Here is a 69,458-nt window from a genome sequence, read left to right as displayed (position 1 = left end):
CAGTCTCTGTTGCATGCTGAAATTTCTTTACATAGTTCATTCTTTATCTCAAGGCGCACCTGTGATATATGGGCTCTGAGCTGGGTGCTGAGGTTGCAACAGTGAACAAAAAGGTCGCAGATATTCCTATGCCTCTTTCTTCCTTAGAACTCACATTCTAGGGCAGAGCTGGACAGTAAACAGCCAAACAAAGCATTAATAGGATTCTTCAGGTCAGGGCTAAGTCCTCTGTGGAAGACAAAACAAAATGATGTGATAGAGACTGTTGGAGGTCCAACTTAGATGGTGGGGTCAGGGAGTAGGAACATAGATGCCCAAATGACAGGAAGAATGAGGCAGGCATAGGCCAGGGAAGAGTCTGCAAGGCAGTGGAAATGGCAGGTGCAAAGATTCCCTGAGGTGGGGGCTGGCTTGTTGTATTAGAGCCACAGTGAGGAGCAGAGAGCGGTTGAAGGAGGGGTGGCCAAGATGGAAAGGTGTGTGGGAGGGTTGCTGCTGGTGAAGAGCAGATGTCCTAGCCCTTTCCACTCGGTGATATGTAGGTCTTTTGTTTCTCTTTATTTTTTTATGTTGTTAATTAGGAAGCCAGTCTAGGCACTTTCTGAACTTCATGCTCTGATACCTGAGGTATCCCCAGGATAAGGAGGCAGCTTATTCCTAAGACATGCTGCTTGTCTTCCAGGGGCTTATGGCCTCATCATGTTTTCTGTTAATAAGTAGGACACAGTCTTGAGGAAGATACTGCTCTTTCTACCCGTATTAGTTATCTAGTTCTGCCTAATAAATTAGGCGGTGGCCCCATGCCTAGTGGCCTAATACAATAAACATTTATCAGCTCACAGTTTATGTGGGTCAGGAACTCAGGATTGGCTTAGCTGGGTGGTTCTGCTCAGGGTCTCCCATGAGGTTGAGGTCAAGCTGGGACAGCAGTCATCTCAAGCCTTGCCTTGAGCTGGACGATCCACTTCCAAGCTGGGTTACTCACATAGCTTTTCGCAGGTGGCCTCAGTTCCTCGCCACATGGACCTCTCCACAGGGCTACTTGAGTGTCCTCATAACACAGCCACTGGCTTCCCTCAGAGTTGGTGAACCAAGAGATAAGAAAGCAGAAGAAGCCACAGTGCCTTTTATGACTTAGTCCCTGAAGTCACATTCTGTTGTCTCCCCAGTTTGCTTCTGCTGACCCTATTCACTGTGGGAGGGGACCAAGTGAGAGTGTGAATACCATGTGGTGAGACTCATGGGGGCCATCTTGGAGGCCAGCCCTCACACTGTCTAAATTGTAGACACCAGCATGGTCCTCTGTCTTCTTTAGCCAAGCAGGCCTGTGCTGCTCCCTTGGGCCTGCTCTCCCATGAGAGGGTCCCAGGCCCCTGGTTTAGGCTGAATCCCCAGGGGGATGACTCAGTCACCCTTTCTGTGTTGGAGAGGCAAGGGAAAAGCCAATACCAGCCACAGTGGTGGCAAGTGGAGAGCAGGTCAGAACCAAAGACAGAAGGGAGAAGAGTGACTGTGGCTTCATTCTTACCCATCTCTAGGCCCCCAAATCTCGAGGGAGGGAGGAAACATGAAGCCATGGTTTTGGGGGGTGTAGAGGGTGGTAGCATTAGAATAACTGACTCTTTCCCAGGCCCCTCACCCCCTGATGTTGGAGGATTGAGACTGAAGCATTGTGGTGGTTCAGACCTGGACTGAGAACCTTCTTGCAGCCATCTGTGGTGTCTCCAGGTCACCACAGGGAGAGTGCAGACAGGGTGGCAGCAGCTGGCACAGCTGCCAGGATTAGCGGGCCTGCTGCTGAATGTGTCAGAGATCAGGGATGTGTGCAGGCAGCTGGCTCTGGAGCCCTTAGTGCTGTCTGGTGTCAGCTGGCACTGACTCGGGGGCCTAGTGAGGTGCCAAGGCAGCTTGTTTCTGTAGCAGAAGTATGACTCATGCCAGGATCTGTCCTATCTTATAGCCTAGTGAGCCTGCAGTTGCCATCTACACAGCTGGGCCAGCCAGCCACTGTAGTCTGCCATGTCCAGTGTGCCACTGGGCAGTAAAGCGTTGACTCAGCAGCCCCGGGTTGTCCAAACCCTCACATTCCAAAGAAAAGTCTGGCCTGTGAGCTGCTCCTGGGAGATAACGTCTAAGCCTTCGGAATATCCTACCTAACAAGAGTATCTTTGTGTACCTGGAGCCTCAGTCCACATCAGGTCATCTACGCCAACACTGTGACTTACGGTGGGGGTTTTAGGCCAGCCTGCATCAGTTTGATCTCTGGGGAGCTAGAGACTGAGCAACTGAGGTCAGTTATGTGGGTGCTGCATGCTTTCATTACCATCTCCCAATAAAATCCCTGGACATCGAGGCTTGGGTGAGCATCCCTGGGTGGCAATGCTCCATGTGTCATCATATACTGTTGCTGGGAGAATTAAGCGCTGTCCATGTGACTCCACTGAGAGAGGACACCTGGAAGCTCATGCCTGGTCTCTCCTCGGTCCTGCCCTATAGTCCTCTTTCCTTGGCTGATTTTCATTTGTATCTTTCCACTGTAACAAACTGTAACTAAGACTATAACAGATAGAGTTCCATGAGTCCTTTTAGTCAATCTTTGAAACTGAGGGCTCTGAGGCAGCCTTGACTGTCCTGCAAGGCTCAGCATGGCCGCCTCCTACCAGCTGCCAACCTGTGAGTGGGAGGTGCCCTGGCAATCTTCACTTGCAGGCAGTGCTGGGCTCCATCACACTGCAACTGCTATGTATGGGCACCCCCACCCTCTCCTTCTCAGCAAACTCCTTCCATCCACTTTGTTTTACATGTGGCTTTTGCTCAGTTCTGGTTAAGTTCTTCAGCTCTATAACTTTTAATCAGGGGCCAGATATTTTCACCTTTGCAGGCTGTGCAGTTTTTAGTTACTACTCAACTCTGCCATTAGAGTGTGAAAGGAGTCATAGACAATATGTAAATGCATGGCTGTGGGTGTGTTCCAATACAACTATTTATGGATGCTGAAGTCTGAATTTCAAATAATCTTCGTATGTTACCAAAGTGTTCTTTTGATTTTTTTCAACCACTAAAAAACGTATTCCAGTGGTTAAGATTTGACTCTCTCACCACCATGGTTTGAGTTTGTTTCCCGGCCAGGGAATCACACTACCCATCTGGTCTGTTGGTTGTCACACTGTGGTGGCTGCCTGTTGTTGTGATGCTGAAAACTATGCCACCGCTATTTTAAGTACCAGCAGGGTCACCTACGGTGGACAGGTTTCAGTGGGGCTTCCAGACTAAGAATAGGAAGAAAGGACCTGGACTCCCCAAAATTGGCCATGAAAATCCCCTAAAGTAGCAGAGGAGCATTGTCTGATACAGTGCCGGAAGAGGAGAGGATGGTGCAAACAAAAAGATTGGGCAGGATTCTGCTCTGCTGTACACAGGGTCGCCAGGAGTCAGAACCAACTTGACTGGCACCAACAGCAACTACAAAAAGGTAAAAACCATTCTCATCTCAGGGGCTATACAAACATGCAAGGGGCTGCACTTGGCCCACAGGCTGCAGTATGCTGACCCGTGTCTTGAATTACTCATGACTCTTGACTTTGATTTCCAGCGAGCCCCAGAAGCCAGTGCCCTTCCCCGAGTGGCTGTGTGCACATGGTCTGCCGGACATTCTTCATCTCTGCAGCAGGCTGGAGTAGGCTCTTCTGACCCAGTTGGCTCTGGGTGGTTCCTCCCCTATGGGATGCTGACTTGGCTCAACATCGCAGGTGGCCTTTCCCCTGCCAAGAGGTCAGCCCAGAGCTTGATGCTCCCACCAGTTCTCTCCACCCCAAGCAAAGTGAAGGGCTCTGTGGTACCCAAAGATATCCATGTCCTCATCCCTAGAACCTGTGAATGTTATCTTACACGACGGAAGGAACTTTGCAGATGTGATTAAGGATCTTAAAATGGGGAGGAGATTATCTTATCCTGGATTATTTCGGTGAGCCCTCAATGTAACCACAAGTACCCTTCAAGAAGGAGACAGGGGAGTCAGAAAAAGAAATGTGGCAACGGAAGCCGAGACTGGAGTAAAGCGGCCCCAGCCGAGGAGCGCTGGCACCACCATAAGGCGGAAGAGGCAAGGAAGGTTCTGCCCTAGAGCCTGGAGGGCATACGGCCGGCTGACATCTTGACTTTGGACTTCCAGCCTCCAGAACTGTCGGGTGATAAACTTCTGCAGTTCTAAGGCCCCCTTTCGAGGGCCCCCGTTACAGCTGTCCTAGAAAGAGAACATCCGTCTTTCCTTCCACTTTCTGGGCATTCCAGCCTCTCGCCCTGCTACTCTGACTTCTGCTCTTGCCTGTGGCCCACCTCTCTGTCCTCCACCTCCTCCTCCTGCCGAGGTCCCAGGGCCACCGGTCCCCAGCTGCTCGACGCCAAGGCGACGAATCTGGGGCGGCTGCGGGCACTGGACCTCGAAGGCACCCCGCGCGGTCCCACCACGGCTGGGGACGCCGGGGCTCTGGCGAGGCGCTCGCCGCGGTCAAGGCGCACACGCCCGTCCCGCTCCGTCTCCCGGGGCTCGGGGAGCCTTCCCACGCCACCCCCGCCCTCCTCCCTCCCGGCGCGCGGGTACCCCCGCCCTGCTCGGCGAGAACTTTGGCGGAGGAAGTCCCGCCCCCACAGACCCCGGAAGCGCCCTCTCCTGGGCTCTCATTGGCCTGCGCCGGGTGGGCGTAGTGCCTTTCGGGTAATGTAGTTCCCGCCGCGCGCTGGGTGAGCCTGCCTGGCCAGGGGAGAGGGCGCGGGGCGGGCGAGCTCTGAGTCCCCAGTGCCAGCTCTGCCCCACGAGACTCCTTGTTCTGACGATGGGACGGGCTGTGGAGGGGAGAACAGACTGTACCTGAAGGCCAGTGAGGAGCCCCTGGTGATGAGTGACTGCACCAGGTAGTGGCAATAGAGACAGCAGAGGTGCCTGGACTCTGGATGTGTTGCTTCAGTAGGACCAGCCCGGTTTCCTGATGTGAGGCAGTGAGAGACAGCTATCAAGGTGAACCTGGGTGTTTGAACTCAGCGGCTTGATGGATGGAAGTTCCATCAACTGAGATGTGGAAGTTGGTGGCTGGAGCAGGTTCCTGGGAGAAGATCTGGAGTGTGAGTTTGGAGATTTGAAGTGTGATATATCCTGGTACTCCTGAATGGAGGCACTGTGTAGGCACTTGGACCTGCAGCTCTGGAATTCTGCAGGATTAGGGCTGGAAATATCTAAAGGGTGAGCTCGAGAGGGGACTAGGATCAATGTGGAATGGATAAAGGATGGCGATGAATGCCCTGACAGGCTGGAGGAGGGGAGGCTGGAGGGGAGTAGGACCAGATGTCCTGACTAGGCAGTTAGATGGTGCTGGTGGGTGTCACTAGGCTGTCCTGAAGGCCGGGCCTATGTCAGGAGGCAATATAGAGGAGGAGTGGCAGGGAGTCAAGGCTCCTGAGGGGCAGGTGGACCTGGGCACAGCTGTGGTGTGGTGGTGGTGGACGTAGGGGGTCACTGGGGCTGATTCGCCTGTCTGTGGGCTTGCCAGGCTTTTATATCTTCCCTCCTTGGGGGCTGTGGCTTTTCGTTCAGGGTTGCAGAGTTGTTCAGCAGCAGATGGGATCACCTGGGAGACAGGCAGGGACTCAGCCCAGTGTGCTGGGCTCTGAATGTGCCTCAGGAGGAGAGAGGAAGGTCATGGCAGGTGAGAGGACAGCCTGTGCAAAGGCAGAGACAAAGGAAGGTGGGGTCTCAGAGGTCAGGGTGTGGTTCTGGGCGGCTAAATGTTGAAGCTAGGAACAGGGCCTGGTGGGGAGGTCTTCACTGCAGGGCTTTGGGATGCCTGTGGCAATGGGCCATTGAGGTGAGGGCAGGACTAGGGTGGAATAGGGTCGTGGCTGCTATGCCAGGCACTCTCAGGACACCACACGCAGAGTGGCATGGGGGAGGCCAGGGAATTGCCAAGGGGGGAACTGGTGAGGTTGTGCTGGGGATGTGGAATTACAAGCATGCTGAGCACCAAGAGTTACATGCCTGCTAGGTGGAAGGGCAAACCAAAGGGCCCTGGGAGCAGGTACTTGGCCCTCAGGGAGAATGGTTGGCGTAGGTTTAGCTGCATCTGAGAAGTATGATCTGGGGGACACAGAGCGAATTGGCTGGCAGGAGGCCTGTGTGCCTGGATCAGAACATAAACGTAGTTGGCAGCCATCTGGTCACCTGCTTGTGGTTGCAGTGGGCCGGATGCAGAGTCCCGTAGTAACATGAGGAGAGAGGGACCAATGGCCTTGGGACCTGGGTATCCCCTCTAAGGTAGAGTTCTGGGGAAGAAGGTAGTATCACGATGTGTGTGTAGGGTGGTTTCTGCCTCTGGGGAAATAGGATGTCGGTGGGAGATATGATAGGACCTTTCCAGGTCAAGGGCCTGAATGTGTGCATCTGTCCATATTTTGGTTGATTTTTCTGCCCACTCATCGACCCCAAAGATCAGCTGAACCCATCATTACAGGGTCTGGTGACATTTGAGAATGTGGCTGTGTATTTCTCCCAGGGGGAGTGTGGAGGCTCCTTAGTGTAACCCAGAGGCACCAGTACTGTGATGTTGTGTCGGAGAACTTTCAGCTCATTGGCTCGCTGGGTAAGTCCCTTACGCCCTCCCCCAGCATACTGACCACCTGCTGCCTTTTCCCCTGAGAAGTTCTGTCCATCCCAAAGCTGGACCACAGGAGCTGCCTTCTTCTCAGGTTAGCTGTGGTTGGAGCTATGGGTGCTGAGACTGGGCTGGTGCACTTCCTGTCTCTCTCTGAGCCGCCCTGTGAGTAGCCCTCATACCTGTTGCCTCAAGACTTCATAGGGTAGAGTTTGGGGGCCATGTCCTTCACAGGTGCCCACCTGATCCCCCCAATCTCAGCCTGTGCCCAGCTTGGCAACCCTGCTAGAGTCATGGCTCCTTTGTGCTACAGACTTGCCCCATCTTCTCTAAATGTTTGTGCAGGGCCTGCCATGTCCTGGCCAAACTTGATGTCTTACATACCATTTCCATTTAATGTTAGGTTGCTGGCTCTGTGGTCACACAACACCAGGTCATGATGGGAAGCTTAGGCCACATGGTCAGCTGGTATCCCATGCTTTATTCTTTCCCAAAGGCTCAGCATGCTGGAAGCTGTTTCTCTAAAGTAGAATAGTTATCTGCAGAAGAAGATGGAGACTTGCTTCCAAATCTGAGAGATCTGTGCTGCAATTCTCCTGTTGCTGCTTCCTGGAGGCTCCATGTGGTGTCCTGATTTGCCACAGACACTTCAAGTATCATCGAGTCTGCTGGATCGTGAGGCCCAGGTGGTGAAGCAGACTGTACTGCAGGTGGAACCTGCTTCAGAGCCTTCTCTCCTTCTGGTTCCCACTTAAAACCAGAAGGATGGTTCAAAGCAGTAGATTCAGATGTGGTGTACGTTGCCTCCAAAATCCAAAAAGGCCTACCAAGCATTGTGCCTCTTTTTTGGTGGTCAGTGGTGTGAGGGGAGATTAGATGGGACATCTCAACCTACTCAGGCTATTGAACCCCCAAGAGTGTCACTGAGGCGGCAGGCCCCTGAATTTTTGTAGGTTTTGTTTCCCACCCTCTCATTTACATGTCTTACTAAAGTATCTAAAATACTTGCTACTTCTTGCTCACCAGATCCACTCAGCGTAGTTTATCAATGAAGTGGACCAATGTGATGTTTACGCAGTGTCAAGATGGTCAAGATCTCTGTGGGCTATCTTAGGCAGAGAGCAGCAGCATGTAGTCCTGAGGCAACAGTCTGGAGGTATACTGTTGGTTCGGTCCAAGCAGGTAAAAGCAAATGGTTTCTGGTGTTCCTTGTAATTTGTGTGGAAGAAAAGGCACCAGCCAACTTCAGTAGCTGCATGCCGAGTGCCAGGGGTTCTGTGAATTTCTTGTAATAAAGATACTAAGTCTGGAACAGCAGGTACAATTGGAGTCACCACCAGATTAAATTTACGATCATTCACAGTCATTGTCCAGGATGTATCTGACTTCTGCACAGGCCCAACTAGTGGGTTCAATGGGAATGTGGTGGGTCCCGCCACCCTTGCTTCTTTCAAGTCTTTGATAGTGGCATTAATCTCTGCAGTTCCTCCAGGGATGCAATCTTGCTTTCGGTTTACTGTTTTGGCAGGGAGTGGAAGCTTCAGGGGCTTCTATTTAGCCCTCCTTAGCATAATGGCTCTTACCCCATGGCTCAGCAACGTGATATAGGGATTCTGCCAGTGACTAAGTGTGCCTGTTCCAATTATATACTCAGCAACTGGGGAAGTGACCAGAGAGTGGGCCTGTTGACCAACTGGGCTCACTGGGAGTTGGACCTGAGCTAATACTCATTTATCACCTGACCACCATAGGCCTCCACTTTAACTCCTGGGCCACTGTGTTTTTGAGTTTCAGGAGTTAGTATCAGTTCAGAGCTTGTGTCTAGTAATCCTGAAGGGTCTGAGCACAACCTTTTCCCCAATTCACAGTCACTCTAATAAATGGTTGCAGTTCCCTTTGGGGAGGGCTTGGAGGAAGATTGATGGTATATACTTTTGACAATAGGGCAGGGTCCTTTCTCAAGGGGACCTGGCCTCCTCTCCAGGGTTCTGGGCTGTGAATTGACTCAGGTCTGGAAACTGAGGCTGTGACTCTCCACCGTGGCAAACTAAGTCAGGCTTTTGGCACCAGATGTGGAGCCTTTATTAATACATAGATCATGCACTGCTCAGTTAGGCTGACCATGTCTTTTTTCCCAAGGAACACTGTAATCAACTGACCTGCCAAAGACCTCCACGGGCCAAGGCACTCTGATTGCCTGTACATCCTGCTGCCTGTTAAGGCGATGTGCCACCTTGTAATTGGTAGTTAAGTGCTGCCACTTGGCCTCTGCTACTCATGGGCCCATCCCATGGAAATCAGAGAGCCCATCTCAATGGCAGCATCTCCTGCAGTCATAGCTGCTCACGAAAGAGCAACCACAGGGATTTTCCAGGCTGCAGGTCCCCCTCGCACTAATGTATTTTTCAGTTACTTTGGTGAAGGGAATATCTTCTTCTTTTTTTTTTTTTGTGGAAGATTAGCCCTGAGCTAACATCTGCTGCCAATCCTCCTCTTTTTGCTGAGGAAGACTGGCCCTGAGCTCACATCCATGCTCATCTTCCTCCACTTTGTATGTGGGATGCCTACCACAGAATGGCTTGCCAGGTGGTACCATGTCTGCACCTGGGATCCGAACCGGTGAACCCCAGGTCTCCGAAGCGGAATGTGCGCACTTAACTGCTGTGCCACCGGGCCGGCCCCGGGAATGTCTTCTGATCTTGTGGAACGTAGTTGGGGGATGGTGGTGTCACTTTTCTGGCTGCCGTGACAAATTACCACAAATCTAGCACTCTATACAACACAAATATAGTATCTTACAGTTCTGTGGGCAGACGGCCAACATGGGTCTCCCTAGGCTAAAATCAAGGTGTTGGCGGGGCTGTTTCTGGAGGCTCTTGGGGAGAATCCATTTCCTTGCTCACTTAGGTTTAGAATTCAGTTTCCTGTGGTTGCAGGACCGAGGTCTCCATTTTCTTGCTGGCTGTCCACTGAGGGCCATTCCCAGCTTCTGCAGGCCACTTGCATTCCTTGGCTCTTGGTTTCCTTCCTCCATCTTCAGAGCTAGTAATGGCAGGTTGGGTCCCTTTCATGCTTTGAGTCTCTCCTACCTCTTCTTTCATTGTTTCATCTCTCTCACTCTTCTGCCTTTGAGGGCCCATGTGATTATGGGCCCACCTGGAAAACCCAGGATAATCTTCCTATTTTGAGGTCAGCTGGTTAAAAACCTTGATTGCACCTTCAAAATCATTTTTCCCCATAAGGTACCATGTCCACAGGTTCCGGGGACTAGCGCACAGACATCAGTATTCAGCCTCCCATAGGAGTGCGGGTCCCATGTGATAAACCCAGTGCAACATGCCTGTCTCCCTAAGCCTTTGATTCATTCCTCCACGTCATGCCAGGGCAGCTCAGGCATCTCAATCTCATTAACTTCAGGCCACAATTGAATCTAAGTTGTTAAAGTTGTTAAACCACCTCCAGCTGCTCAAGCTAAAATAGCGAATCTGGAAATTGTGGTAAGTGCGCCAATACCAGTGAATTCAGCCCAATTCGTTGAATTTGCTCTCCTTGACCTTCGAATCTACTCCTACCCATTTTCCCCAGATTTCTGCTGATATATGCACATATTAGGAAAGTCCTGAAGTTGATTGGTGGGTGAGCCATTTCCTCCTGTGTCATAGTATGTGACTCTCCCCACGGAGTGTGCTGAGATTTGATCTGGCTACGGGTTGGCAGCAGTGGGAGGGGATTGTGCTGGGTCTTGAAGAGAACAGGCATCTACTTCAGTGAGGTCGTCAGGGGCCTTCAAGCAGAGGAAGGGTGGTCTCCGCAGGCACTGGAGAGCAAGCTCCTCCTGGTGGGGGAGGCTCAGAGTGACTTGGGAACTCAAGGTTGTCATATTTGTCTGGATCCAATCAGATGCTCCCTCTCTGAGTGTCGCTGTCCCATTCTTTATCAATCAATGCCCTAAGTTTCACATGACAAACTTGGCAAGACCTATTTAAACTGCACAACTGAATTTTCTGTTTGATTTTCAGTGATGTCAGCCCTGTAGCTACAAGAAGTCCGCCTCCTTTAGGGTGTCACAGAGGCTCTCTGTTTCTCAGACTGTGGCTTGAACTGAGAGCTTCAGAACTCACATGTACTTCCTTCTGTATGTGCTCCTGTGGACTTAGGACACTGTTCACACCACAGTCCCTGCAGTTGTCATTACTACCAGAAAAGTCAAGGGCAGGAGCCACTTGGGCTCCCAAGGCACGTGCATCAGTTGGCACTTGATCACAATCAACCAGGGGTGATAGTTTGCTTAATTGATACCACTGTGTGCCCTGGCTCACTATCTTCCTATTTCCTTCTGGCAAGGAGCTCTCCATTGTGCTCAGGCCCAAAGACACAGCAAAACCAATCTCCAGATTCCATCTTTGCAGGCCATATCCTGGGACCATTCCCAGTACCAATTCTGTATCAATTTCAGACCAGTCAGCAGAGAGGAACCACCCAGTGCTTTGAACAGAACAAGTTTAATGTGAAGAATTCTTAAGTACACCGGGGGTAGGAGTGGTGAGTAGAGGGGCTGGGCGCTGGAGAAGCTGTGAGTGCTGTGGGAGAAGTTGCACGGACTGCACCGGGCCCCAACGGGAGCCCAGCAAGTGGGAGCAAAACCTGTTCATCCTGCAGTTTCTTTCCAGTGCCCTCTACTGACAAAGCTTAACATCATGCAAGCTGGCGAAGGGAAATGAGTTAAAGAATCCAGGTCCATTTTCACAGAGCAGGCAAATGGGTGAATCTGGGGCTGAGAGACAGTGAAGTGAAGACCAGAACGGTGCCTCTGCAGAGCTGTCCAACACTGACCTACTCTGCCTGTGACACAGTCACACACACCTCTGCTGTGTCACACTTGAATACCAGCTCCTCCGTGGCAACTGCTTTTTCCTGGGACCAGATACTTCTTCACAGTGCTTGCTGTCACCAGCAGCCACCGCCCTGCTGAAATCCTTTGCAGAGGAGGGACTTGGAGATCCTGACTCTGCTCCCTCTTCTGCCCCCATATTTGTGTCCTCATCTCTGTTAAGGTCTCTCACTTTCTATCGTCTGGCTGGACCCTGGCCTGCAGGGTCAGCCCTTCTATCCAGACCCTTCACCCTGGAACCTTCCATATTCCCATGGACTCCTTCCTAAGTGTGTTGACATGCACTGGTGGTAACCTCCAATCCAGCACTCAGTTAGCTGACATTTCTCTGCTTTCAGGTTGTTAGTGTAGAGTGGAGGTTGAGGAAGAGCCTCCTGAGCAGGCGAAGAGCCACAGGGGCCCCCATCACAACAGGCCCTTGTGTGGGGGGAGTGTGGCATGGACTTCCAGGCCAGCTTGGGCCTCATCCAGCAACAGCCACTCCCCATATGGGGAGGCTATGGAGGAGTGCCTGGGAGACCCTCCCCACAGCTCCAGTCTCAGGCAGCACCCAGGGCTCCACACTGGACAGAAGGCCTTCAGATGCAGCATCTGTGGGAAATCTTTGCTCAAGGGCTAGCTCTCCCCTCCTCAGCCACCTAAGGTTCCCACTGAACTGAGATCCTGGAGATGCCCAACAGGCAGAAATGCCTTCAAGGAGAAATTGACTCTTATTACTCAGAGAAAAAGTCACACTAGAGAAACGTCCCATATGTGTAAGAAGTGTGGGAATGCCTTCAGCCACCCATCTAAACCAAACACACACCAGAAAGGTCACACTGCAACAGAACGTGAGAAGCGCAGTGAATGTGGGAAAATATTCAGCCACAAATCCATGCTTGTTCAGCACCAGAGAGCTCACACAGGGGAAAGGCCTTCTGAGTGCAGCAAATGTGGGAAAGCCTTCAGCCCTGCATCTACCCTTATTCAGCACCAGAAAGTTCACACTGGGGAAAGGCCATGTAAGTGCACTGAATGTGGGGAATTCTTTAGCCAAAACTCCAGCCTCATTCGGCACCAGAGAGCTCACAGTGGAGCAAGGCCTATGAGTGCATCGAATTTGGGACAGCCTATGGCAGACACTCTTGTCTCAGTTGGCACCAGAAGGTTCACATGAAAGAAGGGCCATAAGAGTGCTGCCAGTGACACTTCATTGAAATGTCCACACTTGTTTGGTACCAGAAAGTTCTCAACACAGAAAGGCCTCACATGTGCAGCACATCTGAGAGCTTTTAGCTGTATCTCTAAACTTGTTTAACAACAGAAATTGTAGGATAGCCTTCAGATATCGCTCCAACCTCGTTCAGCACAAGAAAGTTCACAGCCCAAGAAAGCACTTGTGAGTGCAGTGAATGTGGAAAACCTTCCCACCAAAGCACCAAACTTGTTCTACATTCAAGGTTTTGTGCTGTAGAAAATCCTCTTTAGTGGACCCAAAATACCTCGTTCCCAAAGTGGTAGTAATGGCAAATGATCCTGATTACTTGCATAGAATGACCACTTTATTCTGCATTAATGTGCTGTCCAAATCCTGTGGTCAAGAAATAACCACTAAGCAGATGGTGCCCATCATACTGAAAATGGCAGGAGATCACGTAGGGAATGTCCATTTCGTCGTGGCTAAATATCTACAGAAAATTGGACCAATTCTAGATACTGAGTCTTTGCAGGAGGAAGTTAAGCTGGAACTACAGAAGTTAGGCCAAGATGAAGACATGGAGGTCAAATACTTTGCACAGTATTGGTAAGTGTGCTTGCGTTGACGTGATGAGGAATAGGAGGGAAAAGACTTTATTAAATTCTTATCACAGATTTCTAGTCAATGTGTTCTTAGACTGGTGGAGAAAAAATGGAGAACCTTCACAACTTCATCCAAACAAATGGCAACAACTCATAAGAAATCAAATTTCAGTGATTCAATTCTTTCTGAAGATGAAATGATATTGTTTTTTACTCATCTTCCTTCTTGGGATAATATTTAGAACCATCCTTGTTGTTTGTGACCAATTCCTGACACTCGATATAGTCATTTCTTGATTGTCTCCTAATCATTTATCTGGCACCATCTGGGCTCCTCCTGCATCTTTTCTTTTCTTTCTTTCTTTCTTTTTTTTTTTTTTTGAGAAAGATTGGCCCTGAGCTAACATCTGTGCCCATCTTCCTCTATTTTATATGTGGGAAGCCTGCCACAGCATGGCTTGATAAGCAGTGCATAGGTCTGTGTCTGGGATCCAAACCAGCAAACCCCAGGCTGCTGAAGCAGAGCATGCAAACTTAACTGCTGTGCGACAGGGCCGGCCCATCCTCACTCTTTAATCAGGCCCCATCCAGTTAATTTTCGACCAAGTGTGGATGGGTTTGGACCCAGACAGGGAGCGGAGTGATTCTCTTGATGTTTACATATATCTGTGTGTCTCTCCATCATTTCAAAGTTAAATGTACATGATTTAGAATAACCTATTTTATAAACACTCTATTTGGGAGACACACTGAGATTTAATTAGTGAAAACCACATTTTTCCTGGATAGTGATGGTCTGTGTCAGTGTCTCACATGAAAGGGAATGTGAAAGCTCAGGGTTTATGTATTGGTTGTTTTGCTTTTTATTTACTTGATTTTGACTGTAATCACATCATTCAGAAACCTGAAGTGCAGACGCATCTTTCTGCTAACATGTGATGTTGAAAGCTAACTGAATTTCAACGTCTCTCCACTGTGACTGCATTCAAAAATACTTCTCTCCATCCCCTGAGAAAATTAAAATTTAGTACCTCCCCAAACTGCTTAATTCTAAGATTGCAGTTTTGTATTTCTAATGAGTAAAGGAACCACTGGTATAATCCTGGGAGCATTTCCCGCTCTTGACCTGGCTCTGCTTCCAGCTGTGTGAACATATGGTCCTTGCTACATTGTACAGTAGAAGCTTTCCAAATTGAAGTTCATTACTAATTTTTTGTATGAGTGATGCTGGAATCGAATCATTTGAAATATTTTTCTACTTTTATAGTAAAACCTCATTAATTCTTCCTGGAATTTGATAATGAGTTAAGCTGAAGGGTTTGCTGAAATAAATTAATAGTATGTAAGGAAGCCTGTTGTGTCTGAACTACTTATTTTTTTTCTTAAAGATTGGCACCTGAGGTAACATCTGCTGCCAATCTTTTTTTTTCCCCCTCCCCAAAGCCTCCCAGTACATAGTTGTATATTCCAGCTGTAGGTCCTTCTGGCTGTGCTATGAGGGACGCCGCCTCAGCATGGCCTGATGAGTCATGCTAGGTCTGCACCCAGGACCCAAACTGGTAAAACCCTGGGCCGCCTAAGTGGAGCATGAGAAGTTAAGCACTCGGCCCGGGGGCTGGCCCCCAACTTAAACAATTTTTAAAGCTCTCTTTAAAAAGCACCGTTTTACCAACTGATATACCAATTACTAATGATTCTTTTCAATTATATTAAAATGCCTTCCATGAGGATCTTTATGAGGCCACATCTTTTTTGAGATGTGTTCAATTTACTCTCTATCCCTGAAATATATACATACGTATTTCATGGGGAATTTAAATGTTTTTTTAAAATTTATTTACATTTTTCACCTAATCAAACTTGCTTTGTCCCTAATGAATGTTAATTAGTGAGGTTTTATTATACCTTATTTTTCTCTCAGTGCATTTTGCTATGTAGTTGGCTTGTTTCCATTTTGGTTTTCCAATTGTTTCTTTCATTCACAACCTTTTCTAAACCCAGTGAGCCCTGTTCTGTTTTGTGAAGGCCCAAAGACTCCTAAAAACCTGTACATTAAACCATTATGTAAAACCAAGTTTTATCAAATACTTTCACGTTTGTTTTTCCTTAGGAAAACAGAACATTTTAAATCAGAAATTATCTGCCTTCATTTAAAACTGCCAAATTATTTTATATTAAGTTTCTATTTTATTACTTTTTAGGCTAAGGATTAAATATTTTCCTAAGCAAAAATCTTTTCTACGTTCTGACTTTAATATCTTAAACTATTATGATGTAAATATTTCAATTTTAGTTTCATGGTTCTTTTTTTTTTAAAGATTGGCACCTGGGCTAACAACTGTTGCCAATTTTTTTTTTCTGCTTTATCTCCCCAAACCACACCCCCCCCACCACAGTTGTATATCCTAGTTGCATGTCCTTCTAGTTGTGGGATGTGGGACATCGCCTCAACGTGGCCTGACGAGTGGTGCCATGTCCGCGCCCAGGATCCGAACCCTGGGCCGCCGCAGCAGAGCGTGCGAACTTAACCACTTGGCCACGGAGCCGGCCCCGATTTCATGGTTCTTTTTATTTTTTATTACCTCAGGTGATATTCCTCTTTATTGCACAAATATGCACAACCATTGCTTTACTCTTGGGCTGGAAATGCCATTGGTTTTGTGTACCCACGGGGGAGCTCTATGCATGGACCTCTGTCCGAAGACTGTGGTAACAGGGAGACGGCAAGCCCCAGCTTTTTCAGGTCCGGGTCATGGAGCTCAGCAGCGCCCTATTCTTTGGGTGACCCCTTAGGGACTTCATTGTTTCTTTCTGACTTAAACAACAGGGAATCCTTTTGTTCCTCCTCCTCAGAAGTGTTCTTTGGCTCATCATTTGGTCATTTTCTCCCTGGATTAGTTTTTCTATCTTGATTTCACCAGAATGTGAGCTCCGGGAGCTCTATGAGGGCAGGGATTTGTGTCTGTTTTGTCTTCTGCTGTATCACCAGCGCTGAGGTCAGTGTCTGGTGTACTCAGTAGGTGCTCAATAAAAGTGTGTTCAATGAATTTCTAAAAAGAAAATCCTCTTTAGTGCAACCAATGTGGGAAAGCCTTCAGTTGCAGCTCCAACCTTATTCCACACCAGAAAGTTCACACTTGAGAAAGCCTTTAGGGATACGATGAAAGTGGGAAGGTCTTTAGCCATGGCTGTCACCTCGTTCAACCTCACACCAAAGAGAAGGTTGAGGACCTAGACTTTGTGAGGGAGCCATCTGCCAGAAGTTCAACCTTGTGTATTAGTTTTCTATTGCTGTCTAACAAATTACCACAATTTCCAAAACACCCAATTAGCTGGCAGTTATGAGATCAGAATTCTGGTGCAACATAGCTAAGTTCTCAGCTCCTCCTAAGATGAAGGTGCCGGCTAGAATGAGCTCTCATCTGGAGGTTCTGGGGGAAAAACCCACCTTCAAGCTCATTCTTTTTGGCAGAATTCACTTCCTTGCTGTGGTAGGACTGAGGTCTCATTTCTTGCTGGTTGTCAGATGAGGAACACTCTCAGCTCCTACGTGCCACCTACTTTCCTTGACATGTGGGCCCTTCCATCTGCAAGCCAGCAAGAGTGCATCACATCCCTTCCATGCGTTGATTCTCTGACTTCCTCTCCTGCTGACAACCGGAGAAGATTCCCTGCTTTTGAAGGGCCATGTGATCACATTACACTCACCTGGATGACCTCCCCTTAAAATCAACTGTGCCATGTCACATAACCTAATCATGGGGGTAAAATCCATCATGTTCAGTCTCATGGATTAGGATGGGAAATCTTGGGGGCCATCTTAGAATTCTGCCCACATGCTTTTAGGCCCCAGCTGTCCTAGTGGGGAGATTCCTGAGTGCTGGGTCTGTGGAAACTCTTTAAAGAGCTATGTTGTACTTTCCAACTGGCCTTGGGCCAGAGCCTGTGGTAGAAGCCATATAATCTCTACCAGCCGCCACAGTGAGCAGTCACCTAACATGCTCAGGGAAGGAGGACCTCAATGCTCTCTCTCATTTCCTAGAGGGAATCAGGAGTGGTCCAAGCCTGTTAGGGGGCCACATTGCCTCCTCACTGATGGGTTTAGCCCTGGATGTGATCCACCCTTGGCCAAGAGGACCTGAGCTGGGCTCTGCTCAGGGCTTTCATAGAAGGTCTCCTTTCTTTATAGATGTGTTGACCCCACACAAGATGCCCATGAGATTCATCCACTGCCTAATTCTTCCAACCCAGGAACTGCCTGCCTCATACTGCCCTGGATTGCATGATGACAAATGGTTTAAGTCGCCTTTAACTCTGTGCGGGATGGACTGGCAACAGAGTTGGGCACTGCTGCCCTGAAGGGACGCAAAGCCCTTTTATGGGTTGGGTTGTCTCCTTGTCCAATGGCTACCAACCTGAGAAGTACCAAAGGAGGTTCTTCATGCTGCAAGTGTGACCCCAGACAACGATTTGAATCCACATGAAAAAACAGCACTGGTGAGTATGTAAGTATAAAAGGAAGTATAAATGCATATTTCTTTTCTTATTTTAAAAGCAATGGTATAAAACCATATAGTTCAACAGCTGTTGCTGGTGGGAATGTAAAATGGTACAGCTACTCTGGAAAACAGTTGGCAGTTTTAACACATTAAACATGCACTGACTGTACAACTGTGCAATTGCACTCCTGGGCATTTACCTCCCTACCCCAAAATGAAAGCTTATCTTCACAGAAAACTCTGAATACAAATGCTCATAGGTTTTATTTGTAACAGCAAGAGGAAAAAAAAACGAGTAAACAACCCAAAAGTCCTTCAGTAGGTGAGTGGATAAACAGACTGTGGTACATCCCTATAATAGAATGCTACTCAGCAATAAAAAGGAATAAGCTATTGATACACACAGCAACTTGGACAGATCTCAGCCTCATTAAGCTGAGTGAAAAAAGCCCAAAGTAGAGCCCGCCATTACTATATGATTCCATTTATGTGACATTCTTGGAGTGACACAATCAGAATGATGGAGGGCAAATCAATGATCAGAGTTGGGAGAGGGTGTGACTATTAAGGGGCAGCAGGAAGAGTTCCTTTGTGGAGACAGAGCAGCTCTGATTGCGGTGGTGGTAACGTGAACCTACACATGGGATAAAATTTCACAGAACTACATAAAGAGTGCATGTGAAACTGGCATAATCTGAATAAGGTCTATAGAGTTGAGGTCAAAGTATTGTACTAACACTATTTTCCTGTTTTTGACAATGTACTACAGTTATATACAACGTTACCATTGAGGAAAGCTGGATGAAGGGCACATGGGAAACTGTAGTATTTTGCGACTTCTTTCAAACTATAAAACATATCCTGGGGCCGGCCCTGTGGCACAGCAGTTAAGTTCGCACTTTCTGCTTCTTAGCAGCCCGGGGTTCCCCGGTTTGGATCCCGGGTGTGGACATGGCACTGCCTGGCAAGCCATGCTGTGGTAGGCGTCCTACACATAAAGTAGAGGAAGATGGGCACAGATGTTAGCTCAGGGCCAGGCTTCCTCAGCAAAAAAGAGGACGACTGGCAGTAGTTAGCTCAGGGCTAATCTTCCTCCAAAAAAAAGAAAAAAAAATCTTAAGGGGCCAGTCCGGTGGTGTAGTGCCTAAGTGGCTAAGTAAGACGCTCTGCTTCTGCGGCCTGTGGTTCACAGGTTTGGATCCCGGGCACGCAACTACGCACTGCTCATCAAGCCATGCTGAGGTGGGATCCCATAAAGAAAACAGAGGGGGGCCAGCCAGGTGGTGCAGTGGTTAAGTTCGCCCATTCTGCTCCAGCAGCCCAGGGTTCGCTGGCTTGGATCCCGGGGACAGACATGGCACTCCTTGGCAAGTCATGCTGTGGTAGGCATCCCACATAGAAAGTAGAGAAAGATGGGCACGGATGTTAGCTCAGGGCCAGTCTTCCTCAGCAAAAAGAGGAAGAGTGGCAGCAGATGTTAGCTCAGGGGTAACCTTCCTCAAAAAAAAGAAAATAGAGGAAGATTGGCATAGATGTTAGCTCAGCAACAGTCTTCCTCAAGCAAAGAGGAAGACAGGCAACAGATGTTTGCTCGGGCAATCTTCCTCACCAAAAAAAAAAAAAAAAAGAAAAAGAAAATTTAAATTCCTTGATCATAAATGTTCGATTGAATGGGGAAATGCAAATAAAGGTACAAGGAAATAAAGAGTCCACATCTATTAGGACAGCTAGTGTAAGGTAAGCTTAGACTTACATACTCCCCTGCCTACAACAGGCCAGGCACATAGTTCCTGAGGGGACACAAGGGCCCTGACTGGGATTATTGTTGCCAAAAGACCCTCACAGACACTGATGGTATTGTGGTGGGGGAATAGTAGGTCACGGCCACCGCTCTGCAGGGTCATTGGCTTCATCTGTCACCTGTAAAGTGCACTGACCCCTCGACCGAGCAGGTAGACTTACGTGGAATGTTTGTACTTCGACAAGGGAGCACACCGTACACTACAGGCAAATCTCTTGCCCAGGGAGGCATTCTTACATGCGACCCATTCACAATGGGAGGGGTGCAAGAATAACTCCTTCTGGACTATGTGGAGAGAGGGGTCTACACTGTTCCAAATTAATGCATAAAATGTGAAGTTAGCAATTCTTCTGCATCTCATACTTTCAAATCCATACACTTCAGACTTGCTTCGAGTATAATCACCATGTCCTGCTAGATGCAAATATGACACAGAGGCAGAGGGGTCAGGCTGACCTGCGTTTACCTGGGTTCCCATGTGACTCTGGGTACAGTGCCTCACCTCTGTGTCCACTTTCTTATCTGTAAAATGGAGAAATTATAATCTCAGCCCCTGGTAGGTGGGACTATCACCATCTGACTGCTGGCACTGCACGCTCAGCAGCACTGCTCAGGCCTTCTCTGGCCGTGGGGACTCCTGCTCTGGTCACTGCATAGCCCTTCACAGCTGGTGGGCGGGAAGTGTGTCCCAAGCACCCAGAGCCTCCCGTGCTGCACTGTGACTTGCGGTTTCAGGCATCACCTGCTACAGCAACCCAAACTTCACCCATCTCTTGCCATCCTTCAGGCAGTCAGCCCCAGGGAGATGTCCTACAGTTTAGGGTCACCCTGTCCCCTCCCCAGTAAGACTCCATTATCTCATTACGTGACCTTGAAGTCCCTAAAGAGGCACTAAACCTAAAAGCTGAAAAGTGAAGCTACCAAGGTCCACAAAGGAAGTAGCACAAACGAAAACATCACGAGCTGTGAGAGCCAGCCCAGGAAAGACGAGTGGTAGAGAGGGGCAATTTCAGTCCGAGACCACCTGGCATCCAATTGTAGCTTTGACTCCTACCAGCTGTGACCCAGAGTAAGTACTGGGCCTTGTGGACCTCAGGCCTGGAGCATCCATGCCTGCCCACACCCATGGGAGGGAATGAGCCTCTCACAGAGGAATGGGCTTTCCAGAACTATTTAAGGATGTGTCAGCCGAGGACATGGTAAGGGGTGGCCAACATCTCAGAACCAGGAAAAAAGAGGGGAGATGGGGAAGTGAGATTTGGAGGACAGATAGGTGCAGGACAGGCAGGTTAAGGAGGCATGGGAAGTAGGCGAGAGGGTGGACTGTCCAGCAGGGAGGTGAGGAAGATAGAAAAGTCACAAGGGTAGTGGCCATGGCACGTGGACACCAGAGGTACAGCTCAGGCACCAGACACAAGAACAGCCTAGCCCCACGGACAGTCCCACCACCAGCCTGCAATCTCCATGGCTGAGCCTCTTCAGGACCTCTCATGTCATCCCTGGTTTCAGGTCTACCCAATCCATCAATCAGTGCTCTAGACTGCCCTCCAATCTAGTGACCTCATGGGTTGTAAAGGTGACAGTCATCTGGGGAATACAGTCACGTGCCATATGATGATGTTCTGGTCAACAACAGATCAGATATATGACAGTGGTCTCCTAAGACTGGTACCATATAGCCTAGGTGGGTAGCAGACTATACCACCTGGGTTTGTGTAAGTACACTCCGTGATGTTCACATACAATGAAATCACCTAACAACAAATTTCTCAGAATGTGTCTCCATCATTAATCGAGGCATGACTGTAAATAGCACGGTAAGAGTCCAGCCTAAGGCAGGACAATCCACCTGACACTTCATAGCTACCGACAATAGGCACGTACCATGCGCTGGAGGAGTCTCACTTGTGCCTGCCTTGTTGGAGAGAACATGCAGGTGTCACTAAGGAACAGGGTTACAAAGACTATCTGAGGATATCTATCAACTCAGGACATGTCAAGAGGAGGTGAACACTGATTGCATAGCTGGAGACAGAGTAGTGGGACAGAGAGTGGGGGCATAGCCAGGGGACCAGAGTCAGGTTGCTGTCAAGAGGATGAAAAACCAGTAGGCGGTCAGGGAGGCACCAAGACCTGAGAGGCTAGGGGCCAGGCACCAGGTATGAGAATAGCCTACCTCTAGGCAGTCACTAGGGCCAGTCTCTTCACCAATTCCAGCTGGGTAACCACAGGGAATGTGGAAGCCACCAGAGCTAAGGGGGCTGATGAGGTTTGTGAGAATCCAGCCTAGGAGAGGCCAACCCACCCCATAACAGACCCCAGCGGGTGAGGATCATCCACTTATCTTCACAAACCGAAGGTCCAGGGAAGCTCTCCAAGACACAGCCCAGTGGCCCCACAACAACGACCATGTCAGTGCACGAAGCAAGTGCTTGGCTTCTTACAGGAACTGACTGAACTGAGCATGACCTGCTGCGAAGATTGAGAGACGACTGACCGCAGATCTCGGCCACTCACGGCGCCTGGGTAGAGTGTGTGGGAGTCGCTCACGAAGTGGCCTGCGCCCCAGCGCCAAGACCAAGAGCAGCTTCCAAGGGGAACATGCAAAGACCAGAGAAACCACCTCCGGCGGGGAGTGAGGAAGCTTGTGCCTGATCCAGCGAAGCCGCAAGGGCAAGCTTCCCCCGCACCACCCTGGGGCGCACGCTCCTCCGGGATTCGTCTGAGCGCTCCGCCCTCCCGAGGAGACACAGGGCCGAGGCATCGAGGACGCGTCCGAACAGAAGACAGGAAGCCCAGGCCCCAGGTCCTCCGCCAGCTGGCGACCCGGACGCGCCCAAGATCCCGCCCGACGCCATCACCCACGCGCTCGCCCTCCTCCCCTGACCCGCGTCCGCGCGGAAACTACGGCCCGCCCCGGCGCAGGCTACGCGCCTGCCGGGCCTGCCCTCACCGCGGGGCCGAAGACTCTGCACGTCTAGAGCTAGGAGCTCCTCGTCCCCGGCGCCTCCCCCTCCTCCAGAGAGGCCCCCAGGCCGCTCCCTGACGTCGGGCGCTTTCCTGCGCCTTCGTCTCCCGCCCCGTGAGGCAGACACACGCCACGGGCGCTGACTCCCGGGTAGCCGCGCAGGCCCCGGCAGACACCCCGCGCCGTGAGCCCGAGCGGGCCGCCTCCCTGCTCCCGGAAAGACCGGGCTCGAGGAGGGGGCACCCGTGCCGCGGACAGGGTCTGGTGGGACGTCCCCGCACTCCCACCGTCCTTGCTCGCGTTCCGGCGGGCCAGGAGAGCCTCCCGTACGCCTCGCCCGGCACGCTTCCAAAGAAACGGTCGGATCCTACCCGGAAGTTCCTCCCCCGCTGGAGCGGCTCGCCGGGAACCGCCCCCTCCTGGGCCGTCATTGGCTCCGTCTGTACGGACGCACTGCGAGATCACTTATGGGAGATGTAGTTCGCGCGCGTCCAGCCGAAGCTAGCCGTGCGCTCCCCTGTCGCCTGGGCAACAAGCAAGCGCCACCGCGAGGGGAGCTGGGAAATGAGGTCTCCTCGGCGGCGCCGAGTCAGCAAAAGTGCTGCCCTGTGCTCCCGCCGCCGCCCCGGAGGGCGGGACTTCCGGTGTAGCCTTCGGCGCGCGCGCACGGTCGGCCGCCGGCTGTGGGCGCGCGCCCCTCGAGCAGCGCAGCGGGCCGCCTTCCCTGGAGCGCCGAGGCCGAGTTCGCGGAAGCTCGGCCCCCGTCGCGGTCAGCGCTGGCCGCTGCCCCGTCGTCCGCGGGTTCCGATGGCCGCGGAGGGGCAGGTGAGCGGAGGGAGCCCGGGCGGGGTGAGGCAGGCGGTGGCCGGCGAGGGACGGCTGGTGCCGAGGCAGCGGTCGAGGCGCCCGGTGCGTTGCGCCGGGCGGCCGAGAGCTGCAGCTGGGCGCAGGTCCGGTGGGGGGGTCCTCAGGGCAGGGCGAGGGTGCCCGCGGCCGTGGGCCCTGGGCAGTGTGGCAGTCCTGGGGCGGATGGGGTTGTGGTTGCCCTCTGTGGGGCACTCTGGAAACGCCACGTGCAGAAGTGGCGTTGGGGCGTCCAGGGAGCTGCCAGTGGGTGAGCTGGCCAGGTCGTGCTGGGGTGTGGAGTTATCAGGTGCTGCGGAACCTAGTTATGTCCCTGATTGGCACGAGGGCAAGTGGAGGGCCCTGGGACCAGGTTCTTGGGCCTAAGAGAGACGGGTGAGCATGGGTTTGGTTGTCTCTGAGAGATGATCTGTTGGACACAGAGGAGATAAGGTGGGGCCCTGTGCCTGGCCAGGTACATAGACGGTGTCTGTCTGGTTTCCCAACTGTTGTTGCCGTGGGCTGGATAGAGAGTCCAGTAGTACACGAGGGGAGAAGCACCAGTGGTACTGGGGGCCCTGGTAGTCCTCGGAGGTAGAGGTCTTAGAAGGAGGCAGGTATGAGGGTATGTGTCAGGTAGGGGTGGGAATGGGGCTCAAAGGGAAAGATGATGTCAGAGAGAGATTCGGCAGGACTCTGAAACACAGGTCATGGGTCCTGGATGTGTTCCTATGTCTGTACTTTGGTTGGCTTTTCTGACCACTATTGACCCTAAGACTGAATCAATCATTACAGGGCCCAGTGACCTTCGAGGATGTGGCTGTGTATTTCTCCCTGGAGGAGTGGAGCCTCCTTAATTTGACCCAGAGGAGCCTGTACCATGATGTGATGCTGGAGAATTTTGCGCTCATTGGCTCGCTGGGTAAGTCTCTCACACTCTTCCCCAGCGAACTGACCACCTCTGCCTTTCCCCATGGGAAGTTCTACCCATCCTAAAGCTACACCACAGAGGCTGCTTCTTTCCCAGGTTCCCTGTGGTTAGTGCTGTGAGTACTGGGACTCGGCTGTCTGCTCTTCCTCTGCCTCTCTCTGAGCAGGCCGATAGCAGCCTCAACACCTGTTGTCCCATGGCCTCCTGAAGTAGGGCTTGGGGTTCAGATGTTTACAGTTTGCCCTCAAAATCCCATCCAGCTGTGCGTCTCGTTGGCCCTGTGACTCTGCTGAAGCCATGGCCTCTCTGTGCTCTGGGTTTTGCCTTCTTCCTCCAAAAGAAATTTTAGAGGGCCCTCCCTGGGCCAGGCTTGAGCCATGAATTCAAATCAGTAGTTCAATTTGGTGAGTATTGCCATATTAATATCTTTTAATCCATGAACATGGCATGTCTTTCCCTTTATTTAGCTATTGTTTAATTTTTTCAAGGGTGTTTTATAGTTTTCAGTGTACAAGGCTTTATTCCTGAGTATTGTATTCTTTTTGATGTTATTTTAAGTTGAATTGTTTATTTAATTTCATTTTGGATTGTTCATTGCAAGTGTATAGAAATATAAGTGATTTTTATGTACAGATCTTGTATCTTGCAGTCTTGCTAAACTAATTTATTAGTTCTAATAGTTTCAGTGGATTCCTTGGTATTTCCCATGTATATAATGTCATGTCATTGTGAATGGAGATATTTTTACTTCTTTCTTTGCCAACTGACCTGGCTAGAATCTCCAGTACTTTATTGAATAGAAGTGGCAAGAGTAGACATCTTTGTTTTGTTTACAATCTTATGGGAAAAGCGTTCAGTCTTTCACTAGTAAGATGCTAGCTGTAGGTTTTCTGCAGATGTCCTTTTCAGGTGAAGAATTGCCCTTCTCTTCCCAGTTTGTTGAGTGCATTTATCATGAAAGGTAGTTATATTTTGTCTCATACTTTTCTATGTCTTTTGAAATTATCATGTGATTTTTGTCCCCTCTTCTATTAACATGGTGTATTACAGTGATTGATTTTCATCTGTGTGACTATTATTAGCATAAATTACAGTCTGTCATGATTTGTAATCCTTTTTATGTATTTCTGGATTTGGTTTGCTAGTATTTTGTTGAGGAGTTTTGCATCTGTATTCATAAGACTTATCAATGGTGTAGTTTTCTTTTTCTCCTAATGTCTCTGTTTGGATTGAGTATGAGGGTAATTTTGGCTTCAATGTATGACTTGGGAAGTGTTCCCTTCTCTTCTTTTTCCTGAAAGAGTTTGTGAAGTAGTAGTGTTAATTTTTCTTTTTTTTTTTTTGAGGAAGATTAGCCCTGAGCTAACATCTGCTGCCAGTCCTCCTCTTTTTGCTGAGGAAGCCTAGCCCTGAGCTAACCTCCATGCCCATCTTCCTCTACTTTATATGTGGGACACCTACCACAGCGTGGCTTTTGCCAAGTGGTGCCATGTCCACACCTGGGATCTGAACCGGCGAATCCCAGGCCACCGAGAAGCAGAATGTGCCAACTAAACTGCTGTGCCACCAGGCCGGCCCCGACTAGTGTTAATTTTTATTTCAACATTAATATTCACCAGTGAAACCATCTGGTCCTAGGCCTTTGTTTTCCTCCTGTAGGGAAAGTTTATTTTTTAAATCTATTCAGATTTTTTCTTTCTTCTTGAGTCAGTTTTGGTAGGTTTTTTCTTTTTTAGGAATTTGCCCATTTTATCTAAATTTTCTAATTTGTGGGCATACAGTTGTTCATAGTGTTTCCTTACAATCCTTTCTATTTTTGTAAGGTTGTTAGTAATGTTCCTTTTTTCTTTCCTGTTTGTAATAAATTGAGTCTTCTCTCTATTTTTTCTTGTCAGTCTAGGTAATGGCTTGTTAATTTTGTTGATGTTTTCAAAGAACCACATTTTGGTTTCATTGATTCTGTTTTTCTAATCTCTATTTCATTTGCCTCTGCTCTTTATTATTTTCTTTCTTCTGCTAGCTTTGGATTTAGTTGCTTTCCTTTTTCTTGTTTCTTGAGGTTAAAATTAGGTTATTGGTTTGAGATCTTTTTTAATATGGGTGTTGTGATTGTCAACTAAAAATGTAAATTGGCCAGTTGTTTTACCCACAGAGCAAGTTTATTTGGGAACAACCAAAAGAACTGCAATTCAAGACATACAAGCTATGGCAGACCATGGGCAAATCCAAGAAAAAAGGAGGGGAGCTTGCTTTTTGTTTTGCCTTTTTTCCCCCAGTAATTTTATTGAGATCATAATGGTTTATAACATTGTATAGTTTTGGGTGTACATTATTATTTATAAATTTCTGAATAGACTTCATTGTGCTCACCACCAGTAGTCTCATTTTTGTCCGTCACCATACATATGTGCCCCTTTCCCCCTTTCGCCCACCCCCAGCCCCCTTCCCCTCTGTTAACCATTAATCTGTTCTCTTTATCTATATATTTGTTTATCTTTGACATACAAGTGAAATCATGTAGTATTTGTTTTTCTCTGTCTGGCTTATTTCACTTAACATCATACCCTCAAGGACCATCCATATTGTTGTGAATGGGACAATTTTGTCCCTTTTTTATGGCTGAGTAGTATTCCTTGTGTGTGTGTGTGCACGTGTGCGTGTGTGTGTATATATATATATGACATCTTCTTTATCTGATCATCTGTAGAAGGGCACTTGGGTTGCTTCCACGTCTTGGCTATTGTGAATAATGCTGCAGTGAACATAGGGGTGCTTAAATCTCTTTAGATCATTGATATCAAGTTCTTTGGATAAATATCCAGAAGTGGAAAAGCTGAATCCTATGGTATTTCTATTTTTGTTTGTTTGTTTGTTTTTTTTTTTGAGGAAGATTAGCCCTGAGCTAACATCTGCTGCCAATCCTCTTTTTGCTGAGGAAGACTGGCCCTGAGCTAACATCCGTGCCCATCTTCCTTTGCTTTATATGTGGGATGCCTACCACAGCATGGCTTGCTAAGCCGTGCATGTCCACACCTGGAATCCAAACCAGGGAACCCTAGGCCACTGAAGTGGAACGGCTGCACTTAACCACTGTGCCACTGGGCCGGTCCCTTAACTGATTTTTAAGTGTACAGAGGAGGTTCCTTTTCTAGTGCACCTGGTTGCCATGATGACGTGAGCCCCTGCGGTGTGTGGCAGGGTGGGTCAGCCTTGGCTTGGGCTGGCCTCTTACTCCTTTCTCTTCCTAGGATTTGCACCTTTGAGGTCCCATGCGGTTACCCAACTGGAGGATGATGAAGAACAGCTCTGGGTACCCAACATGGTGGACATGATCCTGGTCAGCAGAACAGAGGCCGAGAGGGGCCCTGGTCTTGGTGAGTGGGTCTGGGGGCCTGGTTGCAGTGCCGGGCTCGCGGCATGCTGGGTGTCTGTGTGCACTGGCATCTTGGTGCTGAGGCCAGTGACTGCATTTTGTCCCACCTTTCCTCTCCCTTTTGGACACACCTTGTGGTCTTGCCATGTCTACCATGACTCTCGGACCCTGGATGACCCACCTTTTTGGCCTCTGTATCTTGTCATTTCCCTGTCTCTGTGCCAGCACAGAGCTGTCCACTACTGACCTGCTCTGCCTGTGACTTGTGATGTGCATGTGTCCTTAAATAATATTTGACCACTGGCTACTCTGTTACAATTGTCTTTTCATCGGAGTAGACACATCCTCTTCACAATACTTGCTGTCATCATCTAAGGCCCTCCTTTAAACCCAGTGCAGAGGAGTGGCTCAGAGACCCCAGCTCTCCTCCCTGCATTGCTGCCATCTTTGTGTCTTTGTCCCTGTTGAGGTCTTCCCTGTTCCATGGTCTGCCAGAGCCCTGTTCTGCTGGGCCAGCCCTTCCTCACCCAGACGTTTCCAAGCACCCTCCTGGCAGTTCTGTGGACTTCTTTCTAGGTGTGTGCAGTGTGCATTGGTGAGAAGGTGCCTCCTCCCTCTAATCCAGCTCTTGGCACCTCACTTCTCTGTCTCAGGTTGTCTGTGCAGACTGGAGGATGAGGAAGCTCCTCCCAAGCAGGTGAAGAGCTGCAGAGTTCACCTGTCAGAGAAGCCCTTTCTGTGTGGGGCGTCTGGGAAGGATGTCCCAGCCACCTTAGACCTCCTCCTGCACGAGGCCGCCCACAGCAGGGGGAAGCCATGCAGGAGCACTGAGCGCAAGGCCTTCCCACCCAGCTCCCGTTGCCAGCAGCAGCAGGGAGTCCAAGCTGCACAGAAGCCCTTCAAGTGCAGTGACTGTGGGCAGGCCTTCCTGAAGGCCTTTGCGCTCCTCGACCACTTAACTCTCTCTGAAGAGAGACCCTTTAGATGCCCAAAAGGTGGAAATGCCCCCAAAGAGACATCAACCCTTGCTAGTCACCGAAAAATTCACACTGGAGAGTCATCCCATGTGTGTAACGAGTGTGGAAAGGCCTTCAGTTACCCATCTAAGCTGAGGAAGCACCAGAAGGTTCACACGGGCATAAAACCTTTCAAGTGTGGTGAGTGTGGTAAAACCTTCAACCGCAAAGATGCGCTTGTCCTGCACCAGAGAATCCACACTGGAGAAAGGCCGTATGAGTGCAGCGAATGTGGGAAAGCCTTCAGCGTGTTGTCCACCCTCATCCGGCACCGGAAAGTTCACATTGGAGAAAGGCCCTATGAGTGCGGGGAATGTGGGAAGTTCTTTAAATACAACCACAGCTTCATTCTTCACCAGAGAGTGCACACTGGAGAAAGGCCCTACGAGTGCAAACAGTGCGGGAAAGCGTACGTGACCCGCTCTGGCCTCTACCAGCACTGGAAGGTCCACACTGGGGAGCGGCCCTACAAGTGCAACCTGTGTGGAAAAGCCTTCACGACCAGGTCCTACTGCAATCGGCACCAGCAGTTCCACACTGAAGAGAGGTCCCATGAATGTGCAGAATGTGGGAAAGCCTTCAAACATAGTTCCACCCTCCTTCAGCACAAGAAAGTCCACACTGGAGAAAGGCAGTAGGAGGACAGGGATGTGGGAAAGCTTGTAGCCATGGCTGACACCTTGTTCATCATGAAAGGTCTCACTCGAGAGAGATTAGGAGAGTAGCCATTTGAAAGCTAAACCTGGCAGACCCCACCACCACCCTGGGGTGGTGCCAGGAGTGTTGGGAAGCTTTTGGGAGCTACATTGCACTCTGACCTGCCCAGGCTGTTGGCAGTGTTAAGTCACTGCCAGTTTCTGTGACAGAAGCCACCCCACCTCTACCACCTGGTCTGTCCCCATGGGTCTATCAGTCACCCCAGTGTACTCTGGGACAGCAGACCTCTGTGCTCCCCACTCTATATAGGAGAGAATCATGAGTGGTGGAACCCATAATGGGCCTATTCCCTCCCTTGACTGGTTTAGGTGTGGACGTGACCTAGTTCTGGCCAAGAGTAGCTGAGAAGTTTCTACTGGGATCTTCCAGGGAAGATTAACCACTTTCATGGATGCTATGAGACTACACGTGGTACCTGTCATGGATTTATCCAACTCTGGAACTGACTCACTGCTCTGGAATGTATGGTAACAAAGGCCGTATTGTTTAAGCCACTTTTATTTTTGGGGGTTCTGATCCCTGTGTGTGGAGGGACTGAGAACAGAATTGGGCTCATAAATAGAGGGAATGGCTTCTTTGGGGGTCCCTGACTTTTATCTACCTCAGTGGGGAGAGCAGGACGGCAGACAACAGCTCCAGTCAAGATTGGCCTAATTTTCACTGGTGTCTGAGACCTCCAGAGAAAGACTGAAGAGCTTTGTGGATGAATCTGGTAGCTTGGATGTCAGGTTTCTTTGTGGGTCCAGAGCTTGTGAAGAATGGGGTCATTGCTTTAAGATCCCCCATGTGTGTAAGGACAAGAGAGCTGGGTCCCTTGTTCCCAGAGAATGTTGTACAACATCTAGCATTGGTCAGAAGAAGCTGTTTCCAGAATCAGCTCAGAAGCCATGTTCTCTGAAAACTAGAGTGTGGAAGTAAGTTCTAGACTGACCATAGGACCTACAGGGGCCTGTTTAAAAGAGTAAGTGGGCACAGAAATACTGAGTGGAGTAACATGGGGGCGGGGGGGTGTCTGGTAAACTAGAGTTTGAGTTGGATCTAAAGAGGCACCCACAAATGTTCCAGCAACTGTCGTTCCACGGTGTGAGGAGTGCAGAGTTATCTGTGGCTGAGGTCACTGTTAGCAAGTAAGCTACAGGTTTTCTGGATTCTCATCAGCTTCCTGAGCATGTCCACCTCATGGCCGTCACCCTGGGCTGAGAGAAGGGAGATCCCGTAGTCCTGGGATGTGGTTTGTGTGACCCAGTTGGGTTCCCAGTGTGTCTGCACACGATAGCCTTCGTTGTTTTTGCTGCCACTGTCCCGGGGCTCAAAGGAGAGAAGTGGTTGAATCAACATATGGATCCAGATCTTCTGGTTTGTGGGGCCTTTTGATTTAAAAAATTTGGAAAGTATTTTCCCAAAAGGTAAATAAAATGTCAGTTCATCAAAACTTGTATGTTGGTTGTAGCTGTGTCCCTAGTCCAGAAATTGTGCTTCCTGTCAAGAAGAGACCGTTAGTTGGGAGACATGTTGGGGAGAGCACCAGTGCCCCCAGGCTTGAGGCGCTTCAGGCCACTGCTGCCTCCTAACTGGGGTGATTCTTCTCGCCACCCCTGGAGGGGTGATGACCACACAGGCGGAACCCCAGGCAGGCCTGCAGTCAGGGCAGTTTCAGCCAGGCTGCTCAATTTCTCCCCAGCACCGTAAGGTACATGGCCACCCCCAGCCTGCTCAGGCCCTCCCCGCCGTGTAATAATTATCTATCTCCAACATGGGGGTGCATGTCCAACTGAGCCAGGCAGGGCTCAGATCTCCAAGCAAATGGGGATAGGGTAGACCTCAGTAATTAGAGCTCAATTCTTTGTACCCTGTGTGGGTGGCCTTGGTTAGATCTCATAAGATGGCCCCCAGCGCATGGTGAAGGATTCTCTGCACTTGCCCTGAATCTGCCTGCTGGTCTCCCACTGGGGCTCTGCACACAGCAGCCAACCTGTTGGGGAGGGTTTGGAGGGTGCCATTTCCCTGGTGATGCTGGAACATCAGGAACAAAGCCTGGTGGCTCTGACTCTTGGACCTGCCCAGGGTACCATTTTGGGTGGGACTCACTCGTGCCCTCACTTCAGCCCAAACTTCATCTGGGAGCCAACGCCAACAGCCCATTGTTAAACAGCCTCTGCCTGGCAGTGGAGCTCTCCTCTGGAATATACCCTGCAGTCCCTGGCCCCTGGGAATTTTCTCGTGCCCTCAGCCTATCAGGACTGCCTCCTCATCCTTGCTCCCTCTCCCAGTAACACCCCTTCAATAGTGAAGCCAAGATGTCCCCTCTTCATGAGTCCTATGACTCATTCTCTTTTTGTCCTCCATGCCTTGATGTCAGGCCGGACACCAACCCTCTGCCACCTCTAAGTTTGTCCTCGTGACTAGTCTGCACTGTTGTAGCAGTGTACAGCAGTGTAGCAGTCCCTCTGTTAGCAACCGAGGGATACTTTTGTGTTCCTTAAAGACTTAGCAACATGCAAGCAACGGCTCAAGGGCTCAAGGCTTCACTGATCTTGGGGATTCGTGCCAGACAGCTTGCTTCCAGCTTTTTAAAGTTCATCTACAGAGGCAGCGTGCTTATTTTTTCACTGCTTACCTGTTTATCCCATGCCTGGTGAATTGCTGCTGTGTGCTGGGGACTGAACTCGCCCACCAGGGATGAAAAACACAGGGGCCTCCTGCATGGAACTTACTTTCTAGTAGGGCGATAGAGACTGTGTCCCCCCAAAATACAGTGGGTAAAACTTATCTCCACTGTGATAGTGTTCAGTGTGTAACGCACTTAGTCCCCGTGTCAACAGGGCAGGTGTCAATTTGTTGGTAACAGTAATGATAAACATGCACGTCTCCCTACTAATTAAGCAGGAGAGCAGGATTGAAATTCTGAATATTCAGTTTGATACCTCGTCTTATAAAATTCCATGAACTGATTCATGGGGCCAGATTCCATCTTGTTCTGCAGATACCCTGAGGGCAACTCTTCTCATCTCCTGGTAAGTGTCTCAGTCCATTTGGCCTGCTATAACAAAATACCATAGACTGGGTAGCTTAAACTGCAGAACTGTATTTCTCACAGTTCCAGAGGCTGGAAGTCCAAGATCCTAGCATGGGCCGATTTATTCCTGGATGAGAGCTCTCTTCCTGGCTCTTAGACAGCCATCTTTTGCTATGTCTTCACACGGCTGAGAGAGATGAAGCTCTGCTATCTCTTTGCCACATGGAGGCCTCACTGTCATCTAAACCCATTACCTCCCAGAGGCCCCACATCCTCATAGCATCACGTAGGGGGCTAGGGCTTCAATGCATGAATTTGAGGAAGACACAAACATTCAGTCCATAACAATATCTTTTTAATATTGGTTATTTTCATTTTAAAGCTATGCTCTGGAATTTAATCATTTAGCACCCTAAGCAGACCAGTACAGCTCACTTTTACAGTATAGCTCCCCTGCAGTGATCCCCACATATTGACATCCCCGTCTCCTGCCGAGGATGGCCCAGGCCAGGCCTCCTAAAGTCCAGCACAGACTTTTCCACCACACCCATGGACGGGTGAAAGCTGCGTCAGGCTCCGGAGGCCCAGATTCCACCAATGCAAAGGTTCATCATGAGTCCGCTCTGTCTCTTACTCTGAGTTGCCCTTCCTGCCCTGGGAAGCTCCCGGCAGCATGCACCTGCATGTGAAAGTCAGCCTCCGCCCAGCCTCACCACAAGCAGCCACATCCATCTTGTGGTTCCTAATGGGCTTAGAATAAACCAAACTCCACCCCAGCTTACAGTGCCGGCATGACTTGGTTCCCAACCCCATGCCCTGCTCCTCCCCAACACAGGCCACAGGTCTCCTCATTCTTAAACTCTTCAGCTCACTCCTGCCTGGGGCCTCTGCACTCAGTTCCTTGTGGCCAGAATACTCTTCTTCTGGAGTGACCTCCTCAGAGAGGTGTTCCCGACCGTCACTCTGAAGAGGCAGTCATCACTTCCTGTCACCTGCATCATTTCCTGCAGAGCTCCAACCACTCTCTGCAGTGGCCCTGTTGTTTAGTCTTTGCACGTTAAATCTGCATCGCGCGTTGACTCGAGATGAAATGTGTCTATCCCAGAGCTCAGGCAAGGGCCTGGCACACAGTAGACCCTGGAGAATGTTTGTTGAGTGAGTATTTGGCTGCTCTGCAGGACTGTGCTGGGCCCAGACCACAGCCCTGTCACCACAGCTGACTCTGGGGAGGGAGAGAAGGAAGGACATCAAAGTGAAAGAGTAGAAAATCCCTCTTCCTGCATTCAGCAAATTGCCTGAGTCTGCTTACCTGTTTATCCCATGCCTGGTGAATTGCTGCTGTGTGCTGGGGACTGAACTCGCCCACCAGGGACGAAAAACACAGGGGCCTCCTGCATGGAACTTACTTTCTAGTAGGGCGATAGAGACTGTGTCCCCCCAAAATACAGTGGGTAAAACTTATCTCCATTGTGATAGTGTTTAGAGGTGATTAGGTTCTGAGAGTGGAGCCCTCGGGAATGAGATTAATGCCTTTATAAGAGACCCCCGAGAACTCCCTCCCTCCTTGTGCTGTGTGAGGACACAGTGAGAAGACGGCTGTTTACCAGGAAGCAGATCCTCACCAGACACCAAATCTGCCTGCACCTTTATCTTGGACTTGCCAGCCTCTCTACCTGAGAAATAAATTTCTGTTGTCTGTAAGCCCTCAGGCTATGGTGTGTTATAGCAGCCGGAGTGGACTAAGACGTGAGGAGACAGACATCCCTCAAGAAACCACACAACTGGCGACAGTGACAAGGGCTAAGAAAGGGCACTCTTGGTGTGTCGATTGAGGGCCTTCTTGATTGTCTGCATTTCGGGACCTCTGGTCTCTCCTCATGTCCATCTCCGGGGGGGCTCAGGTGATGCTGCACTTGGCGTTTACCTTTTAGTGAAGGGAAGTCATCATGGCTGCTGCTTTCATGTAGTGCTTTTTTTTTAATCTAACATTTAATGATTCTACTTTTTTACAGTCTACAGAGCTTATTCAGATTTCATGTTATACATGCACACACGTGTGTAGTTCTATGCAATTTTATCACATGTGTAGCTTCATGTAACTTATCCCCTCAATCAAGATACAGAACAGGTCAAACACCACAAAGATTGCCCTCCTGCTGCCCCTTCATAGCCAATCCCCAACCTTAACCCCTGGCAGCCACTAATCCACTTACTTCTATAATTTTCTAACTTTAAAGTGATTTTGATGAGGTCCACTTTTTCTTTTTATCAATTGTGCTTTTCTAATCAAGTCTAAGAAATCTTCACTTGGCCCAAAGTCTCAAAAATTTTCTCCTAAAAATTTTAGTTTTCTGTTTTATATTTAAATGTGATCCTTTTTGAGTTAATTTTTGTGTAAGGTGTGAGATTTAAGTTATTTTTTGCCTGTGGCTGTCCATTTGTTCCAGCACCATTTGTTTAAAAAACTCTTCTTCCTCCATTTAGTTGCTTTTGCACCTTCGTCAGAAATCCTTTGGGCCTGTATGTATGGGTCCATTTCTAGGTTCTGTGTTTTGTTCCATTGATCTATATCTATTCTTCCACCAGCATTAATGATTAATTTTCATGTCTCTATTTCCCCACAGTGAGCTGGGTGGACCTGGAGTGTGAGACCTAGAAGAGTAACTGGATTTGCTGTAGAGTAACCTCTCCCTTCACCTGGATGCCAACATGTTCAGGGAATCTTCCCCCTCTCCTCTCCATGCAGCAAAGGATCCTTCCCAAAGGAGACTGGAGATCCAGCCCCATGGTTGCCCATTTCCCTCAGGACCTGACCCTTCCCACCCTGGGGCCCATCTCCAACCAGTGATGGTCCGGGGGCTTGCATCAAAGATTTTTTTTTATGGACACTGTTGACTGTACATATACCTGTCATGGATTTGTCCAGCTTTCAAATCACTCATCCCTGGAATGTAGTACCTTACACTGGTCTAAATTATATAACACAGGTCTTTTTTTTTTTAAAGCCACCTGTAATCTTGGGGGTTGTGTTCGTTTTGTGGGGTATTTTGAGAACAGAATTGTGCTCTATGTACAGAAAGGGGACAGTGGGGCCCCAGTTTGCTTATTAGCTTTTGTTATATTTCATAGGGTTTTTGTACATGGACAACTGTATTACCTGTGAATAAAGTAAGTTTTACTTCTTTTTAATCCAGAAAATTTCTTTTTCTTTCCTTACTGCACTGACTAGAACCTCCAGTGGAATGTTGAAAGGAAGTGGTGATTACTGACATTCTAGTGCTGTTAAGCCACCCAGTCCACGGTATTTTGTTATAGCAGCCAGAGCTAAGTCATATGACCTTTAAAATTCTAAGAACACCTTGTTTAGCACTAGTCTCCAGGATCAGTGACACCTTGAGCCATTTCTGTTGCTTTCAGAAATGCAAACATACCCTTGAGATTTGAAACATTTGCATCTGTGGGTGCAGTTGTGGGAAGACATGGTAGCAGAGGACTGGTGTCAGACCAAAGGTTCAGACATCAGAGAGAGGCTGACACCAACACGGAGGAGCGATAATGCAGCTGAGAGGGAGAGGCAAGGTTGGGAGAGGTTGAGAAGACGGTGGAGGGTATCCCTTGTTGGGGAGGGCACAGGCAAAGGTCCAAGGGCAGGGAACTGCTGGACAGAGCCCAGAGAAGAGTTATGACTGGCTAGGGCTGAGTGCACAGGATCAGTCTTAGACTGCATCAAAGGCCTGAAGGCACTTGCCTGTTGGATTGAGGGTGGGCTGAAAGCAATGCAACTACAGAGCCCCACACAGACTGGTATCCTGGGCAGCCAGTGGTCACAGCCATCAGGCCTTTGCCTGAAGTATTCTGGCATCACTGGCAAACATCTCCCTTCCCCAACAGATTGGCTGCTGTGTACTGAGCCCCACTGGGAGACTGGAAGGCCAGTTCAGGGCAAGCACAGAAGACTCTTTAGTCGTGAACTGAGGGCCATTTTATGAGATCTAACCATGGCCCTCCACACAGGGCACAAAGGACTGAGCTCTGATGACCAGTATCTATCCTACCCCAATCTGCTTGGAGGCCTGAATCCCATGTAGCTCAGCAGGCCTATAACTGATCCAACATGAGCCTCCGTGTTGGTGGAAGACAATTATTACACCCAGGAAGGCCTGTGCAGGGTGGGGGATCCCCCAAACACCTCATGGTGCTGGGGAGTACTTGAGCAGCCCTGCTGTAAACTATGCTGACTGCAAGCCTGCCTTTGCTTCTGCCCCTGATGTTATCATTCCTTGTCCCTTTGGGGGCTTTGGGGAGAATCACCCTGGGAAGAGGTGGCAGCAGCAGTGGCTTCTGACCCACCACACAGTATGGATGGACACTGCAGGCCAAAGCCTCTCACATCAGAGGACTCCTGGTCCTTCTCCCCCAGGACTCTTGGAAGGGCCCAGGAGAATATACATAACCCACCTAGAGGTTTCAGTAAACTGCTTTTGTATTGGAATGTTTTTGGAAATGGCTCCAACATTTATAAAATCAAAAGTCACATAAAAATCCAAATATCTGGATCTTTTTTGAAAACCAGGAGGTTTGGGAAACCCATATTAACTCCACCATGTTGTCTCCCCACCCCTGAGGGACAGACCTGCTTGGAGGCACAGAGGTAGAGTAATGAAGGCCAATGGCTGTGCGATTCTCTAGAAACCCTGGCTACTCACATAAACCACTCCCCATACCATGAGCTCTGTTTTCCCTCAGGGTTGGGGGAAGTGAGAGTGACACCTGAGCAGTGACAGCCATGAGATGAACAGCTCAGGGAGGTTAAAACACTTGTATTTCAGCTGTGGGCAATACACAGGTCTGCAGGTCCTGAGTTCTGCACACTCTTATCCACTTGGTCAGTCACCCGGAGGAGTTTTGATGCACCTTTGGAACAACTAAGTCGTCTCTAGTTTAGCAGTCTTCTCGACACTGCCCAGTGTTTCTGTACTCATGATGGCTCCTACATGCCCCTGCAGGTCTCAGATTGGTCTAACTGCCTCATCCTGCATAACCACAGCTGATGGAGAACTGTGGCTGCTCCTGACTGGGAGAGCATGGGCCTATAGTTTACCAGTCTCCCCAACTCCGTTACCTCACACCCAGTGTTTCTCTATCCACACAGAGTACCCACTGGGCATCTACTGGTCTCCCAGGGTCATATATCCTCATCAGGAACCAGAACACAGCTTCTCCTCAGACAGATGGAGAAACCCAGACTTCCCACTGGGAACTAGGGACCTACCCCTGACCCAACATTCTAGTGTTGAAGCCTAACATACTCCTTCCTCAGGGTGGGCTGTGGCCACAGTTAACTCTGAAACAGGCCACTGTGTCCACTCCACGAGCCCTTCAGTTTTTCCCAGTCCTTCAGGCAGCAATGCAAAGTAGGCCACAACAGGACAGAGTGAGTTCCCGTATTCCTACCATACCCTGAGGCAGATGCTGTTGGGTGCCCCCTACTGGCCATCCCCTACTCTACCCATTTCTTTTCTCAGCCTACCCCAACACAACCCCCAAGATTAAAGGTGACTTGACCAATAAAGTCTTTATTATCACACAGGATAGAGCAGACCAAGGTAGATGGTGCCAGGGGAGGGTGATTTGTGGGCTTACTGGACACGTCACTGGGATTACATGCAGACTTGACCACATCCATGAAGAACATGCATCTTCTTAAGAAGCCCAAACTTGACATTCTTCAAGGCTTCTTCACTAGTGTGGGGTCAGTTCATTCCCTAACTCTCTCAGAGGCAATGGGAATGAAGCCATTCCAAAGGGCCCAGGACAATCCAGATTCCCTCCAGGAAAGAGGAAGGGAGGCACAGGGAGCTGTTTTCTCCAAGCATATGTAGTTGACTGCTGCAAATATTTGGATCCAGGCAGCCTGGAAAGAGGTTCATGCTCCACGGGGAAGACAGCTCTGCCCAGGTTCCTGGGCTGCTCAGAAAGGGCAGAGTAGCTTCCAAAGGCTTTTCTATATTAGTGGTACATGTAGGTAATTCCTCTGTGGGTATTCTACTGCATGAAATTTGACTTGGCTTAAGATTTTTCTTACAAAGGCCATTTCCATCAGGCTCGGTTCAGGTATGAATTTTTTTATGCTGAGCAAGGTTGCATAGGCGGCTGAAGATTTTCCCACAGTGGCCACACTCATAAGTCCTTTCTTTGGTGTGAACTATCTGGTGTCGAACGAGTGTGGATCTTTCACTAAAGGCTTTTCCACACTGACTGCACTCATAGGGCCTTTCTTGTGTATGAACTCTCTGGTGACGAACCAAGTGAGAGTTATTGCTGAAGGCTCTCCCGCATTCACTGCATTCATAAGGCCTTTCTCCAGTGTGAACCCTCCAGTGATAAATGAGGCTAGACTTCCGGCTAAAGAACTTTCCACATTCACTGCACTCATAAGGCCTTTCTCCGGTGTGAACTTTCTGATGTTTAATGAGAATGGAGTTTTGGCTAAAGAATTTCCCACATTCACTGCACTCATAAGGCCTTTCTCTTGTGTGAATTCTCCAGTGCTCAATGAGACTGGAACTGTGAGCAAAAGCTTTCCCACATTCGCTGCACTCATAAGGCCTTTCGCCAGTGTGAACTCTCCAGTGCTGAATCAGGCTGGAGCTGCGGCTGAAGGCTTTTCTACATTCACTGCACTCATAAGGCCTTTGCCCAGTATGTACTTTCTGGTGCTGAATGAGTGTAGAGCTGTTGCTGAAGGCTTTCCCACATTCACTGCATTCAAAAGGCCGTTCTCCAGTGTGAACTTTCTGATGTCGAAGGAGATGGGAGCTTTGGCTAAAGTCTCTTCCACATTCACTACACTCAAAAGGCCGTTCTCCGGTGTGAACTTTCTGGTGCTGAGCAAGGTTAGAGTTATTGTTAAAAGCTCTTCCACACTCACTGCACTCATAAGGTCTTTCTCCAGTGTGAACTCTCCAGTGCTGAATGAGAGCAGAACTGCGGCTGAAGGCTTTACCACATTCATTGCACTCATAAGGTCTTACTTGGGTGTGAACTTTCTGGTGCCGAAGGAAATTGGAGCTTTGGCTAAAGGCTCTTCCACATTTGCTGCACTCAAAAGGCCTTTCTCCAGTGTGAACTTTCTCATGCCGAGTGAGGTGTGACCTGTTATTGAAGGCTTTCCCACATTCGCTGCACTCATATGGCCTTTCTCCTGTGTGAACTCTCTGGTGATGAACAAGTGTGAGTTTGTGCCTGAAGGTTTTCCCACAGTCACTGCACTTATAATATTTCACTCCAGTGTGAAATTTCTGGTGCTTCCTCAGTTTAGATGGGTGACTAAAGGCCTTCCCACACTCCTCACACACATAAGATATTTCTCCAGTGTGAAATTTTTGGTGGTTAACAAGAGTTGATTTCTTCTCTAAGGAGTTTCCAACTGTCGAACATCTAAATGGTATCCCCTCAGAGTGAGTTCTCAAGTGGTTGAGGAGAGTGGAGCTCTTCCCAAAGTCTTTTCTACAGGCACTGCACTTGAAGAGTTTCTGTGTGGTATGCACTTCTGGGAGCTGTCCCAGACCGGAACTGTGGGGGAAGGCCTCCCGGCACTCTGTGCTCCTACATGGGTGCCCGCTGCTGTCAGTGGCTGGGTGCTGGAGGAGGTCATGGTTGTCCGAGACATCCTTACCATCTTCCCCACAAGTGAAGAGCTTCTCTGACAGGTAGACTATGGAGCTCTTCACAAACAAGTTCCTGCCCTTGTCCCATATGAAGGGCTTCTCCCCACTGTGCTCCTTCTGGTGCTGGTGAAGCTTTGCACTGATCCAAAACTCTCTTCCACATACTCCACATGTGTAGGGGGTCTCCTCAGGATGTGTTCCCTGATGTTCGTCCAGGTGCAAAATGTCTTTCAAGAATGGGCCACACATGTCACAGGTGTCAGCCTTCTGGGTGGAAGCATGTGCACTGGGAATCCTGACCTGTGACACCCCTTCTACAGAAGCAGTCTGCTTGGAATGTGCTTCCTCATCTTCCACTCCATGCCAACAACCTGAAAGCAGAGAAATTCCCAGTTAACTGAGTGTTCCACTTGGTGGAAAGGATGACTCATTAGAAATGTGTGACTGGCACATCAATGGGTCCAAGGGATTGCTGACACGTCAAGGGGGCCAGAATGAGAATGAAGGGCCCACTGTGCAGGACAAGGCCTGCCAAGCCACAGAATAAAGAGGCCTCATCAGAGGCAAGAACACAGAGATGCGGCAAAGGACTTGAACAGACATTTCTCAAAAAAGATATAATCATGCATCATATAATGATGTTTTGGCCAACAATGGGCTGCATATATGACAGTAGTCCCATAAGATTAGTACCATACAGCCTAGATGTGTAGTAGACTATACCATCTAGGTTTGTGTAAGTATACTCTGTGATGTTTGCAAAATCACGAAATTACCCATCAATCATTTCTCAGAACACTGCCTTGTTGTTAAGCAATGTATGACTATGTGTGTATATGTACATATATATACAAATGGCTGATAAGCACATGAAAAGATGCTCAACATCATTAGTCATTAGAGAAATGCAAATCCAAGCCATAACGAGATACAACTTCACACCCACTAGGATAGCTATAAGAGAAAAGACAGTAACAAGTGTTGATGAGGCAGTAGAGAAACTGGAAACACTGGTACTGCAGTGGGAATGTAAAATGGTGTTGCCAATTTGGAAAACAGTTTGGAAACCCCTATGTATCTACCCAAGAGAAATGAAAACATGTCTATACAAAAACTTGTACATGAATATTCATAGCAACGTTTTTCATAACAGCTAAAAAGTAGAAACAAGCCAAATGCCCACCAACTGATGAATGGATAAACAAACTGTGGTATATCTATAAAGTGGAATATTATTTGGCCATAAAAAGGAATGAAGTACTGATATGTGCTATAACATGGATGAACCTCAAAAACATTATGCTAAGTGAAAGCCAGTCATGGAAAAAGATATATTGTGTGATTCCATTTACATGAAATGTCTAGGATAAGTAAATCTATATAGTCATAAAGTACATTAGCAGTTGCCTAGGACTCAGGGGGGAAGGGGTGAGGGAGGATAGGTAGCAACTGCTAATGGGTACAAAGTTTCTCTTTAGGTGATGAAAATGTTCTAAAATTAGATTATCGTGATATTTATACAACTGTATAAACATACTAAAAACCTCTGGATTGTATACATTAAAGGGGTGAACTTTACGGTATATCTCAAGAAACCTGCTTTTAAAAAATGTCTCATGGGGGAAGGGGCAGAACCTAGGCATGGCCCCACACTGGGTCACCCCAGCCAGGAATTGGTTAAGCTCAGTGGGATCCATTAGGCAGACCAAAGATGCCTGATCCCCAACCTCTGCTCCCAGAAGGCCCCTGGGCAACAGCTATTAGGATTGCTTATAAGGCTGCCCAGGGAGAGACAGTGGTAGTACACAAAGCCCAGTCCCAGCATCCACAGGTACCTGGGAAGCAAGAAGTATCCATGGTCTGGTTTTAGGATTAACAGAACTTTCTATGGGGAGAAGACATAAGGCAGAAGCTGGTCACCATGCCAGGGCAGGGCATAAGGGCCTTACCAAGTGAAGTCATGAGCTCAAAGTTCTCCAGCATCACATTGTGGTATAGGTGCCTCTGGGCTGCATCAAGGAGCCCCCACTCTTCCTTAGAGAAGTACACGGCCACATCCTCGAAGGTCACGGGGCTCTGAAATGATGGGACAGGTGAGCCAGGGGGCCAATAGGAGAACTGAAAAACAAACAAAATAGTCAAATGGACACCCCAGGCCCTTGGGCTATAACTCAGAGTTCTGCCACATCTACCACTGGCATCTCCTCTACTCATGACCCCCTCTGTTCCTACTCCTCCTCAGGCCCCCACCTCAGAGGCAATAACAGGCCCTCGCACCATTGGTGTCCCTCTCCACATGTAGTTCTACTGGTCACTGTATCGAGGCCAATCCAACCCAGAGAAACAAAGGGCAGGTGGGCAGAGGACAATATCTGAGCTCTGGGCTGGCATGCAGCCCCTCCTTCCCCCACTGGCCAATTTTCCTTGTGTCCCTCAGATCACCTCCCAAGTATAAGAAAATTTGGGCTCTCCTTTCTTCCTTGAGCCTCTAGTACCAGAGCCTTGGGCCCATTGGTTTATATACCCTTACCTTGTACACATCACTCTTTGGACCATACCATCCTCATTTCTCCACCCTCCTCTCCATTATCACCTGTCCATATCACAGGCATCTCCCTAGTGTCCCCACATCCCATTATGCACGTGGCATACTTGACAAAGGCAATCAGGACTCAATACTGACCCTAGCCTGCCCAAGATCTCCAAAACCCCCACTGCCAGGGACAGCCATCACCCCTCCAGTTAATGCCTCCCCTCCTCACCCTGTTGCTTCAATCGTCACCTCCCAAGAACCACGAGTAGATTTCAAACACCCTTGCTCTCTTCTACCTCTGTTCTTTCACATGCTGTCCCCTCACCAGTCATAGCAGTCCTTGCTCTTCCTAATACATAAATCCTAGACCTGCTGGCCCCTGCCCGTGGCTTGGGGACTTGTAGCTTGGGCTGACCCTTTTCCGTCTCTGCTACTCCTGACAGCTGGACAAAACCCACAGGCCCCCAAACCTGCTGAGCTGTAGAGAAACCATTCTAATCCCAGGACCCACTGCCATCTTACTTCCGTTACTTGTAGGCTTCACTTTTTGGTCCCACGTCTACTCTCTGCAAAGAGGCTTCGTCACCATCCTGAAGCCAATCTACAGCTGCACAGCGTCCACACACAAGCCTTGACCCTTTGGATGTCTCCAGCCTGGACCTGGCATAAATCCATACTTGCATATTCAGAGGCACAGTTGGCCCCTCAATTTGGCAGTCCTTGGGACATCTCAAATACAGTATGGCCAAAACTCAACTTTTTATTTTCCCTCTATAAACTACTCACACCAATTTCACATCTGCAAAACCTTCCGGGTCAACCCTGCTATCTCACTGCCCCACATCAGGAAATCCAGTCCACCCTACTTAAAAAGTAGATCCAGGAGTCAACCACTTCTCCTGCCTTCACAGCCTCCTCTCTGGTCCAGCCGCCAAAAGCACACACCTGGACTACTGCACTCACCTCCATGATGTTTCTGCCTCTAACCCCACCCAGTCTGTTCTCCACTCAAATCCACAAGGAGCCCGTAAAGACCGGAGCCAGATCACCTCCCTCCTCTGCTCTAAACTTTCCGTGACCCCCACCACACTCAGGAGGCCTAGCTCCTCAGCCTGCCACTCCAGGCCTAACTCCAGTCTCCCTGCTACCTATTTCTACCCGACGAAAGAGACATGAGGCTCCCTGAACACTTCCAAGCAATGTGCACATGGGGGTCCCTGTAGTCGGGACACCCTTCCAGACCTTATCCCACAGGATTCCAGAAACGTGAACTCCTCCATATAACCTCTGGCTGGATTCAAGATGCGAGGGAAGAGACTCTCAGGGCCCTAGACTCACGTGGCGACATCACTATTCCCTACGCCGCGGCTCCAGGATCACGAGGGCGGGGACCCCGGCGGGTGAGGGCCTGGGGCACCCGGCTCACCTGCGCCACGTCCATCAGCGACGCCGCGGCCCCGTCGGAGCCTGTGGGCTCATCCGAACCCCACGCCCCAGTGGGCGGGCGACCGGGGTCGATGGCCGCACTCGGCCTTGTCTTCCCCGGTCTCAAATGCGCCTGGGGACCGGGACGCCTCCTTCCGGGACCGTGGGACGAAGGCGGGGTGCAGAGACGCGCCGCGTCCACTCCACACCCGGGAACACTGAGGCTCGGGAAGGAGGAGTCACTGGCCGGGAGCAAAAACGCGTTCAGCAGCGCGGCGAGGATCCGGGCACCGCCCGGTCCCTCTCCTGCGGTCCCGGAGGCCGCCTGCGGACGGCCCCTCGGCCACGAAACGAAGCCTGCAATGGCGACGACGGAAGTCCCGCCCCATCCTCCGCTGCCCGCGCGGAGCTAGCTTTCATTGGCTCAGGGCCGTCGCCAACTATGACGCTATCTCCCGAGAGGTCGCGAGTAGCTTGGTCGTCGCCTAGGTGATCACAAAGGGCGCGCCTCGCGTCTCTGCTCACGCGACGCGAACTACACTACCCAGAAAGCCCCTGGCCGTGCGTCCTCCCCTGGCCAATAAGGACCCAGGAGAGGGGCGTCATCGGGCGTGCCGTACAGACTTTGGTCAGTGATAGCCTAGGAGGAGGGGAGTTTCCGGAAGGGCCGCGCTGCGGGGGTGGAACTTCCGGTGTCGGGCTGTCGCTGTGGCCTCTGGCCTTTGAGGGACCGGGTCGGCGGCTGTGGACGGCGTCCGGGGGGCTACCCGCGCCCGCGGAAACGGGAGTGGGCAGGGTACGAGCGTCGAGGAGGGTCCGCCCCTGCGCTCTGCATGCCCCGTGGCCGCAGCGAATGTCCCGCCTCCCGGAGCCCTTACGGCGCGGGGCTGTCCGCCGGGGCCTTCGCCAAAGCCCGGCAGTGCCCATGGCCGCCCGGATTCGTCTTCCTTGGCGTTGCGACCTCTTCACGGAGTGGGACGGAGGCTCACAGCCCGCGCGTCCAGAGGGCGTGGGCCAGCGCTAATAAGCGAGCCGAGGGGCCAGGCACGGATGGGGACTCTTCTGGCCCCCACCCGCTGGACTCCAGCCCCAGTGTCCCAAGTCCCCGACTGAGCCCCGGGCCTTGGCGCTCAGGACAGCGGGGCGTTCACGGGGGCGTTTCCGTTTCAGAATCCGGTTTGATGAGAGGCGGAGGGCACAGGCAAGAGGGATCTGCGTGTGCGAAGACTCGGAGGTGAGACCGACCTGAGGGCACCCAGGGAAGTTCTCGCATCTGGCCTGCGGGGCACCGAGAGCACGGGGAGAGGAGTCCTGCCTCTGGACAGGCTAAGTGTGCTGGGGGACAGGGAAGATTCTGAACAGAAGAGAGATGGCCGTGAAATGAGAGAGGATTTTGAGAGCACCCCAGTGGATACTGTGGGAACACACTGTTGGGAGGGGGGTCGTGGTGGGGCTGTAAACGGGGCGATGCGTGAGCCTGCTGCTTCATTCTTCATTCATTCTTCTGGCAGTTATGATGTGGCTTGTCCAGAGTAGAAGCAGGAGAGGTAGGAGTAGTGATCAGATTCTGGATAGATTTTCAAGATGGAGTTGATGGGATTTCCTGCCACATATGGGGAGTGAATGTAAGTAGGGGATGAAGGACCGTCCCAAGTGTTTAGGAAGAATGAGGTGCTACCCATGGAGATCAGAGGTTCTCAGAAGGAGGATGTTTGGGGAAGATTAGCAGTTGGGTTTTGTGGGTGTAGAATCTGAGTTGTCTGGGACCTCTGAGTGGAAGTGACACATCCACCCATGAACACAGAGGGAGTTCCCGTTTGGCCTCCAGATGTCCAGGCTGCAGTGCACTGGTGGCCTGGATCAGGGAAGGGCCTGAGAATGGGATTTTGGAAGGAGAGTTTTAGGTTGTGGTTAAGACAGATCCTGAGGTGAGTGTGGGGTGTCCAGACTAAGAACCAGTGGCTGGGTGGAGGAGGTGGGTGCAGAAACAGAAAAGCACTGTCCAAAGACCACTGGATCTGGGGAAAGCGCACATCCAGGAGGAGGGCCTATGCTGTTAAATATGAGGTGGGGAGCAGGCGTGTCAGGGGACAGGGTTAGGGAGACATAAGGGGAGGTGGCTAGCATGACAGAGACTGGGATCCCAGGTCCCTTGCCCAGTGCTTAGGTCACATCCATCTGCCTCCTGGCTTGGTGTTGCAGGGCCCAGTGACTTTGAGGACAAGGTCACATGCCTCTTTCAGAAAAATAGTGGGGGTCCTTAGTGAAGCTTGGATCAGTCCATAACCAGAGAGGCCCATGGAAGACCAGTCCTGGTGAGTGGGAGACAGATATGGGAGTGCCTGTGGCAGTGGGCTAGTCTCTCACCTGGTACCTGACCTATGCCCTGTTTCCCTGGTGCCAAAGTGGGTAACCATGCCTTTATTCTATCTTTCTGACCCCCATCTGACTCCATCCTACTTTCCCCTGACTCCTGTCCCCTGGCTGACCACTCTCTGTTCTCTGCCTCTCACGCTTTCTCTGTCTCCCCTCTTCTGGCCAGATCCTCCACCATTGGCATTCCCTTAACATGTCCTAAGCCAATACACATCCTTAAATGGTTCTTGAGAACCTTTTCCTCCATGAGACTGGCTTGTTCCCTCTGAGGAAGGTGGGCACAGTATTGACAGTCTGAGGCCTAGTCTCCCCTCACTGCACAGCACCTGACTGTCACCAGACACTGAGACCCTGCCAACTCCATGTTTTTCAGAACCCACAGAGAACTGACACTGAAGAGACACCTGACCAATGCGTAGCATGTGGAGAGATGTTCAAGGAGAGGCAACCCTTTGCTGCCACCAAAAAACTTCAAAATGGGAAAAAAATCTCAAGCACATTGGGAATGTGGAAAGATCTTCAACTTTGTCTCCGTCCTCAGAAAGCAGGAGTATGTTCGCATCTTAGAATGTTCCTAGTATGGTAACATGGGAAAGCCACCAGCCAAAGCTTCGGTCCCTTTGAGCACCAGAACGTTTGCCACAGAGAAAGCCATTATAAAGGCAGGGACTGTGGCCCAGCCTTGAGCAAAATTTTGCAATTTCCCCTTCACCAAAACGTTCACACTGATCAAGGACTGTGAAGTGTGGAGAATGTGGGCACCTCTGTTCAGAGCTGCGCTCTCGTTAGCACCCAGAAATTCACACCAGAGAGCAGTTGTACAAATGCAGTAACTATGTGGAACCTTTCAGGAATTTTTTTTTTTAAAGACTGGCACCTGAGCTAACATCTGTTGCCAATCTTTTTTTTCCCCTTCTCTTCTCCCCAAAGCCCGCAAGTAGATAGTTGTATGTTCAAGATGTAGGTCCCTCTGGTGGTGCTATTTGGGACACCGCCTCAGCATGGCCTGATGAGTGGTGCCAGGTCCACGCCCAGGATCCTAACCTGGGCCACGAAAGCGGAGCACACGAACTTAACCACTCGGCCTTGGGACCGGCCCCATTTCAGGAAAATATTAAACTTGTTTCACACAATCCCCATTGGAGAAAGGCATAATGAGTACAGCTAATGTTGAACAGCCTCTTCTCACAGATTTACTCCTGTTTTGCAGCAGCAAGTTACTACATTGTGAGTGTAGTAAGTAGGAGAGCAAAAATCTGCAGTTCCCGCCTTGTTTTGCATAGAATGATTCACACTGGAGAAAGCCCCAGGAGTACAGCCAGCATGGGAGAGCTGTCACCCACAGCTCCCACCTTGCCCAGCACCAGAAACTTCACTCTGGAAAAAAGCTTTTTGAGAGCAGTGAATGTAGTCAAGTTTTCAGCTGCCTTTTTTTTTTGGTGAGGAAGATTGGCCCTGAGCCAACATCTGTTGGCAATCTTCCTCTTTTTTTTTTTTTTCTCTTCAAAGCTCCAGTACATAGTTGTATATCCTAGTTGTAGGTCATTCCAATTCTTCTATGTGGGATGCTGCCACAGCATGGCTTGATGTGTGGTGCTAGGTCTGTGCCCAGGATCCAAACTGGTGAACCCTGGACCACTGAAGCAGAGCATGCAAAGTTAACCACTTGGCCATGGGCCAGCCCCTGCCTTTTTAAAAAATTTTTTATTTTAAATAATCAGTCTCTTTTTTAAACCTCATTCAGTATAAAAGAATTAACACCCAAGAAAGACCATATATGAATAGCCTTCTCCACAAGGTGACCTCATGTAGAAGGACCTCCACCTGGGGAGCCACTTCCTGACTGCCTTGAGCACGAGGAAGCCTGTAGGGGCCACGTTGTACTTTGTGACCTGCTGAGGGACCTCGGGAGAGCTGTTGCACTGCTGGTCCTGTGGAAGAAGCCCTTCTGTGTTTGAATTGCTCAGTGTAAGCAGCCCCCTCTTCCCAGCTGGCACTCCCCCGGAGGGATGGTGAGTGGCCCTGTACTCACTAGATGGCATCATGCTGCTCATCCATGACTGAGTTTGGCATGGACCTGACTCACGCTCTGAGCAAGGGGCCTGATGGGGTGGTTTCCGGGGAAATTTCCCATTGTTCATGGACATTGTGAAGTCTGCATTTGACATCCATCATGCTTTTGTTGAACTGCTTCAAGTACTCGTGACGTAAAAGTTTTGTAAGCATTCCTGTCTTCACCCAGCCCTGGTACTATGACCTCAGACTGCTCTAGACTGGGTCTTGTTTTGTTTTTGCTGAGGAAGATTTGCCCTGAGCTAACATCTGTTGCCAATCTGCTCTTTTTGTGTGTGAGCCACCACCACAGCATGACCACTGACAGACAAGTGGTGTAGATCTGTGCCCAAGAACCAAACCCTGGCCACCAAAGTGGAGTGCACTGAACTTAACCACTAGGCCACTAGAGCTGGCCTGGGACTGTTTGATAATGGATATGTCACCAATTAATTCTCCTTTGCTATGGGAGCCCTGTTGAGCAGATGGAGTAAATTGAGAACAGAACAGAAGCCTTGTAGCACCTGACAGAGGGTAGAGCAGCAAGGTGTGGAGCATTTCTAGCCAGTCGTGACCTGGTTTGCATTTCCACCCCATGTCCCCTGGGAAGGAATGAAGCCTCTGTTCTGAAGTTTCTGACCTGCAGTTCGCCTGGGGAAGGCAGTTGGTTGGCCTGGAAGAAGCAAGGTGATGGTCTCTGTTCCAGGAAACGTCTCCTCCCAGCAGTGCTGAGAGGAAGCCCTCTGATAGCCAGACCCTAGTGGTCTATCACCCACTTGTACTTATACCAGGACCAGGTGAGTATACTAAGTAGGTGCGGAGACACTGGGTGTGAGGAAGTAGGGCATGGAGGAGCTGGCAGACTGTTAGATGGCTGGCGCTTGCAGGATGAGGGTGTAGAGAGAATCTTAAGGCCTGTGGATCTGTACATCTGCCACAGCCGTACTCATGATGTAAAGGTTTTATGCATTCTGGTCATCTCCCAGGGAGCTGGATACTTTTGGTCATCATCACCTGGTCAGGAACACCTGGATTATGAGAAAGAACAGCCCCTAGTCCTGTTTGTTAAATAGCTTTATTAAAGTATAATTTATGTGTTATAAAATACACCCGTTATAAGTGTACAGTTTAATGATTTTTAGTAAATTTATAGAGTTGTGCCACCATTATCATCTCACCTCACTCCCATTGCCCCAAAAAGTTCCTTTGGACATTTGGAACCAAGGCCCACTCTCATGGCCAGCCCCTGGCAACCACTAACTGTTCTCTACATATTGTGTTTTCTGGATATTTCATCTCAATGAATTCATACAAAATGTAGCTTTTTGTGTGTAGTTTCTATCACTTAGCATAATGTTTTTGATGTTCATTCATGTTACATCAGTATTCCATTTTATTACTGAATAATATTCCCTTGTAAGGATATACCACATTTTCTTTATCCACCACCAGGTGATGGACTTTTGAATTGTTTCCAGTTCATGGCTATTTATGAATAATGCTGCCAGGAACATTTGCTTGCAAATCTCTGTGTAGACATGTTTTCATTTCTCTTGGGTAGATTCCTAAGAGTAGAATTGCTGAGTCCTATGGTAGGTTTATGTTTAACTCTTTAAAAACTGCCCGACTGTTTTCCGATGTGGCTGTACCATTTCATGTTCCCATGAGCACTGTAGGACTGTTCCACTTTCTCCACCTTCTTGCCAACACTTGATTTTGTCATCTTAGTGGGTGTGAAATGGTATCTCAATGGATTTTTTTAAATTGTGGTAAAATATACATAAAGTTGATCATTTTAACTATTTTTAAGTGTACAGCTCAGTGGCATTAAGTAAATTCATGTAGTTGTGCAGCTATGACCCCTATACATCTCCAAAACTTTTTAATTTTCCTAAACCAAAACTCTGTACTCATTAAACAATAATCTCAATTTTTTTTTATTGAAGTGATAATAGTTTATAACATTGTAAAATTTCAGTTCTACATTATTTGTCAGTCACCACATAAATGTTACCCTTTACCCCTTATGCCCAGCCCCCAACCCCCTTTCCCTCTGGTAACCACTCATCTGTCCTCTTTGTCTGTGTGTTTGTTTATCTTGCACATGTGAGTGAAATCAAACGGTGTTTGTCTTTCTCTGGCTTGTTTCGCTTAACATAAGACTCTCAAGTTCCATCCATGTTGTTGCACATGGGATGATTTTGTCTTTTTTGTGGCTGAGGAGTATTCCATTTTATGTAATACCACATCTTCTTTATCCTTTCACCAGTTGATGGGCACTTGGGTTGCTTCCACGTCTTGGCTATTGTGAATAATGCTGCAATGAACATAGGGGTGCATAAGTCTCTGTGAATTGTTGATTTCAAGTTCTTTGGATAAATACCCAGTAATAGGATAGCTGGATTGTATGGTATTTCTGTTTTTAATTTTTTGAGAAATCTCCATACCGTTTTCCATAGTGGCTGCACCAGTTTGCATTCCCCCTAGCAGTGTATAAAGATTCCCTTTTCTCCACATCCTCTCCAAAATTCATTTTTTGTCTTGGTAATTATAGCTATTCTAACAGGTGTAAGGTGATATCTCAGTGTAGTTTTGATTTGCATCTCTCTGATATTTAGTGATGTTGAACATCTTTTCATGTACCTGTTGGCCATCTGTATATCTTCTTTGGAAAAGTGTCTGTTTACATCCTCTGGCCATTTTCTGATCGGGGTTTTTTGTTGTTATTGAGTTGCGTGAATTGTTTATATATTTTGGAGATTAACCCCTTGTCAGATACACAATTTGCAAATATTTTCTCCCAGTTGATGGATTGTTTGTTTTGTTCCTGGTTTCCTTTGCCTTGCAGAAACTCTTTAGTCTGATGAAGTCCCATTTTTTAACTTTTTCGTTTGTTTCCCTTGCCTGAGTAAACATGGTTTTCGGAAAGATCCCTCTAAGACCGATGTCAAAGAGTATCCTGCCTATATTTTCTTCTAGGGGTTTTATGGTTTCACATCTTACTTTCAACTCTTTGATCCATTTTGAGTTAATTTTTGTGTATGGTGCAAGATAATGGTCTACTTTCATTCTTTTGCATGTGGCTGTCCAGTTTTCCCAACACCATTTATTGAAGAGACTTTCCTTCCTCCTTTGTATGGTCTTAGCTCCTATGTCAAAGATTAGCTGTCTGTAGATGTGTGGTTTTATTTCTGGGCTTTCAATTCTGTTCCATTGATCTGTGTGCCTGTTTTTGTACCAGTACCATGCCGTTTTTATTACTATGGCTTTGTAGTATATTTTGCAGTCAGGGATTGTGATGTCTCCAGCTTTGTTCTTTTTTCTTAGGATTGCTTTAGCTATTTGGGATCTTTTGTTGTTCTGTATAAATTTCAGGATTCTTTGTTCTATTTCCATGAAGAATGTCATTGGGATTGCATTGAATCTGTAGATTGCTTTACGTAGTATGGACATTTTAACTATGTTTATTCTTCTGATCCATGTGCATGGAATATCTTTCCATTTCTTTATGTCATCTTCAGTTTCTTTCAATAATGCCTTATAGTTGTTATCATATAGGTCTTTCACCTCCTTGGTTAAATTTATTCCCAGATATTTTATTCTTTTTGTTGCGATGGTAAATGGGATTGTATTCCCATTGAGTTCTCTTTCTGCTAGTTCATTATTAGAGTATAGAAATGTAACTGATTTTTGTAAGTTGATTTTGTACCCTGCAACTTTGCTGTAGTTGTTGATTATTTCTAATAGTTTTCCAATGGATTCTTTAGGATTTTCTCTCTATGTAAAATCATGTCATCTGCAAACAGCAAGAGTTTCACTTCTTTATTGCCAGTTTGGCTACTCTTTATTTCTTTTTCTTGCCTAATTGCTCTGGCCAAAACTTCAAGTACTATGTTGAATAACAGTGGTGAGAGTAGTGAGAGTAGGCATCCTTGTCTTGTTCCTGTTCTCAGAGGGATGGCTTTCAGTTTTTTTGCTGTTGATTGTGATGTTGGCTGTGGGTTTGCTGTCTATGTCCTTTATTATGTTGAGGTACTTTCCTTCTATACCCATTTTATTGAGAGTTTTTATCATAAATGGATGCTGGACCTTGTCAAATGCTTTCTCTGCATCTATTGAGATGATCATGTGGTTTTTATTCCTCATTTTGTTAATCTGTATCACATTGATTGATTTGTGGATGTTGAACCATCCCTGAGTCCCTGGTATAAATGCCACTTGGTCATGGTGTATGATCCTTTTAATGTATTGCTGTATTTGGTTTCCCAATATTTTGTTGAGAATTTTTGTGTCTATGTTCATCAGCAATATTTGCCTGTAACTTTCCTTCTTTGTGTTGTCCTTGTCTGGCTTTGGGATCAGGGTGATGTTGGCCTCATAAAATGTGTTAGGAAGTGTTCCATCTTCTTCAATTTTTGGGAATAGTTTGAGAAGGATAGGTATTAAATCTTATTTGAATGTTTGGTAGAATTCTCCAGAGGAGCCATCTCGTCCTGGACTTTTTTGGGGGGAGGTTTTTGATTACTGTTTCAATATCTTTACTTGTGATTGGGGTATTCAATTTCTCTATTCTTGATTCAGTTTTGGGAGGTTGTATGAGTCTAAGAATTTATCCATTTCTTCTAGGTTGTCCAATTTGTGGGCATATAGTTTTTCATAGTTCCTTTGTATTTCTGTGATCCATTGTAACTTCTCCTCTTTCATTTCTAATTTTATTTATTTGAGCCGTCTCTCTTTTTTTCTAAGTCAGTCTGGCTAAGTGTTTGTCAGTTTTCTTTATCTTCTCAAAGAACCAGCTCTTAGTTTCATTGATCTTTTCTACTGTTATTTCTTTGTCTCTATTTCATTTATTTCTGCTCTAATTTTTATTATTTCCCTCTTTTGCTGACTTTGGGCTTTGTTTGTTCTTCTTTTTCTAAGTTCTGTTTGGTGTAGTTTAATATTCCTTATTTGAGATTGATCTTGTTTATTAAGGTGGGCCTGTATTGCTATAAATTTCCCTCTTAGGACCACTTTTGTTGCATCCCATATGAGTTGCTGTGGTGTATTTTCATTTTCATTTGTCTCCAGATGTTTTTTGATTCTCCTTTAGTTTCTTCAGTGATCTACTGGTTGTTCAGTAGCATGTTCTTTAGTCTCCACATATTTGTGACTTTCCCAGCTTTTTTCTTGTAGTTGATTTCTAGTTTCCTAGCTTTATGGTTGGAAAGTATGCTTGATAGGATTTCAGTCTTCTTAAATATATTGAGGCTTGCCTTGTTTCCGAACATATGGTCTATCTTTGAGAATGTTCCATGTGCACTTGAGAAGAATGTGTATTCTGCTGTTTTGGGTGGAGTGTTCTATATATAACTATTAAGTTCATCTGGTCTAGTGTTTCGTTTAATTCCACTATTTCCTTGTTGTCTTTCTGTCTTGATGATCTATCCATTGATGTAAGTGGGGTGTTAAGGTCCCCTACTATTATTGTGTTGCTGTTAATATCGTCTTTTAGATTTGTTAATAGTTGCTTTATGTATTTTGGGGTTCCTGTGTTGAATGTATACATATGTATAAGTCATATGTCCTCTTGATGGAATGTCCCTTTTATCATTATATAACACCACTCTTTGTGTCTCATTGCCTTCTTTATCTTGAAATCTACTTTGTCTAATATAAGTATGGCAATGCCTGCTTTATTTTGTTTGGCATTTGCTTGGAGTATCATCTTCCATCCTTTCACTCTGAGCCTGTGTTTGTCTTTAGAGCTGAGATGTGTTCCCTGGAGGCAGCATATTGTTGGGTCTTGTTTTTCAATCCATCCAGCCACTCTGTGTCTTTTGATTGGAAAACTCAATCCATTTACATCTAGAGTTATTATTGATATATGCAGGCTTAATGCTGCCATTTTTTTCACTTGTTTTCCAGTTGTTCTGTATTTTCCTTGTTTCTTATCCCGTGTGTTTCGAACTGCCAGTTCAGTTTGGTAGCTGTGGATGGTGGTTTTCTCATTATTAATCATTTGTGTCTCTTCTGATTGTTTAATGGTTACCGTGAGGTTTGTATAAAAACTCTTGTAGATGAGATAGTCCATTTTCTGATAGCCTCTTACTTGCTTAGTCTAAGCAGGTTCCATCCCTTTTCTCTTCCCCTTGTAAGTTGTTGTTGTCACAACTTACCCTGTTTTGTATTGTGAATTTGTGGTTAAAATGATGAGATTATAGTTATTTTTGATGTTTTACTTCCCTTTATCTTTAATGTTATAATTGTTTGCTAACCTGTTTTGATAGTGAGCTGTAATTTTCTGATTTTATATGCCTGTTTATCTCCTTGCTCAAGGCTTGTAAACCTTTTTTTTTTTTTTCAGGTTTGGGGGTTTTTTTTTTCTTTTTTTGGGGGGGGGGGGGGGGTGGTCTTGTGGCGATGAAGTCCCTCAGCTTTTGTTTACCTGGGAAAGTTTTTATTTCTCCATCGTATCTGAAGGATATTTTTGCTGGATAGAACATTCTTGGCTAAAAGTTTTATCTTTCAGAATTTTGAATATATCATTCCACTCTCTCTTAGCCTGTAAGGTTTCTGCTGAGAAATCCACTGAAAGCCAGATAGGGGTTCCTTTGTAAGTTTTCTTTGCCTTGCTGCCCTTAATACTTTTTCTTTGTCATTGACTTTTGCCAGTTTTACTACTATATGCCTTGGAGAAGGTCTTTTTTGCATTGAGGTAATTAGGAGATCTGTTGACTTCTTTCATTTGTAATTTTAGCTCCTTCCCCAGGTTTAGGAAGTTCTCAGTTATTATTTCTTTGAACAAGCTTTCTGTTCCTTTCTCCATCTCTTCTCCCTCTGGAATAGCTAGAATCCTTATGTTGCATTTCCTAATTGAGTCGGATATTTCTTGGAGAATTTCTTTGTTTCTTTTTAGTCTTAGTTCTCTCTCCTCCTCCATCAGAAATGGTTCTATATTTCTGTCCTCCAAACTGCTAATTCTGTCCTCCCTAATATCAGCTCTTTTATTCAAGGACTCCACATTTTTCTATATTTTATTCATTGTGTTTTTCATCTCTAACATTTCTGATTGGTTTTCCTTTATAGTGTCAATCTCTTTTGCGATGAATTCCCTCTGTTCTTTAATTTTGCTCTGGATTTCTTTGAACTGTCTTTGTGAATTTTCTTGTAACTCATTGAGTTTTTTTATGATAGCTATTTTGAGTTCTCTGTCATTTAGATTGTAAATTTCTGTGCCTTCAGGATTGACTTCTGGGTGCTTTTCATTTTCCATTTCATCTGGAGCGTTAATGTATTTCTTCATACTGTTTGATGGGGTACATTTGTGCCTTCACATAGTGATAGTATCTGGTCACAGATTCCACCTGCTGCTGGTGTGGGTGGCATCAGGAGTTGTGTATTCTGAGCCTGCCACAATCCCTGGCGTCTGTGTCTGTCCTTTGGTATCTATGCTGACAGGACCCATCTGCGATTGCCTGCTCGCAGCTGCTGCTTTACAAATGCATGCACATGTGCTCTGGTGGGGGTCCCTTGCTCTGGCCAACCAGGTGAGCTGGTGTGCCAGGAACAGGGAGGGGTGCTTTCTTTCACATGTGCAATCCCAGCATTCTCGCTATTTGCCCTCCAGGGGTGCTCGCTTGATTTAGACACCCTGTGAAATCGCTTAGCCTCCTCTGTGTGGGGCTTTCCCATGGAGGCAATTTGGAGAGCAAAAGTGTTCCTATGGAGAGCTGCCCCTCCCCCTTCTCCTTTCAGAGCTGCACACAGTCCCCTCCTAGGTCACCTCTCGGGAGGGAGAGGAGATCCCTTTACCTCCTTCTACTTCCTCCTGGTGGGGGTCCAGCTCCTCCACCTTCAGATGTATGGCTGCATGGGTCTCTCAGACGTCTATTCTGTTTGTGAATGTCCTCTGTTGCTTTGTATCTTAGCTGGGAGAATCTAAGGGAAGAGCTCACTATGCCATGATGCTGATGTCACTTATGACAATGGGATTTTAATTTACATTTTCCTAATGAATAATGATGTTGGATTTTTTTTTCCATATTAACCATCTGTTTATCTTCTTTGATAAAATATCTATTAACATCTTTTGCTCATTTTTAAATGTATGTGGTGTGTGATGTAAGGGTCTAAATTCACCTTTTCACATGTGGATATCTAATTTTCCTAGAACTATTTGTTGAAAAGGCTATCTTTCCACATTGTACCTTTGTTGAAAATCAGTTGAGTGAGGGAATTTTGGTTCCCTCTCAAGTCGGTTCTGTTGATCTGTATGTCTGTCTTTATACCAGTACCGCACTGTCTTGATTACTACAGCCTCATAGAAACCTTTGAAACTAGGTAAGGTAAATACAACTTGCTTCCTTGTCAACATTTTTTTGGCTACTCTAAGTCTTTTGCATAATCTATATAAATTTAGGACCAGCCTGTCAGTTTCTACCCCAAATATCAGCTCAGGTTTTGATAGAGATTGCGTGGAATCTGTACATCCTTTGAGGGAGCATTGGCATCTTAAAACATTGAGTCTTGTAATCCATGCACATGGAATGTCTCTCAGTAGTTTCTCCTCACACTGTCTCGTAGTTTTCAGGGTACAGATTTTGCACATCTTTTGTTAGATTTATCCCCATCTTACCCTTCTTTAGGCCACTGTGAATGGAATCATTTCATTAATTTCATTTTCGTATTCTTTGTTGCTAGTGTATTTTGGTTTTTACCCTGCCATCTTGCTGAACTTGTTTATTGTAGTTTAGGTTTTCTTTGTAAAATGGATTCTATGGTATTTCCTATATACAGGATCACATTATCTGTAAATAAAGACACTTTGGCTTCTTCCTTTCCAATGTGTACCCTAATTTGCATTTCTTCCCCATGCCCTTCTGGGAAAGGCTAAAAGATTCCATGTTCTAAATCTTTTGACTTGGGTGTAAGATCTCATCTGTGGAAGGGAGAGGTGGGTCCAGAAGAAGAGGCTGCTGCTCTCCTGTTCTAGAGGATGTTTCCCATCACATCCTCAGCAAAAATGACAGCAAGCTCTTTCCCCAGGCTAGAAGACATGCCCTCTGGACAGCAGACCCTGTTAGGCAGGGTCAGCTCCTTCTATTCATATTAGAGCCAGGTGGGTACACTGAGTGGAAAGAAACTCTGGGTGTGAGGAAATAGGAAGTGGGAGAGACTGGCAACCTGGAGTGACTGCTCCCTGTCTACAAGGCAGCCGTGACTCTGCTTTGATGGCTGAGTACCCTCAGGTGAGGGTGAGCAGTTTCTCAGGACCTGCAGACCTGCCACAGCCATACCAATCACCAATTAAATATAGAGGAAACTGAGTCACAGAGTCTTTGTAACTTGTCCAAGAGCACACAGCTAATTATCAGCTGTTGCAGGACAGGAACGTACAGCCTGTAGTCCCTGAGATTGTGCTCTTAACCACCTCACTATCTCTAGAATACTGATGGGGTGTTGTGAGCTCTAAATGAAACCACATTCTACGTAGAAGCTGTGTGCTTATTTGCCATCTATGTATCTTTTTGGGGGGTGGGGGTAAAGAAGATTGATCCTGAGCTAACATGTTACCAATCTTCCTGTTTTCGCTTGAGGAAGATTGACCCCAAGCTAAAATCTGTGCCAGTCTTCCTCTATTTTGTATGTGGGATGCTGCCACAGCATGGCTCAATGAGCAGTGTGTAGGTTTGCACCCAGGATCCGAACCTGTGAACCCTGGGCCACAGAAGCAGAATTTGCAATCTTAACTATTATGCCACCAGGCCAGCCCCCATCCATGTATCTTCTTTAGTGAAGTGAATATTCGGGTCACCTTTGTTTTATTAAGTTGTAAGCATTACTTTATATATTCCAGATCCAAGTCCTTTGTCATAATTTGTTTTGCAAGTAGTTTTCTCAGTCTGGGGCTTGCATTTTCATTTTCCTGAGAGTAACGTTGAAAAGTGAAAGTTTAAAATTTTGATGAAGTCCAATTGACTTATCTTTTTATTGTCATGTTTTTTATGTTATGTTTAAGAAATCCACCAAATCCAAGGCCACTGGGCTTTCTTCTAGAAGTTTTATGGGTATAAGTTTTACACTTATGTCTATGATCAATTTTGAGTTAACTTTGCATATGACTTGAGTTTAGGGTAGAGGTTTGTTATTGTTGTTATTGCATATGGCTAATTGTTCCAGCACTATTTCCTGAAGAGTTTATCTTGTCCCCATTGAATTGCCTTGGCCAGTTTTGCCATGTGGAACCTAAAAGTCCACTTGGCATCTGGCTTCAGGCAGTTAAGTGGATCTAGGGCTCAAATGATGTCAAAAGTGCTGCCTCTGGCTATCACTCAATGCTGCCTTCTGTGGCTGGTTCACAGGCCAACCTTCCTGTAGAGTCAAGATGGATGTCAGTAGTCCCCATTCATAGATACTCAGAGCCACTAGGGTTTTCTTTTGGATATTCTGGATATTTGGATATTCTGGCACATGCACATGCACACAGTACACAGACACACCTGTGCACCACACACACATAGGAGCAGCAGGCTGCCTTGAACAGAGCCCAGTTGGAGAGACTGGAAGGCAGGCTGAAGTAAAGGACACTTCACCAAATCAAGGACTCTTCACCAAAAGACTTAATTTTACAAGGTCTACACATAACTGACCATTCCGGATACAAGGGATTGAGTTCTGATGGTGGATGTCTGCCCTACCTTGCTTGGGGGTCTGAGTCCGAATGGCCCAAGCAGCCCTTCCACTTTGATGGAAAGCAACTGTCACACCCAGGAGAGGGCTTGAGCAGTCTGGGGATCCCTGGACACTTCCTCATGCTGGGGAGAACCTGAGCTCCACATAAATTGGTACTCTGGGGAGATCACACATTCAGAACCAAGAGGCCTTTGGTTGGCATGTTGTGGCATCACCAGGGAAATGTTAAGATTCCATTAAGTTGGGTAGTGTGCACAGAGCCCTGGGGAGAGCAGATGCAGGTAAAGCCTTTGTGAATGCATGGGGGCAGCATTATGAGATCTGTCCAACCTAACCACACAGGTACAAGGAGTTGAGCTCTGGATGATCTATGTCTGTCCTTGTGTGGAGGTCTGAGGCTCCAAGGTTCACCTGGACTTTAACTGTGATCCCAAGTCTTCCATGTTAGTGGAAGACAATTATTACACCCAGAAGGGATGGCTTGAGTTTAAGCGTTGCCCTGATACCTCAGGATGCTGGGGAGAGCTGAGGCAGACTTGCTGCATGCTTGGCTGATCACAAGCCTGCTGGGATGCCACCCTCATGGGTCAGCTTCAGAGAACTGGAGGGAAGAGTCGTCCTGAGTGGAGTGGCAGCCGTAGTGCCACTGCCCCTGCTACATGCTATGGAGTAAATACTGTGGGCCAGAAGCCTTCACGTCTGGAGACCCTACATGTCTGGGCTCCTGACAGCCTGGTTTACTTATTTTCTGACATTCACAAGTGTTGGCCCAGGAACATGTGTAGCCCATATGTACAGGTTGCATATATACACACACACACAATAGCATGTGTGTGTATATATATATGTGCACACCTTTGTATAGAAGTTTTTGAGAAAAAGTTTTTTCAACATTTATAAAATCAAGACTCCACATAAAAATGTGGATCTCTCACTCCTCTTGGGAAACCAGAAAATGGAACAACCATATGTTGATTCCACCATCTCTGACCCCTGTACCTGGGGACAGCCCTGCATCAGTGGCAGCAAAACCCAGCAGATTATGAACATCATGGCCACCATGCTTACCTGGAATATTGGCTGGGCCACAAAAATCCAGGACTACAGAATCTCCCTTCTCTCATTCCCAGGGTTCCTACTTATGCAGTGATGGCCCTGAAGTGAACAGCTCAGGAAGACTACAGGAATCCACGCCACCTTTAGATTATTTGCTCTGGCAGTGAGCAGCACACCACTGGTTGTGCCCATTCTAAAGGGACATCACACTTTTCTAGAGGACAAGACGAGAGTGCAGGACTTTCCAAGACCTGCAGAGCTGAATCTCCTGTAGCCAAGATCACTGTCAGCAAATTTTGCAAACACTGCAAATGAGGTTGGTTTGTTTTTTTGCAGAGCTGTTGTTTTTTTTCAGGCTAACCCATATGATGTCACTGAATGTGGAGTTGAGCACAGCCAGCTCTTGTGAGTAGATATGATGGGGCCCACATACAGTACTGGCCGTATCATGTCCATTTGCCACAGTCTCCCCAAATCTCTGACCTCAAGCCCAGTGTTTCTGTGTCCACTTGTGGTTCCACATGGCCCCTGCAGATCTTACATCCAGTGACACCTACCCACATATTCTGGACTTCAGGCACCTTACTCATGAGCAAGTCCCAGGAGACAGTGGCCCCACAACATCACTGGGGAATGTGGGAGATTCCCAGGAACAAGGGACCAGGAAGAACTGGAGATTGCCACACCAAATACCCAGTTCTCAAAGCTCTGCACCCAACAGGTAGTTCTGGCATCCAGCACACAAGATTTGGCCCAGGAGGCCTTGGACTACAAGACTGCAAACTATTCCTTACCACCCTACTGTCTATGTTGGGGCCCCCCACAAAAGCCCTTCCCCTTCTTTGCACTGTTAGAGCCCAGTTCTGTTCTCAGTCTCTCCTCACACACAAGATGGAGTTCCAGGGTTAAAGATGGTTTTAACAATAAGGCCTTTATCTCTCTATAGAGGCAGGTGGTTCCAGGTTTGGGTGATTTGGAGGCTGAACACATTCAATGCAGGCATCATCTGTAGACTCAACAATGCCCACCAAGAAGGGAAGCCTCCTCTGGAAGTCCTCAGACCCCAGAACCTCCTGCAGAGAAGTAGGTCAGGGTAGTGCCTGAACCACTGAGGACAGGGAAGAAGTAGAAAATGAGGCCACCCCAAAGGGCTCCCATCACTCACGGCTCCCTTCAGGGAGTGAGCGAGCATAAGGTCTTGCCTTCCCTGAGTGTGTTGAGATGACAGGCACATGCATGCCCCTGCCAGCTGGTGGAGGTGAGATGGTGTCTGGCAGTGACATAATCTGGCAAAGCACCTGGACAGGTTAGAAAATGCAGTGCAGCCCCTGAAAGTGTTCCCCATCTCTGGTGCTTGCAGGTCGCTCCCCAGGAGGGGCACTGGCTGTGCAGGTTTCAGTTTCTTGCTGATGGCTTCCTCATAAAAGTTCCCGTCACAGAAGTTTCTCTCGTAAAAGGAGCGAGTCCCTTTATGATGAACAAGGAGAAAGCCCCTGTCAGTGCTTTATCCCCTTTGTCACACTCCTAAGGCCTTTCTCTGGTATGACCTTTCTGGTGCTGAGGGAGGCTGGAGCTCCAGCTGAAGGCATTTCTATGTCCACTGCACTGAGAAGGCTCCCTTCCAGTGTGACCTTTCTGGTGCTTAGAGAGGTTTGAGCTGTAGCGGAAAGCTTTTCCGCATTTATTACACTCATAGGGCTTTTCTCCAGTGTGAACTCTCTGGTGCTGACTGAGGATGGAGCTTTCGCTGAAGGCTTTCCCACACTGGCTGCACTCATAAGGCCTTTTTCCAGTGTGAACTTTCCGGTGCTTAATGAGATTAGAGCTGTAGCTGAAGGCTTTCCCGCATTCACTGCACTCATAAGGCCTTTCTCTGGTGTGAACCTTCTGGTGCTGAATGAGGGCAGAGCTTTGACTGAAGGCTTTCCCACACTCAGAGCACTCATAAGGCTTTTCTCCAGTATGAATCCGCTGGTGTGGGACAAGGTTGGAGGGGCAGCTAAAGGCTTTCCCACATTGGTTGCACTTATAAGGTCTTTCTCCAGTGTGACTCCTTTGATGCAGAATGAGCTTGGAGGTTTGCCGGAAGGCTTTCCCACACTTGTTGCACTCAAAAGGCCTTTCTGTGTTGTGAACTTTTTGGTGCCGAACAAGATGAGAGCTGTTAATGAAGGCCTTCCCACATTCATTGCACTCATAGGGTCTTTCTCCAGTGTGTATTTTCTGGTGCTCAACAAAGTTGGAGATACAGCTAAAGACTCGCCGGCACCGTCTGCACTCATAGGGCCTTTCTGTGTTGTGAACTTTCTGGTGCCGAGCAACATGGAAGCTGCGAGTGAAGGCCTTCCCGCACTGGCCACACTCATAAGGCCTTTCTCCAGTGTGAACTCTCTGGTGCTGAACAAGTGAGTGTTTGCGGGTGAACGCTTTCCCACATTCACTGCAACTGTGATGTGTTTTTCCAGTGTGAACTTTCTGATGGGTCCTCAGTTTAAACAGGTCACTGAAGGCCTTCCCACATTCCTTACACACATGGGATGATTCTCCAGTTTGAATTTTTGGGCAATGAATAAGGCTTGATGTCTCTTTGGGGGCATTTCCACCTTTTGGGCATCTAAAGGGTCTCTCTTCAGAGAGAGTTAAGTGGTCAAGGAGCGCGAAGGCCTTCAGGAAGGCCTGCCCGCAGTCGCTGCACTTGAAGGGCTTCTGTGCAGCTTGGACTCCCTGCTGTTGCTGGTGACTGGAGCTGGGTGGGAAGGCCTTGCGCTCAGTGCTCCTGCATGGCTTCCCCCTGCTGTGGGTGGCCTGGTGCTGGAGGAGGTTGTGGCTATCCAGGACAGCCTTACCACACTCCCTGCATGTGAAGGGTTTCTCTCTACTGTGCTCCTTCTGTTGCTGGTGAGAGTTTGCACTGAGCCAGAAACCTATCCCACATGCCTCACACTTGTACAGTTTCTGCCTGGGGTGTACTCCCTGGTGCTCAGCCAGGTGCAATACATCTTTCAAGACTGGACCACACATGTCACAGGTGTTGGCCTTCTGGGTGGAAGGACCTGCCTTAGGGGTCCTGAACTGGAGCACTCCTTCTATAGAAACACCCCACTCAGGAGCGGCATCCTCCACTACACACCAACAACCTGGAAGCAGAGAAATGCTAGTGAGGTGTATGTAGGCTTTGTTGGGAGGGAGCAGCCCTGTCACAGATTGTGAATGTGTCTCACAGATTGAGGAATGAGTCTGTAGGATCAACTCGGTGGGAAAGAGCTAACAGTGCAGGAGTGGGCCCAGGAAGGCCATGGAAGGCAAGGCCTCAGCACGTGTGAGAACAGGGGTGGGATTCAGGCTGGTAGAGGCAGGGACTCCAACTCACTCCTCAGCTTTCAGCAGGACCCAATATAGGCAGGCCCAAGGAGATCTCTGAGAGGAGAAGGAGACACAGAGTGGTGTGCACAAGCCCAGGAAAATCCAGTTGCAACTGAGCATCTGGTGCTCAGAGTCTATATGAAGATGTGTGCCCATCTCATGATGCATTCACTGTAGGCTAATGCAGGACGGCCCTGCAAAGGGAGGAGAGGAGGAGAATGGGGGAGACACGGACATCAGAGTGGTGAGATAGTCTGTCATCCAGGGCCCAGGGACAAAGCAGAAATGGCAAGAAGGTGGAGTGTCCAGAATGAAGAAGGAAGGTGCTACTGGCCCCAGCAATAAACACTAGTGGACACAGGGCAGGTGCCCAGTACAGTGTGAGCCCAGCCCCACTGTCACCTCTGCCCCCAGCTCCCACTCACCAGAGCCAGGCTCCCTCCCGGCCTCTCTTGCAATGGCTGGAGACACATCCACCCTGTCAAGCACCCAGGGCTCTTTGCCCTCTTCCAGCTGGGCAGCCACATGGGACTTGGAAGATGTACATCCTGGAGGAAGAAGAGTAGGTCAGTGGCTGGCCCAGCTCAGAGCAACCCGCCATATGACAGACCAAGGGGAGCTTGTGTCATCTTTGCAACTGGGAAGAAAACTCAGTGTTAAAAAAGTCTCTGAGCTGGGCCATGTGGTTAAGTTCGTGCGCTCTGCTGCAGGCGGCCCAGTGTTTCGTTGGTTTGGATCCTGGGCGCGGACATGGCACTGCTCATCAAACCGCACTGAGGCAGCATCCCACATGCCACAACTAGAAGGATCCACAACGAAGAATATACAACTATGTACCGGGGGCTTTGGGGAGAAAAAGGAAAAAATAAAATATTAAAAAAAAAAAAGTCTCTGAGGAGCATCTCACAGGAACAGTCCAGTAGTCCCCACAAGCAGCAATGATGTCACTGTTTGCAGTCTGTGGTACAGCCAGGCTCCTGGAAGTGTCTGATAGAAAAAGGGGGCAGAACCTGGGCACTGAGGTGCCACCAATGTGGACAGACTCAGGCAGCCAGACTGAGACTCCTGGCCCTGAGCCCTCCCCAAGAAGGCTTCAGAAGCAGGTACTGGAGCTCCTTAGGGAGAGCAGCAGGCTGTGCCTGCAGCCCAGTCCTGCACACACAGCACGTAGTCCAGGGGAGGAGGCTGCACCAATGCTCAGCTGTGGGAAGACACGCTGCTCCTGGGAGAAGAATAAAGGCAGAACAAGAGGCTGGAAGGGTGGAAGGGCCTTACCCAGCGAGGCCACAAGGGCCAAGTTCTCCAGCATCACATCGCGGTACAGGTGCCTCTGAGCCTCATCAAGGAGGTCCCATTCCTCCTGGGCGAAGTACACAGCCACATCCTCAAAGGTCCCCCAGCCCTGCCAATACGAGGACAGCTAAGTTCACCAGACCAAAGGCGGCAGAAAAACAACAACAAAACGCACAGATGAATCCATCCAGGCCTAGGCCCACGACCCCGCATCCTGCCACCTCTCTATGAGCAGTCTCTGCCCCCTAAACCACCCCCCGACACACTCCCAGGTCACCCTCCTCCTCAGGCTCCAATGCCATGGGTGCCACTATCGCCTCATGTCTTATTGACCCGTGTCCTCCTTCAAACAGCAGGCAGGTGGGCAGATAGACGCCATCTAAGCTCTAGACCTAGTATGTAGGGCCCCACTCCCTCCTGCCAGGCAACTCCCCCCTGTCAGGCAACTCCCCTGGGTCCCCAGATCCTGCCTCCCAGAAACACCAAATGGAGGCTCACCGTTCTCCCATAGGCTCCAGTACCAGGACCCCAGTCCATTGATTCACACTGCCTCTGCACCTGCACATCAGTCTTTGTATGGCACATCTCCAGACCCCACCACCATCTTCTGGCCCACACAATGGGTATCTCCCGGCTGCCCCACATGCCACTCTGCAAATGGTGGCCAGAGCCTGGCTACCTCGTGAGGTCAACCAGGAGCCCGTCCTGACCCAGACTTCCAAAAGTCCCAACTGCCAAGGGTGGCACCCAGCCCTTCCTTCGTAGTTTCTCCAACTGGTCCTATTCCTACCTTCAACCCTCAGCCACCCAGACCACACAAGGATCTCAGAGACTTTCAGGCCTCTCTGCCTTTCCCCTTGCTGTCCCCTCACCAGCCACAGCATTCCTTTCTCCTCCTAATGCACATTCAAAGCCCAGTCCCACCACCTCCCACCCTGGGCCTGGGACATTCCCAGCTGACTGTCTGCCATTGAGCTAATCCTCCATCCTCACTGAAACCACCAGGCCCCATAGAGTGGCCAAGGCCAGTAAGTCCATAGAGGGGTGAGCACCAGCCCCTCTAAGGGCTGTCATCTCCCTCTCCAACATGCCTCAGCTTCCGCCCCTGGGACCTTCTGGATCCACCTCTCCCACACACACCTTCCCTCATGGCTGCTCCTCCCTTCATCCAACTTTATCATGCCCACCACTCCTGCCCAGGTACCCAGGCCAGCCACCCAGTGCTCAGCTGCCCCAGTAAGGCACCCATCACCAGGACCTAAAGATGCCCCCTCCTAAACCTGAACCAGGGTTCCATCTCTGTTCACAGGCTGGTACTGCCGAATGGATGTCTCCAAGCCAAATCCCTGAACATAACTTAGACCTGCGTGTCCAGCTGCCCGTTCGAGACGTCCACTCGGGAGTCTCAGGATGGTCAAAATCCACCTCCTGATATTCCCTGAAACCTGTTCAACTCACCAACTTCCCCGTCTCTGTGGATGCACTTCCGCCTTCTAGTTGCTGAAGCTAGACTCCCTGGGGACCTCCCTGCCTCCTCCACTTCTCTCTCACCCTCCACATCATAAAAACCTAGTTGGCTTACGGGACAGCCCTGGTGGCCTAAGGGTTAAGTTCGGCACGCTCTGCTTTGGTGGCCCAGGTTCGGTTCCTGGGCTGGACCTACACCACTCGTCTGTCAGTGGCCACGCTGTGGTGGCTCACGTACAAAACAGAGGAAGCTTGACAAGGGATGTTAACTCAGGGTAAATGTTGCCCAGCAGACCAAAAGAAAAAAAAAAAAAATCTGGCTGGCTTAACTTAAAAGGCGGACCCAAAATCTAACCACTTCTCCCAACTCCAGTCACCACTCTGACCAAGCCACCATCACTCGCCTGATCTATTACAGTAGCAGCCTTATGGGCCTCCCTTTCTCTTCCCTCGCCCTCACCGCCCCACCCCCCTGTCTGTTTTCCACTCGGCAGCCAGAAGGAGCGTGAACGTGAGTCGGATCCCCTCCCTCCTCTACTCCTAACCTTCCGTGGCTCCCACCACCCTCACATTACAGGCCAACCTCCTCGGGCTGCCATGCCAGGCCTGACTCCTGTCCACCAAACAGAAGGGAGACCTGCGGCTCCCTGAACACTGCTAGCGTTTGCACGCCCTGGTCCCTGTGCCTGAAACAGCTTCCCACACCTCGTCCCACTGGACTCTAGAAATGAGGACCTTTCCACATGGCCCATGGCTAGGACTCAGGACTTCGGGCTTGGAGTGACCCTAGAGCCTCCGGCAGCCAAGAAAGAGAGGCGAAGGAGGCGGGGGGTCCAGGGACGCCCCCGCCCCCTTCGTGGAGTCTCGCACCGTGTGTGGGGGTCCGAATGAATGAGGCCGCGGGCACCCCCCACTCACCCGCTCCGGGTCCATCAGCGCCGCCGCCATAGGACCCGGGCAAGCCCGCGGCCTCAGCGGGCCCCACACTCCACGGGGCCGGAGCCTGCCCGCCGCCCGAAGCCCGTGGCACTCAGAGCCTCAGCCTCCCCCGTGTAAACGCGCACGGGGGCCAGGCGGGGACGGAGGCGGGGGTCACGGCTCGCGCGAAGGCGCGGACGTCGGCCCCATCCTCCTCACTGTCCTCCCCGGTGGGTCCCGAAGAGGCGCCTGGGAAGCGGCCCTGGCCCAGCGCTCGGGTCCCCAAGGGCGGTAGGGAACGTCCTGTCAAGAGCAAAACGAGCGTCCACAATGGCGACCCCAGAAGTCCCGCCCCTGCCGGCGCGAGCCGCAGGAAATAGCTCTTCTTCTGGGCTGTGATTGGTTTAGAGCCCGCCGCCGTCCCCTGGAGCCTTCTGGCCAATGTAGTTTTTGCCCTGCATCAGGCCCGGCGCTTGGCGCCCTCACGTTCTCCATGGCAACGACCAAGCGGTACCGCGAGGGGCGCTGGGAAATGGAGACCCGCGAGAAAGAGTAGCAGGGGCGTGTCTTAGCTCCCTCTTAAAGGGGCCGCTCCCAGATTTCCTCCCTCAGAGACGTGCTGCAAGTGTTCTGGGCGTCAGCCTACCAGTGGTAAGGTGGCCCCCTGGGGAACCGCTTCTCTTCTCTGAGGATGTAAAATAGCAATAATATCTCCCTCACGGAGACTTTGTTTAGGAACATTAAATGTCTCTCTAATTCAGTGGTCCCCAAACTGTGGTCTCTCAATCAGCATCAGCATCACTGGGGAACTTGCTAGAAATACAAGTTCTCGCAGCCCCCTACACACACACACACACACACACACAGAATCAGAAGCTATGGGGTGAGCCTGAGCACTCTGTGCTTTGACAGGTCTCCTGGGGATTCTGATGGTCACTCAGAATCAACTCTAATTCAAAGTTCAGTGACAAAATTTGGAAAATACTACAATTTTCCTCGTAAGAGGTGACATGAAAAGTGCTTAGTATAGGGCCAGGCACATAGTGCTAAATACATGAGAGAGAGATTATTGTTGTTGTTCTTATCCTCCTCCTTATCATCCCAAGGCTCTCACATACACTGCTAGGGGAGGACAAATAGGAGACGCCTCGCTACAGAGTAATTGCTGACATCGATCAAAATATAAAATGCACTCATCTTTGACTTAGCAAGTAGCCACATAGGCAGCGTTTAATTTTTTGAAGTGTATTCGCATACTGTTGTAGGCGGAATAATGCTGCTCCCCAAGATGCCCAGGTCCTAATCTCCAGAACTTGTAAATATGTTGCATGGCAAGGGGGAACTATCATGTTAGATGAAATTAAGGTTGATAACCAGCTGACCTTGAGATGGAGAGATTATTCTGGGTTATCCAAAGCAGAGGAAACTGTAATAACAGGGGTCCTTAAAAGTGGAAGAGGGATGGGAGCTGGTGCAGTGGCGTAGTGGTTAAGCTCACGCTCTCTGCTTCGGCGGCCTGGGGTTCACAGGTTCAGATCCCAGGCATGGACCTACCTACTGTTTGTCAGACCATGCTGTGGCAGCATCCCACATGCAAAACAGAGGAAGGTGGGCACAGATGATAGCTCAGGGCCAATCTTCCTCACCAAAAAAAAAAAAACAAAAGAAAAAACAAAGTGGGAGAGGAAAGCAGTAGAGACTGAGAGAGGGTCAGAGTGATGCAATGTGAGAAAGACTCAAATTGCCGTTGCTGCCTTTGGAGTTGGAAAGAGCCATGAACCAAGGAATGCTGGAAGCCTCCAGAATCTGGAAAAGGCAAGGGAACAGATTCTCCCCCAGAGTCTCCAGAAGGAATGCAGCACTGCCTACATCTTGATTTTAGAGCGGTTGACACAGCGTCAGACTTCTGACAGTCAAAACTGTGAAATTTTTAATAATTTGTGTTGCGTTTCTCTGCTCTCAAGGGCTCATGTGATGATATTGGACTCATGCAGATAATGCTGGATAACCTTCCCATCTCATGATCCTTAACTTAATCACTTCTGTAAAATCTTCTGTGGAATGTAACGTATGAGCAGGATCTGTGGATTAGGATGTGGATATCTTTGAGGGACCGTGATTCTGCCTATCACACTGAACTCATATGGCTATTAGAT

The 69,458-nt window shown here is 48.7% G+C and overlaps 3 protein-coding genes and 1 long non-coding RNA gene across 14 annotated transcripts; 2 read left to right on the top strand and 2 right to left on the bottom strand.

The window, feature by feature from the left end:
• Positions 1 to 4,747: 4,747 nt before the first annotated feature.
• On the top strand, positions 4,748 to 9,027 carry LOC124249569 (uncharacterized). Of its 2 annotated transcripts, none has more exons than XR_006891424.1 (3): positions 4,748 to 5,118; positions 6,543 to 6,629; positions 7,138 to 9,027. It is a non-coding gene; the product is annotated as an uncharacterized LOC124249569 (long non-coding RNA). The 2 variants fall into 2 exon arrangements; XR_006891425.1 differs by having other exon boundaries at positions 6,501 to 6,629.
• A 14,206-nt stretch (positions 9,028 to 23,233) lies between these two features.
• On the top strand, positions 23,234 to 30,891 carry ZNF584 (zinc finger protein 584). 2 transcript variants are annotated; one of them, XM_046680629.1, is made up of 4 exons: positions 23,234 to 23,404; positions 24,218 to 24,344; positions 27,602 to 27,727; positions 28,380 to 30,891. In XM_046680629.1, exons 1-4 carry the CDS (start codon positions 23,387 to 23,389, stop codon positions 29,378 to 29,380), a joined length of 1,272 nt encoding a protein of 423 aa, XP_046536585.1. In that variant the 5' UTR covers positions 23,234 to 23,386; the 3' UTR covers positions 29,381 to 30,891. The 2 variants fall into 2 exon arrangements, with proteins under 2 accessions (XP_046536585.1, XP_046536584.1); XM_046680628.1 differs by having other exon boundaries at positions 24,209 to 24,344.
• Positions 30,892 to 37,783: 6,892 nt separating this feature from the next.
• Positions 37,784 to 44,468, bottom strand: ZNF132 (zinc finger protein 132). 4 transcript variants are annotated; one of them, XM_046680175.1, is made up of 3 exons: positions 44,017 to 44,468; positions 42,095 to 42,221; positions 37,784 to 40,516 (listed from the first exon to the last, which is right to left on the bottom strand). In XM_046680175.1, the coding sequence occupies exons 2-3, from the start codon at positions 42,126 to 42,128 to the stop codon at positions 38,586 to 38,588; spliced, it is 1,965 nt and encodes a 654-aa protein (XP_046536131.1). In that variant the 5' UTR covers positions 42,129 to 42,221; positions 44,017 to 44,468; the 3' UTR covers positions 37,784 to 38,585. The 4 variants fall into 4 exon arrangements, with proteins under 4 accessions (XP_046536131.1, XP_046536127.1, XP_046536128.1 ...); XM_046680171.1 differs by having other exon boundaries at positions 42,095 to 42,263; positions 44,105 to 44,468; XM_046680172.1 differs by having other exon boundaries at positions 44,105 to 44,468.
• Positions 44,469 to 61,779: 17,311 nt separating this feature from the next.
• LOC124249764 (zinc finger protein 304-like) lies at positions 61,780 to 67,632 on the bottom strand. Of its 6 annotated transcripts, none has more exons than XM_046681072.1 (5): positions 66,376 to 67,632; positions 65,416 to 65,475; positions 64,900 to 65,026; positions 64,050 to 64,172; positions 61,780 to 63,398 (listed from the first exon to the last, which is right to left on the bottom strand). In XM_046681072.1, exons 2-5 carry the CDS (start codon positions 65,452 to 65,454, stop codon positions 61,786 to 61,788), a joined length of 1,902 nt encoding a protein of 633 aa, XP_046537028.1. In that variant the 5' UTR covers positions 65,455 to 65,475; positions 66,376 to 67,632; the 3' UTR covers positions 61,780 to 61,785. The 6 variants fall into 6 exon arrangements, with proteins under 6 accessions (XP_046537028.1, XP_046537026.1, XP_046537027.1 ...); XM_046681070.1 differs by having other exon boundaries at positions 64,900 to 65,044; positions 67,303 to 67,632; XM_046681071.1 differs by having other exon boundaries at positions 67,303 to 67,632.
• Positions 67,633 to 69,458: the final 1,826 nt, after the last annotated feature.

The sequence above is a fragment of the Equus quagga genome, chromosome 13 (assembly GCF_021613505.1).
Source record: "Equus quagga isolate Etosha38 chromosome 13, UCLA_HA_Equagga_1.0, whole genome shotgun sequence".
In the NCBI taxonomy this organism is placed as follows: domain Eukaryota; kingdom Metazoa; phylum Chordata; class Mammalia; order Perissodactyla; family Equidae; genus Equus; species Equus quagga.
Note: the sequence above shows the minus strand (reverse complement) of the source record. Positions and strands in the feature narration are given on the sequence as shown.

Excerpts from the sequence above, each read along its gene's own strand:
- ZNF584 (XM_046680628.1), top strand. Across the intron at positions 24,345-27,601 it reads TGCGCTCATTGGCTCGCTGG|GATTTGCACCTTTGAGGTCC; the intron begins GTAAGTCTCTCA and ends TTCTCTTCCTAG. Across the intron at positions 27,728-28,379 it reads CGAGAGGGGCCCTGGTCTTG|GTTGTCTGTGCAGACTGGAG; the intron begins GTGAGTGGGTCT and ends TCTCTGTCTCAG.
- ZNF132 (XM_046680171.1), bottom strand. Across the intron at positions 40,517-42,094 it reads TGAGCTCATGACTTCACTTG|GTTGTTGGCATGGAGTGGAA; the intron begins GTAAGGCCCTTA and ends CTCTGCTTTCAG.
- LOC124249764 (XM_046681067.1), bottom strand. The coding sequence starts at position 65,562 with ATGTGGGGCAGCCGGGAGATACCCATTGTGTGGGCCAGAAGATGGTGG. Across the intron at positions 64,173-64,899 it reads GGCCCTTGTGGCCTCGCTGG|GATGTACATCTTCCAAGTCC; the intron begins GTAAGGCCCTTC and ends TTCTTCCTCCAG. Across the intron at positions 63,399-64,049 it reads CGGGAGGGAGCCTGGCTCTG|GTTGTTGGTGTGTAGTGGAG; the intron begins GTGAGTGGGAGC and ends CTCTGCTTCCAG.